Source organism: Triturus cristatus, chromosome 3_1, assembly GCF_964204655.1.
Source record: "Triturus cristatus chromosome 3_1, aTriCri1.1, whole genome shotgun sequence".
Taxonomy (NCBI): Eukaryota; Metazoa; Chordata; class Amphibia; order Caudata; family Salamandridae; genus Triturus; species Triturus cristatus.
This window is the reverse complement of record NC_140583.1, coordinates 333,988,900-334,060,988: the sequence shown is the minus strand read 5'-3', so window position 1 is coordinate 334,060,988 and position 72,089 is coordinate 333,988,900.

Below are 72,089 nucleotides of genomic sequence, written 5' to 3'. Positions count from 1 at the left end.
GTCAGTAAATTTTACAATAACGTAGATCCTTCCCCTCCTTTGGGATAAGACAAATTAAGGCATCAAGGAATGTACCAGAAGAGTTGCCAGAAGAAAGAAAAGAGGAAATTAATGTATGCAATTTAGGTACTATTATTTGGGCAAAATGTAAAAAGAATTCAACTGTAAAACCGTCAGGACCAGGGGACTTATCTTTTTTAAGGGAGTTAAGGGCACTTAGTAGATCGAGCTGGGTAAAGTCAGCTTCAAGAAGGTCAAAGCATAGAGGCGGGGAAGGAGGCTTATTGATTGAGGAGAAATATAGAGAAATATCATCCTCAGTCGGATATGACTCAGGGGTTTAGAGTTGTTCATACAATTTAACAAATTCTTGGAAAATATCAGTGTCTTTGTGTTTAGAAGTGTTTGATATTATGGGTTCAATGTGAAGCTTATTTTGTTTGGTCTTTAAATAGTTGGCTGACAGTTTGCCAGATTTACTCTGTCCGCCATAGAATTTAGCGCTAGTCTTTAAAAGAAACAGAGAGGCAGCATCAGTTGTGTCCTTATTATATTGAATCTTGGCCTTAATGAGATCAGTTAAGCAATGTTTCGACTTGGAGGTGTAGTAAGTATGTTCTAAATTCTTAATTTTTGAAAGGAGATCCTTATTTAAAGCCCAGCTGTTTTCCGTTTAGTAGAAGTGTAACGAATGATGAAGTCACGAGCAGAAGCTTTAAAAGCGTCCCAAATTATATAAAATGGCATGTTATCTGTATTATTGAGAAGAAAATATTCATTAAAGAAAGAAGTGAAGGAAGAGTTAAAGAGAGAGTCTAGAAGTAGGGAATTATTAAAGCGCCACCTTCTGGGTCGGTCAGAATGAGGTAACAGATCTAACAGAATGGAAACAGGGGCATGGTCAGAGATGAGTATAGGTCCTATATCTGCAGAAATGAGAGATTGGGAGACATTGTGTGATGCGAAGAAGTAATCAATTCTTGACTGGGTTTGATGGGGTAGAGAGTAGAAAGTATCAGATAAATGGAGTTGTTTTATAGTTTGCGTGAACGTTGTATGTGCTTTTGAAGAAGTGAAAGGGGCTGTGGATTTTCGGTCCAGAAAAAGGTCAAAAACTTGATTGCAGTCTCCAGCTAGAATTACATTACTATCATAAAGTTTATAAATCAGTTGATTTAAATTGTACCACAAAAAAAATCTCCAGAGGTAGGGGCATAAATGTTAAAGAGAGAGAGAGGGATATCATCAATCTCCAACTTGGTATATAGGCATCTGCCTTCCTCATCTCTCTCTTGCGAAATAAGGGAGGTCTTCAGCGATTTATGAATGAGAGTGATGACACCATTTCGTTTGCCATCTCCAGGTAAGTAGAAGAGTTCACCAACCCAATTTTTCTTAAGCTTTAAAGATTCAGACTCAGTAAGATGGGCTATAGTAGTTCTAACGAATACTCCATGACCACCTTGCATGCATGGACCAAATGATACTTTTCTTGGTGATGTTCGCAGATGCGCATCTGCTTGTCCCTCTTTGGCTTCCATACCACAAAAGACGATCTGAAGCATTATACATACCTTCCCTGCAAAAGGCCCACAGGCTGGCCTCAATGCTGACTTCCTCCAATGCAGCAGGGTGGGCGAGTGTGCTGGCTAGAGCCCAGCAGACAGCGAAACCAGCAGGCTGAGAGAGCACTTGCTCACGTCATCACGCACGTTTTGTATTTTTATTTTTCCATAATGATCCCTATGAACATTTTGGTCCAGGAAAGACAACAATGTAATTATTTTAAAAGTTGTTAATCACTTGCACACCCTTCTTTTCTACATTCATCTATTCTGAACTCTTGACAGGACATCATGTCAAACACTTCCAAAAAAGGGCTCTACAGGCATTGTGGTACTTGTGGGAAGATGAGACTGCACTCTAAGGATCCCCAAAAGAAATATATTTACTATGTTGCATATCAGTTCCATAAGGTAAAGAATTTTAAGATCTAGTTAATATTTTTTCTCCAAGACTTTGAAGGACAGAGTGGGTCACTAATTTGATTTAGGAAAATCAAAGCCAAAGAAACCCTTACTTCAGACCAAGTTCAGTACCTGTATCACTTACTGAGTCGTCAACAGCACCATGAAAAAACGTTGACGAAGGTCCTGTCAACTAAATCTGTAATCTCCATTGATGGCACTAATGACAACATCAACATCATCGACAGAAACAACCACAGATGCAACTTGACCCCACTATCAACAGCCACTCTGTTGGTGATCCCATTGGTTTTACTGTCGATGGAGGTAACGATCACAAACTGACCGTCCACAGGCCCCACAAAACCACATACGAGGTGGGTGAATGCTTCCATTCATGTCAAAATAAGCCTTATTCAATTATTTAAAGAATATGATTCATATGAGCAAGACATACAATACCAAGTTGACACAAGTTTTAGTTAAAGATTTGAGGCTCATGTTGGCTGATTACTGTAAAAAGTCCCCAGAATCTTTAAAAACAAATTCAAAAAATCATTCATCTTTGCCATCACTTTCGTCAAATCTTCAGGCATGTCCAACTACTCCCAGTGCTCCATATACTTTACCTCACTTCCAAATCAAAGATTAGAGACACCATCTCAAACCCCTCCGCAAAGGCCTTTATTATCTACAGTAGGTGATGACAGTTATTCTGATGATTTTGAGGAAGCAGAAGCAGTAGATGATCAAATAGTTGAAAGTGGAATGATTACTGAGCACCTGTATCCACCCTAGCTGCTCTGTGACCATCAGACTCACTGCCAGATGGCATTGGAGGTTTTCATGCTCTTTTAGAACAAGCGTCTGAATGACTGGATTTGCCAATCCCAATCAAGAAATCTAATAATTTTTTTATACGATTTCAAGGACCCCACTCACCAATCTGTTATAGCATTTACAAAAGTGGATTTAATTTAGAATGACAGTTTAAAGGTTATGGGTTATATGACACGTGGTAACAGTCACAGCATTTGTCCCATGTCTACACAAAAAATCTAAGGCTTTGGGTGATTCACGTGCCTCTCTAATCTTTCATTGGTGTAAAACTACCTACATCGAGAAATAATCACAACTCTTGTTAGGGTCACTAACTTAATTTGAGCTCAACCCCCTCGTAGCTATGGCACAGAGCAGGAAGGCTTAACAGGACAATGCAGCATATAGATTAATCCCTCTGTATTACAGTTTGTCAGGTTGTGTAGTTCACAAGGGGTATTAAGACCCAAATCTATAGATGTCAGGGCTGATGTAAAAGGACAAACTGAGCATGTCCCTCATGGGTAGTGTCCTTTGCCTTGTGCTCTGGACCATAAGATGTTTTGTCCCATTCGAATAGAATGAATGCAGGGACGAGTATGAACCAGCTTATCTCTGATGTTTCTACTCCACTTCAGGGCAAAAAGAGGTTTCGGTAGTTGGTTCTCACCAGTGTTCAAGATGGCCCAATTCCTGTTGATAGATTTCTTCACTATGTCAGTTAGATGACTATAAGTGCTCACACAGACAAGGCAGTCCATCGGACTTCATGTATTTGTATCAAGTAGGGTTTCTCAATAATATTCCTTGCCCTTTTGCATGCTCTCTGTATCAGCTTAATGTGTTTGCAAGTTCCTTAAATTTAATAACCTACATGCAATTCCTCTGTAACCTAAGGAATTGACCTATCGGGAGGTTGTGTGTGAGTGCATGGCTTCTTAAACAATTCGGAGTATATTCCGCCATCTTTCGGGTACAGTCGTAAGTCCAAGAAGGGCAAAGAGACCCTACTAAACTCACATGTAAATTTCAGGTGTGGATTTCTCGAGTTGAGCCAGGTCGCAAAAGTCTCACGGAAGTTCGTAGAGCCCTCCCTCACTACTAGCATATTTTTGATATACCTCAGCGAAACTTTGAGGTTCGATGTAAACGGATTGTCTAATGGATAGATGTGTTTTGGGTCTCAAAATTATGCATATATAAATTGGCCATACTTGGGGCAAAAGTACTACCCATCAATGTCCCAGTTACCTGCCAATAAAGTTGATCTTCGAACTGAAAAAAATCTCTTTCATGGCGAGGGAGAACAAGGGATCTTTCAAGCCTCAGAATGAAGCCCTGAGACGAAAGGGGACCACTCTAGCATTATCACTGAGGTGAAGAAGAAAGTGGATGGCCCTACCTTAACTTCTTTACTCTAGGTACTTCAAGTGAAACTCCTGCCAACAATAACAGATAGGAGTGAGCCATTGCGAGGGAGAGGCGCAACCAGCCTGGACAGCACTATTATCTGGGCTTACAGAATGATTTCTGACTCCCAAAATACACCCCCCGCACAAATAAGATTAGAATTTGGCCTTCAGAGTCAAACCATAACCAAAAGGGGGGGTACATTAAATGCTCGCACAAGATCAAAGGCGCCAAACACAATACACTTAACTCGCATCTCTGGGCGAAATTGACATCTCAAGAAAGGTTACCAGTCAGAGTTTATCTTTTTTTTTTTTGCAATTTATTTTATTCAATCCAAAGCAAGTGCCAGTCTTACACAGTTGCATAAATAATTTAACACCATAATTTAACACCATCTGGCAAAAAAAAAATCCTTCAAAGCATGACAAAATTATAAAATGAGGGCTGTACCTTACAGCGACAGAAACACACTAATATAACAAAATACACGGGATGTTTATTTAATAACATTCTCATTTCATATGTTCTATCATTGGCCCCCATATCTGAATGCCCAATTTTTTCCTTTTCATTGATTTTAAACAATAGAGACTTTATTCCAGATTAAAAATATTATAGAATTTGGCCCGCCACATCTCAAACAAAGGGGCATCCTGCTGCAGCCAGGCTGATGCAACACACAGCTGTGCTACCGCCACTGCTGTAAATATTAGATATCTCAATGGATAACATGGTTGGCCCTGCTTAAGAATATCACCAACTCCTGGTAACATTACATCCTTTGTTATATGGACTTCAACCCCTGTAATTCCAGACAGAAATACCTCAATATGCCCCCTCAATTTCACCAGATACATACAATCATAAAAAATATGCGTGATGTCAGCCCTCTACTCAGCACATCTAAAACACTTCCAATGATTTTAACCCCCCCATTTCATTATCCTCACGGGTGTATGATCCAAATTTAAACAGTGTCTTGAAATGCGGGGCTTTCAAATTGGCTGACATCAACATTTTCCCTACAATATCAATAGGTTCCTGCATATACTCCCCTTCCTGCCCTAACCGGAGAGACCATTTACTGTCTTGGACTTCCAGATCATCCAGCTGTGTATCCATTAAAATACCATACAGCACCCCAATCCTAGCCCCTCGTTTGATTACCTCCACTAAAGGGTTGGTTACCATCCCAGCCTGCTTATGATGTTTCATTAGGAAATCCTGGATTTGCAAATATTTTTATTAAAAAACGTTTTTTTGCAGACTGTATCTGTTGGCTAAATCTGAGAATGAAGCTAGAACGCCATCCTCAAATAAGTCTCCTAATTGCCTTATCCCATTAGACCTCCATCTCTCCTTACCTAAATCCCAAAATATGGCAGGTAGTGCTAGCGTAGAATTTATAGGAGTATAATAACATATCGACGACATGGCTAGCATCTTAGGAACTGATTTCCAAACCTTATATGCTGCGAGCACTACCTTAAAGCGTGTTTTTTTAAAATAGCTTAGCTGCAAGAACTTAAATAAAGAGTTTCTAGTAACTGACCCCAATAACATCTGATATATTGATGGTGTTTATGCCAGTGCCACTTCCTCACCTGTTAACAATATCCACAAATTTTGAAGAAGACACACAAAATAATAAAATGTAAAATTGGGCATGGTCCCCCCCCGATCCCATGGAAACATCATGAGCTTTGAGGCCTGGCGAGCTTTCCTTTGCTGTGGACTGCAATTTCTGAAGTTGTACTCTAGTCAACTCTAGAGGTACCACCCTAAAATAATACATGACTTTGGGAAGAATACTGATCTTAAGCACATTGCACCTCCCCAACAGCGAAAGATGTAGACACTCCAGCCGATCCAGTTGTTGTTGAATGCCAGAGACTAACCCTCTCCAATTAACCTCTATTAAATCCTGCAATTACATCCTAATTTTAAGCTCATTTGCATCTACCAGAGCCGGGTTGTATTCTACTGCTGCCCCCATCTCCCTAGGCATGACCCCACTTTCCTGTAAAGCTTCTGATTTATTTTTAGAGTAAGCTTCAAGCAACGCCTGCTCCTGAGATGTTTTATCAGTTAGGACATTGCCCAGATTTCCTGGTGTTCCTTCTATCATTTTCCCATCCCTCGCTCTGGAAACATGTGGGCCATTACTTTTCTTTGTGCCACAGATTATCTGGGGGACCTTTTTATTGTCCATTGCCTGCTCACCTTGAAACACAGTGTCCATGCTTCAATTTACTCCATCCACAGTTGCCCGCAGCATACCATGCCTGGTAGCAGCACCTCTGTTAACAGACACCACATCCACTATTACGTGGGTCTTCCCTCCTCTTGCCTATTTCGGAGGCATACCGCTACACCTGAGCCTGGGCAGCCCCGCCTCTCGCAACCCCCGGGTGCGCCCTCTCTGAGAAGTCAATGTACTGTTGAGCCCTTTGATGGAGCCGCCGCTGAAGACAAATCTTTGCTGCAACCGTCTGGAAGACTTTGCGGGTGCCTTTTAGTAATGCCGGTAAGTCTTCAGTGCCTCTAAACCCTTGTTCTGTGGTTTAGCCTTTCGATTTAGCAAAATAAGCCTGGAGAGGAGGGGCAAGACCGGTAGCTCGCTGCTCACTTGTCCGAGCCGTCGGACGCCATCTTGCCTTCGCCCATCAGCCAGAGTTTATCTTTATGACTTTTTAACACAGCGAGGTGTACACGCCCTTTGGGAGACTTCAGTAACCCATGCCAGTTTAAAAAAAAAAAAAGACACCAAAGCCATCAAAACGACCTTGCTAATGGAGGACAAGTCACTGCTGGTGGACAGGGCACACGGCTGGTTTGTACTGAACAACTCTGTCGCCGCAAATCTACAACCATATCTCAGTAAGGGATTCAACTTGGCAGCAAAGTAGAGCTTTTTGAGATACTGCTTGGACATGCTACCCTTGCTCCTACACCTACCACCATGGAAGCATAACACAACAACGACCTCCCCCCGTCTATGCGGAACCAGGTATGTAATATGTTTTGGAAAGCGGATTATTAGTAGTGGTAAATATGTATCTGCCACTGGAATAATGCCACTAACACAATGTACAGCTCAGAATAGGTCTCAGAAAATTATTCCCTTGCTCAACCCTTGGTAGCTTGATTGCGAGCAGGCAGGCTTAACTTCAAACACAGGTATGTAAACCATTTAAAAACACCAATTCAGTAAATAATTAAGACACAACACACAATAAAACTCGAAACGCCAATTTATAAAAATAGGAAATATTTTCATCTTTAAAATGATATCAAAACCAAACAAGATCAAATGTAGGCAACCTGAGATATGAATTTCTAATGATTTAGCACTCTTTAGCATATAGAAACCAATAGTGCCTATTGGGACATCTGGTCAAACTACACCGGGACTAAGACAAAGTTTCAGGCTCACCGCAATGGAGCCCTGCGCGGCTACCTCTCATGGTAGGACTCTGTCAAAGTTTTTACCTTCTGACTTAGAAACTTTTCTGGAGCTTTTCTTCCTGGGGTCCCTTGAAGCTCCCAGCCAATCCAGATTTGGTGAGGGTTTGCTGACTTGCCTTACGACAAGCTAACGGTCAGACCTATGAAAGTCAGACCTCTGAGCTTTCCAGTGGGCTGAACCAGAGATCCAGGCCAGCTCGCAGTTGAAGGTGGGCGTCTGGACTCTCGCGGTTGGTCCTGGTCACCTTTTCTTCCAGAAACCTTTACTGAGCTTTTTCTCCCGGTGTCCCTCGATGCTCTTCACCAGGCCAGATTCAGTGAGGGTTCGCCGGCTTGGGTTTCGGCCTTCTTCCGGTCAAACTCTGTCGGACCTCTGGAAATTTCAGCGGGATGAACCTAAAGGGCAGGCCGGCTCACGGTTGATGGTTGCCGGTTTGGCTGGCCAGGTCGAGTCGTTCCACTTATAGAGCTTTTTTTCAAAGTTACTCCAAAGTTCTCCAAACTTCTGGACCTTCTCCCTGAAGTTCCTTTGAAAGTTCAAAAGTGTCCAAAACTTACTTCAATGTCTGGAAACTCCAAGATTGCCCTTGAAAGTGCAGGACTTCAATTACCATAATCCGCTTGAACAAACCCCTTACAAATCCACTGGTAGTACTCCAGGCTAGGGATTCTTGGTGGTGATGGTCCAGGTGAGCTCTGTTAACCTGTAGCTTGCAGGGAGTCCATTCTTTAGTCCTCTTGAAGCAGGTCTGATCCACAGGGCTGTTGTTCCAGATTGTGCAGCAGACACAGTCAGTCAGAGTGCAGGGCCTGGTTGGTGCAAATCAAACGTCTCAGCATGGACCTTTCTTCTTCCTTTAGTTTCAAGCAGCAGATTTGAGGGGCACATCAAAGTGGCCTGGCTAATCCACTTAACTTTGACCAATCACAGCAGATCACTGGAAGGCTGAATTTTGGCTTACAAACAAGAAGGTCTTATATGTTCTTATCTGTTCATTTTAGGATGCAGGGCTGCTTTTAAACTGACCTCAGCAGTGCACACATGCAAGTGCAGAAAGGGCTGCTGGCCTCTAAACTGCCATGCCCTATTATATAGGAGGGACTTAAAGGTAGCTTTGATCCCCCTTACCTATTATGTACCAGGGCCTTTTAAGGGACATCATGCCAATCATAGGGGTACCATAACCCATAGCAGGTCCGGCTTTAGTGCTGGTGGCGCCCTGTGCGACAATTTCTGTTGGCGCCCCCCAAAGACCACCTCTGCCGCGGATTTCCTCACTAGCACCCTTTAACAGTGCCTCTCAAGTCTCCATAACCACTGTCTCTCAGATTTATTTAGTTTTATAGCACCACTCATACCAGTGTAAGGTGTCAGAGCACTTTATACCACACACATATTGCACAGAGACAATCATATGTGTGTAAATCAGTGTATAGGAAATGTTACATCAGACAGTACAACAAGGCATGCCATCGATACTGGTAGGCAATATAGTTAAAGTTCTTATTCAGGAAAGGCACAGGTTCAGAATTTAAAACAGAACATCATTGTTAAGGGTTCTCTTTTATAATAAGAATTGTTTTCCACCCAAATGAACCCTTTTCACAAGATTAGGATAATGAAAGACTGGGCAAAAGATATATAGCTCTAACATATACCTTGCAGTTTGCAGAAGCTTTAGGGTGACAGTTATTAGCTCAATGTTCTATATTAGGATTTTGACTTAGAAACGACAAGTAACAAAAGGAGCTCTCTTACAGAAGCAGTAACCCACTGACCTATTTACATTATATGCACTTCCTTAGCTGCATGGTAAACTTTCTTAGCAGCAGACATTTTAACCATCTGAGCTACCTTAGGATGAGTCAAAATTTCCACTAGACAAAACTCCCGATCTCTTTCCAGGAAGACGATTAATCACGGGACTCCTCTTGACATTTTAATTGATGTCTGAAAGTTGCTGGAGGCCAGGAACGAGGCAGCAGGTGCTTTTAAAATGATGACATACATTTTCAAAAATGATGCTCCCACCCCAAGTCAATGCCCGGTGCGGTTGTACAGATCGCACTTCTCTGAAGCTGGCCCTGACCCATAGTGTACCCTAGCATATGCAGGTCTTTTCACAGTTCTTTAAGTGTGTTTTCAGCATAGCACTGGCCCTGGGCCTGGTTAGGCAGAGCCCAGGGACAGTCAGAGTCAGTTACTATCAGTACCAGTCAGCAAAAAATTGGAGGTGCCCAAGGCACAGGATGACTTTGCAACAATATGTATCTATACAAGGCTACTGGAGGGACAACGTATAATGCTAGAGAGGAATTCGAATCTGCAGACAGGAGTTACTGGCCTGCTTTGATCCCACTGCTACGCAATTAAACTGCTGCTTTGTGAGTTTCCTCAACATAGTCGACAAGAGACTGGCAACATTGCTGTTTTGTGATGGAAAAGCAGGTAAATAAAAGATGTCTCCCAAAACATCTGAGAAAACTGGCTAAGTACAATATTGCAGTAATTGAACACAACATCTATGTCACTATGATGGGAACGTTCAAGCCGCCTCACTGTCAAAGCACCTTGCTATCTGCGTATACATAAAGCACTTTAACTTAGAAAGTCTCAAAGTGTGTACAAAATTGACTAATTTGTACCAGTCATGTCTATGCACCAAGCACTTTAAGAAAGCGAGCTTTAAAAAGACAAATTTATTTGGCCAAATTGCTCTGCCCACGTTTACATCTTGACGCACCAACACTTTAACGTGGCAAACTCTCTTGTTTCTAAAGAATCTAAGTTAGGATCTGGACTCTCGACATAAGTCTTTTGTGAAGATTGCAATACAAATTAACTAAGCACCTACTACTCGACAACTTCTTGTTTGCGAACTAAATATCTTTGGCTTTTCTGAATACAGCACAAAAAACTAGATGGTTTTTAGTTTTGAATTGTAATGTTTTAATTAACTGTATAGTAACCTTATTATTATTATTATTACCATTAGGCCAAGATGTTAATGAATTAAAAATTGAAATGCCCTCCCTGACCTTGTATAAGTTGTTTGATACTACTTGCACAAGGATTGCGGTTTTTCCCTTTTCAGTTTCAGATGGAGAACAGAAGCAGGAGTCATTGAGGAAGGCAGATCGCTTGCCTCCAGACCTCATTTTTTGACTGGAGAAGAGTGTTGGCCTTGGCCCTTTCTGTAGGGTCATGCCTGAACTTTTTTGCCTTCCTCCTGTATTTTTTCTGACCTGTTGTTGGCTGTTTTATGACTCTGGGCACTTTACCACTGCTGATCAGTGCTAAAGTGCATATGCTTTCTATGGTAAATTGATTTATGGATTAGTGATTCCATGATTGGCTGGTTTGGCTTACATGTCTGACCCTAGTACAGTGCACTGAGTGTGCCCAGGGCTTGTAAACCAAATGCTGCTGGTGGACTTGCAGCACTGGTTGTGCCACCCACAGATGCAGCCTGTAAAAGTGTGTCTCAGGTCTGCCATTGCAGAGCCTGTGTGCAGTCCGGTACTGCCATGCTGACTGGGCAAGTGCACCCACTTGCCAGTCCCTAATCCTTCCCTTTTCTGCATATTAGTCACCCCTATGGTAGGCCCATGGGCAGGGTGCATTGTAAGTATAAGGTAGGACATGCCCTGGTGTGTGTGGCATGTCCTAATAGTGAATTACAGCCATTTTCATTTTTCACTATTGCAAGGCTACCTGTTCCCCACAGGCCAGAATGGGCAGTTTGATTATTACATCTTATAATCCTAACTGACTCAGGGAACTAGGTAGAAATTCGAGTTTAGTATGCCTGAATTCAGAATGATAAAATACATCTTTTAGTGAAGTTGGTTTTAACCCATTCAATGCTCATGACAGAGCGGTTCCGTCATGAGCATCGGTTGGGCTGTGCTTATGACGGAACCGCTCCGTCATGAGCACAGCCCCTGGGGGAAGCGCTGGCTCTCCCCCTGGGGCATCGATCTTGCCCCCACAGAGGGGGATGGCAGCGGAAGAGTTTCCGCTGCCACCCCTGACTCCCCCACGCTTCCCCATGACGTCAGCACGCACAGTGTTTGCCGATGTCATCAGGAAGCGCTGGACGCGCTGGAAACCATTTGTTTCCAGCACGTCCATGGAGGAGGAGGTAGGTTTTGGTCCCCGGTGGGGCGGGGGGGGCCAAATCTGGATGCCTTGAGGCATCGGGGGATTGGAAACAGTGTTTCCTCTCCCCTGATATCTCAATGCAGGGCATTCCTGGTGCGCGATCGTGCACAGCGTCGCGATCGTGCACCAGGAATGCCCCCACTAGACACCAGGGATGTCCTTTTCTGTGTTAAGGAAGTGACCCCTTGGGCAAGGGTCGCTTCCTATGGGGGAAATTTAATTTCAGACTTTTCTGCCCCCCCTGGGGACAGATGGGCTATTTTTTGGCCGTTTCTGGACCCGGGGGGTAGGGGGGGGGGCAGAAAAGCCCACTAGAGCCGGGATTTTTTTTTTTTTAAATCTGAAGCGTCCCCTTGGGCAAGGGTCGCTTCCTGGGGCCCAAATTATTTAAAAATTATATTCTGCCCCCCCCTGGGGACAGATAGCCTGATTTTTTGGCCGTTTCTGGCCCCGAGGGGGGGGGGGGCAGAAAAGCCCACTAGAGCCAGGGAATTTGTTTTTTTTTACATTGGAAGCGACCCCTTGGGCAGATCGTTTTTTTTTATTTGGCCTTTCTGCCTCCAGGGGTTGCAGAAAACCCCACTAGACATCTGGGAATTTTTTGTATTTTTTAATGGAAGCGACCCATTGGGCAAGGGTCGCTTCCAGGGGCCAAATTTATTTAAAAATTATATTGTTCCCCCCCTGGGAACAGATAACCTGATTTTTTAGGCGTTTCTGGCCCCGAGGGGGGGGCAGAAAAAGCCACTAGAGCCATGGAATTTGTTTTTTTTACATTGGAAGCGACCCCTTGGGCAAGGGTCGCTTCCAGGGGCCATTTTTTTTTTAAGTACATTCTGCCACCCCTGGGGGCAGATCGGTTTGTTTAATTGTCCTTTCTGCCCCCGGGGAGGGGGCAGAAAACCCCACTAGAAACCAGGGAGTGTTTTAAATTTTAAATGGAAGCAAGGGTCGCTTCCTTAAGGGCCTAAATAATTTTTAAGACTTTTCTGCCCCCCACCCCCGGGGACAGATCACCTATATTTTTTGGCATTTCTGGCCCGGGGGGGGGGGGGAGTAGAAAAGCCCACTAGAGCCAGGGATTTAAAAATAAATTAAATGGTTGCTTCCAGGGGACATATATTTTTTATCTGTGTATTCTGCCCTCCCCCCTCCCCTCCCCGGGGGCAGATCAGCCCGTTTATTTGGCCTTTCTGCCCCCATTTGGGTAGTGATATAGCGTGTTATAATGTGAATTGTTTTTATTTCTTGTGAATTGTAATTGTAATGCTTTATTTCTCCCTTTTTGTTCTAGTTCAACGCTTTTGCTCTTTAGACTGTTGCAGGTTGCGGTTTCGTTATTGGTGGTTCTGCTGTTTGTGTAGTTGCATGTGTTTGGTAAGAGACTTTTTTTGTACAATGTAAATGAGTTTCATTTTTCTGCATGAATGTGTTTTTTGCAAATTGTGTAATAATACCAGTATGTTTGGCTTCTGTTTATTGAATGTCTAAAACTTTTTGCATATGTGCTTGATGTGTATTTTGTTGTCTTTTGAGTAATTGTTTTTTTTTTCTTTCTAGTGGGCTCTCGTTGATTTTTGCTGTGTCTTTGCAGAGTAGGTGCTGGTGAGTGTAGGTGTCTCTTGTAAGTGAATCGTATAGTTTTTGAGTATATAGATCTTAGTGATAAAGGCACACGTTTTTTACTTACTTATTTTGCACAGTGTTGGTTGTTGTTGACTTGTTTGTGCAGTCTCCTTTCTTAGTAAGGATAATGGCTAGCCGCAGGATTACTGCTCAGCAGGTTGTTGGTATCCTTTTCGAGTCTTCCTCTGACCATGGTCCAGAAACTGACTCTGATTCTGAGGCAGAGGTGGGAGGGGAAGATTCAGGCCGTGAGTTTTCTCTCCACATGGCATCATCCGATGATGAAACTACTCTCAGTGCGAATGAAGCTACTCTTAGTGCAGATGAAGTGCCTGTGTTAGAGGAGGACATTGATGTGCCGATAGAGTGGCAAGAGGCATCTGGGCTGCAGCCTGGGGCTGCAAGACTTCCCGTTGGTATAGTGTGGCAAGAGGCATCTGGGCTGCAGCCTGGGGCTGCAAGGCTTCCCGTTGGTATAGTGCGGCAAGAGGCATCTGGGCTGCAGCCTGGGGCTGCAAGGCTTCCCGTTGAAAGTGCTGACCTCTGGGTTGCCCCAGGCATGGTGCAGCCGGCATTGCCAGACTTTACTGGTGTTCCAGGGTATAGAGTGAATACTGAAAACATTTTGCTGATAAATGTTTTTCAGTTGTTTAAGGACAATGTGTTTTTGGCAGAGATTGTTGAGCAGACTAATTTGTATGCCGAACAGTTTTTGAGGGACAACAGTGCCAGCCTTAAGCCCCATTCTAGAGCTACCCGGTGGACTCCCCCAAATCTGGAAGAGATGAAGAAGCTCTTGGGTATAACTTTTTTGATGGGCTTGCTAAGGAAGCCATCAATGGTCTACTAGTCCATTTATGATAACTGCTATATTTCCGGCAGTCATGAGTCGTGATAGGTATTTGCTTCTGCTTCGGATGATGCATTTTGTCGATAATGGTTTAGCGTTGCCACAAGATCACCCTGATTGTGACTGTCTTTTTAAGATTCGGCCTGTCATTGATCACTTTGTTGATCGATTTTCTGAGATCTATGCTCCAGGGAAAGAAATTGCAGTGGATGAGTCTTTGGTGTTGTTTAAGGGCCGCTTGGTTTTTAGGCAATACATTCCTAGTAAGAGGTCACTCTATAGAATTAAGCTGTATATGCTGTGTGACAGTAGGACTGGATATGTCTTTAATTTCAGGGTGTACACTGGTAAGGAATCTAGGATTAACCCCCCTGGTTGTCCGTCCACTTTTGGAGTGACTGAGAAAATTGTGTGGGAACTTGGTAGAGAATTTTTTAACAAAGGCCACCATTTATATGTAGATAACTTCTACACTGGTGTGCGGTTGTTCAGGGAATTGGCCAAAGTGGACACTGTTGCTTGTGGCACAATCCGCTCTAACCATAAAGGTTTCCCAAAAGAACTTGTTTGTCAAAAGCTTGTGCGGGGACAGTGCTGTGTGTTGCATTGCGAGGAGCTTCTAGTTGTGAAGTTTTCAGACAGGAGAGATGTCTACATGCTGACTACCATCCATGATGAAAGCACTGCACCTGTGACTGTTTGGGGTCAGGTTGCTGAAGCGTGCAAACCTGTGTGCATTTTAGACTATAATAGGCACATCGGTGGTGTTGACAGAGTAGATCAGAGGTTGGAACCTTACGCTGCTCTTCGTAAGGCTTAAATTTGGTACAAGAAGTTGGCTATCCATCTTTTCCACTTGGCAACCTTTAATGCTTTTGTTGTGTTCCAGGATTCTTGTCCTGAGTCAAAGATGACTTTTGCTAAGTTTCAGGAGTCTGTAATAGGCAGCATTGAGTTAGTGGAACAGGCAAGTGTTCCTAGAGTTGGAGTGGTGGAGGATGTTGCTAGATTGAAAGATCACCACTTTCCTGATCACATTCCTCTCACACCCTCAAAAGACTTTCCCAGTAGGAGATGTAGAGTCTGTTGGCGAAGAGGTATGTGGAAGGAGACTCGTATGTACTGCCCCGAGTGTCCTTCTAGCCCTGGGCTGTGTGTGCCTGCTTGTTTTAGAATGTACCACACGCAAAATAATTTTTGGGAGCATCCATGAGTGGTAAAGTGAACTGCCTGGCCTCTATTGTTTAATATTTTGTGTACAGTTTCAAGGTTGGCATTTGTGTAGTGTATTTAGTTTCAGTTTTTGTGTTAGTAGATTTGTATCTATTTGCAATTTGTTTGTATTTTCTTATTTATATAAAAGAAAATCCTAAATGTGATGGCAGTGTGCGTGGAGTGGCGCTTGTCTGGTGGTGTGCGTGGTCTGGCGCTTGGCTGTTGGTGTGTTTGTACTAGCGCATGACTGGTGGTGTGTTTGGATTGGCGCTTGGCTGGCGGTGTGCGTGGACTGGCGCTTGGCTGTTGGTGTGTTTGTACTAGCGCTTGGCTGGCGGTGTGTTTGGACTGGTGCTTGGCTGGCAGTGTGCGTGGACTGGCGCTTGGCTGGTGGTGTGGTGTGCGTGGACTGGCGCTTGGCTGGCGGTGTGCGTAGACTGGCGCATGGCTGATGGTGTGGTGTGCGTGGACTGGCGCTTGGCTGGTGGTGTGTGTGGACTGGCACATGGCTGATGGTGTGGTGTGCGTGGACTGGCGCTTGGCTGGTGGTGTGCATGGACTGGCGCTTGGCTGGCGGTGTACGTGGACTGGCGCGTGGCTGGCGGTGTGTTTGTACTGGCACTTGGCTGGCGGTGTGTTTGGACTGGTGCATGGCTGGCGGTGTGCATGGACTGGTGCTTGGCTGGTGGTGTGGTGTGTGTGGACTGGCGCTTGGCTGGTGGTGTGCATGGACTGGCGCTCGGCTGGCGGTGTGGTGTGCGTGGACTGGTGCTGGGCTGGCGGTGTGTGAGTAGTGACTAGCTGCTGGTCACTACACACACTGCTAGCCAAACGCCACTCAATGCAGTCTGTGAGCTGGTGTGGTTGCTGTGTCAGGTTTGTGGGCGTGTGAAAGTGATAGGCCCTTGAATGGCGCTATCTGCTGGTGTGAGTGTTGTAATGTGCTTGGATTAGCGCTTGGCTGGCGGTGTGAATTATTCGGCGAAATGTGAGGTTTACAGGGGATTCTGGGTAGGAGAATGATGGGGGAGACACGCAAGCCATACCTCGCTGGACTCCCCCAGGTGTCTATTTTCCAGAAATGTGTGGGTTAGGTAGGTTTCCCTAGATGGCTGACGAGCCCCGGGCCAAAAACTCATGGGACCCCCATGCAAAACCATGTTGGTTTGTGATAGGTAATTTTGATGTCGCCTCAATAGATTTTGGGCAATTGCCTGTCGCGGGTCCTTGACCCACCAATGCAAGTCAGGTACCATTTTTATCGGGAGACCTGGGGGAATGCTGGGTGGGAGGAAACTTGTGGATCCACGCACTTTCTACCACAGAAATGTGATGAAAAAGTTAATTTTTCGGCGAAATTATAGTAGGTTTGCAGGGGATTCTGGGTAGGACAATGATGGGGGACCCATGCAAGTGATCCAGCGGTAATTACCTGGTAATTTTCCTATTCAAAACCTCATTACCTATTGTTTACCGCTGTAAAGGGTGAAAGGATGGACCTTTTGATGACCGTGTTTCAACAAACAGGAGACTTTACATAAATATGAAAATTAAATGCAAACAATATTAGAGGCAATAATGAGAGTGGTAAGTTATTTTAAAGGGTTTTATTTTAAGTCAAAAGTTAAGGTTCTCTGACTCTTTATTCATTAGTCAAATATCAATCAGGTTACAGAACGGAAAAATAGCATTAATACAGAACATATTACAGTCTGCATATAAGCATCACATATAGGAAGGGAAATTTGGCGCAAATTGTCAGTCAAAACTCTTAAAGAGTTTCTAAGAAAAAGAGTAAGTCTTACAAGGTTAATCAATAATTAATAATAGCAAAAATCTTCCATAAAGAGAAATAAATGCAGTTTAGCACCTAAAATCTAAATCTGTTCTGATCCTTTCAACTCTCTCTCTCTGCCTCGCTGTGCTAGTCTGTGTCTCTGTCTCAAGCTGCACAATAGCCCCAACAGAATGCAGCCCCTCCCAGTCTCTGTGTCCAGCACAGAAACTGGGCCTAGCCCTCAGAAAAAAATGAAAGAAGAGGCACTCTCCCACTTGTAAGCCATATTTCAAGCAAAAGTTCACGTGCTCGGTCCTCATAGCTGGTCCAATCAGAACTTCAAGACACATCATCTCCCCATGGACTGACTGGATACGTCATTAATCAGGCGTGTTCTTGTTCAAATTTCAGTCTTGTGATTTATGAAAAAAAAGTGTGCTCTTCTCCCCACGTTTAAACGGGCTACAAAAATATGCAACATAGTGAAGGTCGAACGGAAACCGGAGGGCGTGATTTATTAACAAAGCCCTTTCATTGAAAGTTGGTAGGGAAGAGGAGCACATTCCATTGAAAATGTTCAAGGGCAAAAACTGCAGTTAGCTGAGTCCACTAAAGCAAACTGAAATCACGTGGTTTTGTACACTGTGAAACACAATTCAGCACAGTTCTACTCTTGCAAAAATACATGTTAATTCAGTGCAAGTATATGCCATTTTGAAAGTAAAAACACAATTTCTAAATTAATGTGCATTCTGCAGTGAGATTACATATTGATTAATCACATATAAACATGGCTGTTCAACTAATTGAGCATGTTTTCACATGAAAGCACCTTCAAACTGAAGCATTCTGATCAGGCCTATGTTTTCATCTTGCTTGCGCCACAATCTGCGTGCCATTTTAGAACTGCAGCTTTTTGTTACATAATAATGCATACATTTTATAGGTGAAGTCTAAACTCCATCAATTCACCAAATCATTGTACCTCAAATGATTTCTAAATTTATCACACTGATTTAATTTCGCATTTTACAGTTGTTTAAATAAAACACATCATATATGTTTTTCTCTACCTAAAATATTACTACTTATCTTTTAGTGTTCATTAGCACACTTAATTCACACAGGTGTCTAAAAGAAAACACTACTAAATTAGTATGTTCTTTATCACTGGTTATTACAAAAGCTGAGCATATGACAATGTTACCTCTATTTCTAAGGCCACACACATGTGGTCTGTAAGCAGATCATATATAGCCAAGCTCAAAAGTTGTTGTGCAGATTCCTGTAAGTAGCTTCTTGGAACAGTTTGATAGTTCTCATTTATTGTTTCAGCAAATTTTGGCTCCTTGTCACCTGCTTGCCTTCAGGGTGGCTCAAACAGTGTGGCATACTGTACTTTTTCCATGCATTTTGACCATTCAGGTGCTGAAAAACTCTGACAGAGCACCATCAATTCCTTGCACTTTTCCAATCCAAGCCTTTCACTTTTATTTTCACTTTGATCAGATTCAGATGTTTCAGCTATGTGTGCAATTGATTTTTCAAGGGACCACTGCAATTTGTTTGGATTCCCTTTCAGCCAGCTTTTTCCTACCTCTTTCAGCCAGCTTTTTCCTACCTCCACTCGTAGGCCCACAGCACTAATTTCTTCTTCAGAGGCTGCATCTGTCTCTTTCACCCTTTGGACACCGCTTTCATCTGAGTCAGTTTCTACTTTTTGCTTTTCCAGTGCCACCTCAGTTTTCTCTTTTGCTGCTTCAAACTCTGTGTGTTCCCTTACAGCTTGACTGACCCTCTTCTGTGGACTTTTGACCACTGCTGGCATTTTTTCTTGAAGAGGTGCTGTTTTATCAGGGGGACACTGGACCATACGTGTGTGAGAGGCATGCACCCAATTTGGAAGGCCACCACATTTCACAACAGTCTTTGCCAGGATCATTTGGAACAGGCCTTTCCATTTCACTGCATCTCTCAGCTCAAACCTTTGGCACCATTCATTATGTAGATCTTGTGTAGCAGCTGCAATCTGGTGAGAAACTACACACTCCACATCAGTCAGACCTTCACGGCAATGGCTAGTCTTTTCATCTGTGTTTTCACAAGTGCATTTTCATGTAAATACTCAAGCAACTTTGGTGATGCTGAAACACAGTCTTTTGCAAAGTGTAACTCTGTTCTGCCTTTGTGTTGCTTTATTATGCTTGAAACTTCAGGCAGATAGCTACAATCCACTCCTTGTCCAGTCTGTGGTTCTGCACTCATCATCTTTGAGACCTCATTATGATCTGATTTCAGAGAAACTGGCAATCTATACCTGGGCATCAGCTTTTGCAATAACACATTTGAGACTAACAGGATACAATATTGTGCAACTGAATTAGCATTTCTCTTTCCCAGGACAACAGTGAGTCTCAATTGAGAAATTATATTGCATGTTATGGTAAGGGCAATCAATCTCAAATTTTGGGCTGAGGTAACTGCTGACAGCCATGAAACTTTGACAACATAATGTATAGGAAGCACAGCATGTGCTGCTCTTAATGTGTCATTGTTAACTTTCAAATATGGGCCATCTACAAAATGGTTGGGCTGAATCAGAAGTTCATCATTAAAGTCTAACTTTGGTTTCAGGTAGAAATTCATAACATTTAGGTTCAGTTTGATCACCAACAATTTCATTTGCTGGCAGTAAGCTAAATAAATTTGAATTTAGACATCTCTTGGTCACAGCATTTTCCCAAAACAACTTCACAAAGGAAGCAACCATTACAATAATTGGAAATGCCATTATTATAAACTCACTCTTTTTATGACTGACATCTACCACAGCTACTAAATTAAGGCAGCTGGGCATTTCTTTGACGTTGGGGTCAAGGGTCATTGGGAAATACGTCACAGACCTGTGAACAAATTCATGTTTTTGAACAGGCACTGAGAGAGCGCAGCCCTCCCTCTCACTGCACATCAGTGTATTTTCTTTTAAATAAACTTGCATTCCTCTTGCCCGGCGCGACACCTTTTCTCTTTCAACTCTAGGAATGTTTTTGTGCAATTGTCCAATGGAAGCGGATCTGACACATTGTTGTGTGTCAGCCTCAGTAAAGGCTTGGCCACTAGGGAAAGGTTTAGTAACCACTCATTACAGCAGCTATCCATTCCCAAAAACTTCCTGACTTCTTTCTGAATTTGAGGTGGATTCATCTGGTAAATTATTTCCACTCTCTGTGGTGACACCTTTCTACCTCCCTTTCCAATTATGTGTCCCAGACATTCATTTTCTTTCTGACAGTACTCCTCACTAGCTTCATGCAATGGCACTGTGACATTAACTTGGCAAAAATCAATAACAGTAAGCCATTCTTCAGCACATGGAATGTGAAAAAACATATTGGCTGGATTCGGTACCACAGGACAACATGGAAAAATTATGCTATTAATCTCCTGCTCTAATCTGTTCTTTTCATTTAGTTTCTGCGAACCTGTGATAAGAAAGTTACATAAACTTCCATTCAATTCCATCAAAAATCCTTTTATTGGTAAAATTTCTGCAACTGATGCTATTCTTGAGTACATGTCTTCTAATTCTAATTTGAATAAGACATGCTCTGCACATTTTATTAATCTGACATCTTTCTCTGTGAACTTCCTTACTTCTGTGTTTATTATTTCTTTCAAATCAGAAGGTAATTTTTCAACTGTCTTTTCTGAAAACAATGCTACAGCCGTCTCTTGTTGGGCCATTTTAAAACGTACATCCTCATCAGGAATCTGAAAATTAACATTATCTGGTGTACAGTAATCTGTGCTGTTTAATTTGCAAAACAATTGTTTTCCGGTCAGGCCTGAGTCACAAACAATAAATTGGTAACTTTCCTCAAATGGGCCTATTTGTGGTGCAAATTCTGTAATTTATTTGTTTAAAACTCCAACTAAGTCTCGACCTTCCACTGCTTTCACAATGGACTTGGTAAATTCAGATTTGTTAGGGTTAAAACTCTAATTTTCATGTACAGTAACCTGTTGAACTGGGTTCTGATTTTGTTTATGGAAATTAATTTTAGCATTTTCCATATTTTGTGGGACCATTTGGGCTTGAAAGATTCCTGCCATTGGTACTTGTTTCTGAACTGACATTTGCATTTGTTTAACTGGCACCACTTGCACCTGCATTTCTCTCTGTTTTTGCACATTTCCTACTGCTGCATCATGTTTAAATTTAAATTTCTTCTTCCAGTGCTCAAATCTGTCACAAAGATGGCAAAAGGAAAGGACACTTTTCCAGCAGTACAACATCCATATCTGAATTTGCACAAATCAAAACACCTTTATTTCCATCCTGTGGAACACCAAATCTTCCTTGAGCACTTTTTACCTCTGCTTGTGAAACATCACCCTGTACCCCAATTTTATTCTCTGCAAACAACTTATTCCGAAAACGTTTCTGTGCATACCTTCTCTGTACCATCATAGGTTTTTCTTCAAACTCTTTTGGCTTCATTCCCTGTTCAGCACAATAGTAATCTTCATCCTTCAGATGCCATTCTATCAGCTTTTGCTGTATGTGCACACTGATCTGATCAGAAAATATTAAACCAATAACCAACTGAGTCGTAAAGAATCTTATGCTAGTGGCATCAGGACATACTCTACCACTGTTTTGCTGAAACATTAAACACACACTTTCACAAAACTCATGAACCAATTTTAGCTCCTGTTTTGTTCTTTTAATCTGTATCCAATTAACATATTTTCCTGGCACTCTGCCCTTCAGAAAAGTAATCGCTGCTTCATCTTTCTCAATGAAAATGATGGTGCATTCATGCAAACATTTTTCACTGTCTCCTCACTTGGCCTTTAGATTCAAACCATAATTCAGTTTGCATGGCAGTGTCAAAAATCAGTTCCAAATTAATACACAACTCCTTTAAAATTTCGATAAATCCATCAATTTGTGTGTACCACAGCATAAGTTTGTCTCTCAATTTTGGGAATGTGTTCAGAAATTCTGCAAGTTCACTTTTGTTCCGTGGCACATGAACATGCACTTCTCCCACCATTTCTCTCAATGAGCAAGCAAAAGCTTATCCCTCATTCTGCTTATTATTTTCCTCAACTAAATCTGGTGGTTTCTTTTTCTTATCCAGTTTCCTTGCTAGGTCTGGTGGTTTCTTTTTCTTATCCAGTTTCCTTGCTAGGTCTGGTGGTTTCTTTTTCTTCTCATGTTTTCTTGTGCACTTGTCTCCTAATTTCTCAAACCCATTGCATTTAAAAATATATTTCGTTTCTGCAATGTGAAATTGCATTCCTGAAGAACACATTGTCTCATTTGCCTCTTCATTTACGAGTACCCTGAAGCTTTTCTGAAATGGAAAACTTCCTGAAACATTAATTTCATATTTTTGAGCCAAATCGGTCAGTCTATCATGTGTAGTTATTGCACATGTATTTGCTTCCTTACTCAGGGAAATTAAATCTTTTTCCTGACACTGGTTCATATTTTCATGATTTAAATAGCAAGGACTGTTAATTTCTTCATGCTCAAATGTTGAATTTAAAACACTAAGCTGTTTCTCTTTTTGGGGGTCTGGGTTAATTTGTTTCCCCATGCCTTCTATCTTTTTAATTACTGCTGCTTCCTGAAAGTAGATTTGAAAAATCCCATCTTCAAATATATTCATTTTATCCTGGGCTGCAGATGTTGTAAACACCATTTGTTCCCCATCTTTCAATGCTTGGACTGCCTGGGGTAGTTTCTGTTCAATAATCTGTGCATTCTGAGTTTCTGAAATAAACCCTGACATATTTACTCCTTCTACAACTCTTTGAACCTTTTGAGTAGGGCCCATATTAATTTGGACAGTCACAATTTGTCTAGGCACTGTCTGTGCATCTGCAGCTTGTAGTTTTTTCACTGAATCAGTCACATTTAAAGCAGTAATGCTGGAGCAGGGTTTTCTATTTAAACCCAAACATTAGCTTATATTTTTATATGTCATAATTAAAATTACTAATAATTAATTATTAAGTATTAATTTTGTCGAGTGTTTTTAATTAATCAACCTTACTAATGAAAGAATTACATGTGGAATGCAATTGCATGGCTTAATTAATAAGTGAACTAAGTTGGTGTGCAAATTAATTAAATAAGTGTGGCTAATGTGCTATTTGTTATGTGTTTGCGCTTTAAAATAATATGCTTTAATGCTTCTTTATGTCGCAAATGGCTAGATAAATACATACACATAAGGGTATTAGTGGGAATTAACACTGTATAATCAATACAATGTAGTAACGTTGTTTTGTGTTTCTTTTAATTAAGTTGTCCATTTTGGCCTGTTGAGAAAATGGCCGACATCTACAGCCTGCATTTGAGTAGATGAAATATGTAGAGAGGCCACGCTGAATATGGTTGAATATGACCTCGGCCTCTGTCTGAGCTAAAAGTTATGAAAAGACGACAACTCTGGGATGGTCGCCAAATATCCTTGGAGGAGAACATTTGTCACAAATGAACATTTTTGATAAACTTGCGGTGGCTTCATTGCGAGTGAAACAATTCCGGAGAAAAGCATCCATGGATGTTGCAAAATATATTTTGGATTTCCTATTTCCGTGTTTTTATTTTTGAGATATCCGAGAGCAGAGATTTTTCTAAATGTTGCAAGCTAACATCCATTCCTGCTCGCTCTGCTCAACGGACAACGGACGTTTTGGAGCTTGTTTGTAACTTTTAGTATGTAAATTTTAGTATAAATATTTCTAGACTAGACAGGGTCTAAGGCCACTTCTTCCTGAACTTATGCTCAAGAGGATCGATGCTGACTGAGAGGACGGCGACTCGAGAGACTTTGATTCTTTACTGAGAGACCTGTCCTCACATTTAGATCGACATTTAGCCAGAATAGGTAAATATGAGAATAATGATTTTGCAATTGAATGACTTTCCTTATGAATTAATTTAGATAAAATCATTCTTGTTTGAATTTCAGTGTCGGGTGGTCATTTCTTTGTCATATTATTGAGATCTCAAATGTGTTTAAATTGTTTAAATCATGACTCGAGACAATTCAATTTGGTTGCATTGACCTCAAGTTAGATGCAGATTGATTTAGGGATTCTCTCTTATATTCAGTGCGGATAGAGTAATAGAATGAATATTGGTGTTATGGGCCCCACCAGCGTATGATGAGTGTATGTGCGTATGACTGTGGAATTACTCTGTCCGTGGAAGTAGGGAGAATTTATAAGCTCTGATCTGCAGCAGTTTCCTGGTAGCAGTATGATGGTTTTGATTGTCTTGATCTGATGAATTGCTTGTACATAGGTTTTTGAATTTATTGATTAATGTTGATACATGTACTAACATTAAATGTTGAAGTCGTCGTATTGAGTTATATGTAGTGTGTATGGCTTCTGGGACGTAGGGAGACGGTGACGGTTCCGTAGTAGGGCAGAGGGAAGTGAGTGCTGCTCTCGGTAAAGACGGGATTGTTGGCCCTGTACGAATGTAGGGAAAAGCGTGTGACAATTGAAGTTGCGCGTCTGGGTTCGATTCAGTAACATCGTCGTGTGTTACTATTAGGGACATATTTTCGGTATAAGAGAAGTGTGTATGGTAGCGAAGGTTATCTGTGAAACTCTGGTCTTAAGTCCCAGGGATCCGTAAGGTTCGCCGTTAAAGCTTACCGCTGGAGAAGTAATAGGTATTTTCTGAGCTTGTTTGAAGGACTGAGCAGAGGTAAGCGCTGCTTGGTTAACGTGTGTTATAATTCTGTAGTAGGATAGATTGTTCGCTGTTCTCGGGAAAGACAGGATTCTGTGTAAATGTGCTACATTTTCTGGTGTGAAAGTGCGTGAATGTATGAGCATTTAGTTGATTGTGAAACTCTTAGGAACATTCTGGGAGGAAACAGTTAATGAATGCATGTTAGAAGGGCAGAGTAGAGGGATGTGCTAGTGTGTCAACGAAAGTAAGAATTCCGTAGTAGAGCAGAGGTAAGCGCTGTTCTAGAGAGAAGCGGGATTCTCGTGGGAAAGGTCTTTACTATTCTGTGGTTAGCGGAGCAGACAATGGAGATGTTTATATGTTGTAACTAATAGATTTGTGGAATCTGAAACAGAGTCTACCGAGAAGGTTTTGTAAAGGAGGGGTAGACGAGTGACAGGAGACAGGAGTAGAAGCGACTGCAGCGACTACTGATGTCAGAAAGACCGCGCTGTGATTGGACAGTGGGTTAGAACAGCGAAAGCGCTGTGATTGGTGCGTTGGTGTGAGCCGCGCAGGGATTGGAAGAAGTACAGGGTGACGTAGACGCTCCGGGATTGGTGCGTTAGTGTGAGTCGCGCTGTTATTGGACAAAAGATCGTACAGTTATAGAAAGGACTAGAGGGTTGTGGTAAACGCAAAAATGTATTACCAAACAGAGGAGAAGAAAAAGAAATCCTTGTTCAGTAAAATTAAAAAATGGTTTGACAAGGATAAGGACATAATAACTAGAGAGGGTGAGTTACTACCTCCGACAAGAACCCCTGCATCCTTCATGGTTGCGAAATATGGGTATCATACCTGTATTTGGTTAGACAATTGGGCTAAGTATACAAAAGAAGATGGTGTCTTAGCATTCCCGGAACATGGTTCATTTAATCTGGCCGTGTTGAGAAATTTACGGGAAAAAATGATGTGTCTAGAGCCTTGACCAAGGCCGACACAGTTCGAGGCATTGGTAGAATGGGAAGATGAGGTGCATGAGCGAGAAAAGCAGAGGAGTGGAGGTAACTATAGGTACATATTTGGGAGGAAATATGATCGTGAAACTAATCATGATCGAATGAGGAGATGGCGAGATGCTAGTATGTCAGAGGGACTATATCCTATGAGAACTGTTGAAGAAACGGAAGGGAGGAAAGGTACGGAAAAGGTACATGATGCAGAATTCAGAAGGTATGGGCTAATGAATATGAGGATGAAGTCTTGGATGATATGATTTACAAGAGACCACCTCCATATAGACCAGAACCAGAAGTGAGAACACCAGTTGCTACACCAATGAGAGATACTTTGCAAATCATTAAAACAGAAGTTGTGACACCTGATCTGAAAAGTGGTAGCTCTTTCACGGAAAGGGAAAGAGAGAGAGAGCGAGAGAGAGAGAGTGCAATCGGGGATGAGAAAACAAGAGAATTAGCAAGAACCACATCTGAGTTGACAGAGAAAATAAGAGAATTAACCAAGAATCTAGAAGCTGTTACAGTGCCTGTAACCATAGGTCCGGTTATGCCTATTTTTGATAAGCAAAGAATGGGTGAAAGTGGTTTAACAGTTCCATATGTAGGAAATGGATTGGTTGGTTCTCCGGGAGAGTCAGGAATGAGGACGGGAGAAAATCAGTTGAGACATACCATATGTGATGGAGAGTCAGATGTACAACCCAATTCAGGATTGAATACTGGTTGTGTAGAAAGAAATGTTATGATGGGAGGATCAATTTTGGAACCACAGAGGATGGCAGAGCAAGTGAATACAGGGAAAAGGTCTACAGAAATAACGGCTGAAGATTTGAATGATTGGTTGAAAGTTCTCCAAAAGAAGGACAAAGATTCCCAGGCAATTGATGTAGCTAGGTTGCGTATAGAACTGGAAGAGCTTATAGCGGGGACAATTCCTACAGAAATGTTAAAGAATCATCATGATGGAGATTTGTTATTCATGTGCAAGAGCATCACATGGAGGGCTAAGAATACACATGACAGGTTAAAAGGAATAGCGAGTGAAATGGGAATTGACATGGATAAGGTGAAGGCCTTACAGAACCCTTACCGAGTGGATTTTTCGGATAAGGACATCGAGAATTTAAATGATGTTGGCAGAACAGGGCAGATTAAGGAAATGATTTCCTTATTGCGAAAATGGGGTGATGTGGAAAAGTGGAAGGATAGATGGTATAAGAAAAGAGAAGATACAGTGGACAGGACTTACTCAGCATTTCCCATGAGAGAAAAGGAAAAAACAGTGGATGCTTATCCTATGAGAGAGATTCCTGGAGGAGGATATGTACATGTCCCATTGACTAGGCAGGATATTTTGTCATTTACGAATGATTTTCCTCGACTGAGAGAAAAGCCTGTCGAGTGGTATAGGCAGGTAGATAGGTTTGTGAAATTGTCAAAAGTGCTGTGGATTGACCTGAATAGTCTGTTTGATATAATTGTTCCAGCAGACTTGTGGGCAGAGTGTAAAATAGTTGTAGATTGGCCTGCTAAAGAATACCCGAGAGATCAGAGAACAGGAGCTCTAGACCCGGAGGTTATGAGAAAATACGAACAGGTTATTGTGTTCCTGAAGAATAAGGTACCCCCTAAAGAGACAGATTGGGTTAAGATAAATCGAACACATCAGGAAGCAAAAGAATCAGTTCATGCTTTTTATGAAAGGCTAATACTGGCTTTTAAACAGTTCAGTGGAGATGAACATCTGGGTGATAAGGATTTAAGTCATTTTGTATACAGATTTGTATATGGTTTGAGACCTGAAATCATTGAAATGATTCGTGAGCACACAGTTGATTGGCAGAGTAAGAAGATTGATGAGATCTTGAGACATGCGAAATACTTCAGTGATGAAATTGAGGCAAAACAAAGAAAGCTGAAGGAAAAAGCAATGTGGGCACAGGTGAAGGTTGCACAAAGACAAGAAGCACAGCTGGTTGAACAAGCAAATAATCCAGGAAATAGGCCTAGATATGGTACAGGAAAAGGAAAGGGGAACATCGAAGAGGCGAAGAAGAAGTTTCCGTGCCACAACTGCGGAAAATTAGGGCACTGGAGATCCGAGTGTACAAATCCACCATTAGTGAATAATGAAAATCAATCCTTGAATCAACAGGTGCAGAACGAGGGGTGTAATCATCAGCAGCAACAGCAGAAGGTTGTCAAGCAGCAGAATCAGGAGCCAAAACCGCCCTTGCCACAAAACAGAGGATCCCAGAAATACAATCAAGACTCGGGATTCTACAATGATGAACAGGTAAACAAACAGAGATGTACGAATCCAGTACAACAATACTGGTTAAAGAATGAGGGGAGTGAGTCTGAAGGGGACTACTGACGGTGCCGAAGAGAGGAGGAAGAGTGCATACTTGGAGCAACTCTAGAAATAGACCAGGCAGGACCATTTGTAGATGGGAAAATAAATGGGGAAGGTGTTACTTTTTTAGTAGACACAGGAGCGACGAGATCAACTGTCAGGTCAGCAGATATAAGAAATCTTACTCTCTCGGACGAAGCAATCCAAGTGGTTGGTGTGTCTAATACACAGATTAAGACTCGTCTTACCGAACCGGTAAGGGTAAGGATAGGGAAATTTTCAGATATGCACAGGTTTGTAGTGTGCGACACTAGTCCAGTGAATTTGTTAGGTAGGGACTTGTTGTGTAAAATGAATTGCACAATTTTTTGTACTCCGGATGGAATAGCCTTTGATACACCGGATGAGGATGTCTTATACAGGATGACTCTAGATAATAGAGAAAATGAGATTGTTGGAACATATGCTGTATTTAATCCAGATGACTTACCTCAAGAGTTGAGAAACACAGTAAAAGCAGCAGTTTGGGATTTTACTGGAGAGGATGTGGGATTGATGAATAATGTAGATCCAGTAAAGATTACAGTGAAAGAGGGAATCTCTTATCCTAATATCCCACAATACAGATTGACACCAGAGATAATTGAAGGAATAACACCTATAATTGATAAAATGATTCAGCAAGGTGTTTTGAGAGAGTTACTGAGTAGCCCATGTAATTCACCCATAATGGGGCTGAAGAAACCTAATGGGAAGTTCAGAATAGTGCAGGATTTGAGAAAAGTTAACAAAATTGTGGTATCATGCTGTCCCATTGTGCCAAATCCGTCAGTGATTTTGTATCAGATTCCTCATGATGCTGAATGGTACACCGTAATTGATTTGTGCCATGCTTTCTTTTCAATTCCATTGCATCATGACAGCCAGCCGATTTTTGCATTTCGGTTTGGACAGCGTATTTTGGCATGGTGCCGAATCCCACAGGGGTATACAGAGAGTCCTTCGATATTCAATCAGTTGCTGAAGAAATCTTTGGAGAGTCTGACAATGCCTGAAAGCTCAGTACTAGTACAGTATATTGATGACCTACTTGTGGCATCAAAGACACGTGAAGCTTGTGAAGTAGATACCTTAGCTTTACTGAATCATCTGGCAGATGGAGGATTAAAGGTATCTCCAGCCAAAGAGCAATTTTGCAAGAAAGAAGTACATTATCTTGGTCACAATATTGAGAAAGGTCTAAGGAAAGTGACCATTGACAGGATCAAAATTATCAGAGGAATGAGAGCCCCAATGACCCAGAGAGAAGTGAGAATGTTTCTGGGAATGGTAGGTTATTGTCGTCAGTGGATAAGTAACTTTTCCCTGATAGCAAAGCCACTGATTAAAATGACCAAAAGTGAAGTAAAAGACCCATTGGAATTGAATGCAGAACAAATGGCAGCATTCGAAGAATTAAAAAGCAGATTATGTGAAGCTCCTGCTCTAGGAATGCCAGACTATGAGAAGGAGTTTGAGTTGTACTGTAGTGAGAGAAATGGATGTGCACTTTCAGTGTTAATCCAGAAACATGGACGTCTGAGGAGGCCGATTGCGTACTTCTCATCAACACTTGACCCAGTAGCTGTGGGTTTACCAGGTTGCCTGAAAGCAGTAGCTGCTACATGCAGGAGCTTGGAACAGAGTGAGGGTATAATAATGGGATATCCTGTACGGGTGTTCGTACCTCATGATGTGGCAATTCTTTTGACAAGAAGCAGAACTCAATATATGTCACATAGTCGGCTGACTAAATATGAGAAAATCATTCTGGGGGCATCAAATGTGACTCTTGAGAGATGTGTAAATGTGAATCCAGCGACACTTTTGCCAGATGCTGAAAATGTGAGTGTGAGAGATGATGTTGATCATGATTGCTTGGATGTGCTTGATTACTGTACAAAACCGAGACCAGACATAAGAGATCTGCCACTGCCTGAGAGTGATCATGTGTTGTTTGTGGATGGATCATGTCTGAGAACAGAAGAAGGTGTGTTGAGTGCTGCGTATGCGGTGTGCAAAGTTTCAGAAGTTATGGAAGCTTCACCTTTGAAAGGAGTTAAATCTGCTCAAGTAGCGGAATTGGTGGCACTGACAAAAGCTTGCAAGATTGGAAGAAATGTGAGAGTGACTGTAATGACTGATAGTCAGTACGGATTTGGAGTTGTTCACGATTTTGGCCAGCTTTGGCTACAGAGAGGTTTACTGACCTCAAGTGGAACTCCTATAAAGAATGCTGAAGTGATTGGGAAATTGCTTGAGGCGATACAGCTGCCTAAAGAATTAGCAGTTGTAAAATTTGCTGCTCATGGACAGGGAAATGATTTTGTTACTCTTGGTAATCGGTTTGCAAATGACATAGCACAGTATTGTGCAAAGAACAATCATTCCATTAACAGGGGAAGGGAAAAGGAGATGTCTTTTTGTTCTGTGATGTTTACTAATGTACTGGAAACATGGGATGAGGTGAGGCAGTTGCAGGATGAAGCAGGAGATGAGGAAATTAGAGATTGGATTAAATCAGGTTGTGCACCAAGAGAAAAAGATCATGTTTGGATCTATAGGGATGGAAGACCAGTCATGCCAAATTCTATGTTGTCAACAATGGCAAGAATGTATCATGGCCAGGGACACCTGGGGAGGGATGCTATGATTAGGTCCTTCAAGCAGACCTGGTACAATGCAAAGTTCAGGCTGATTGCAGAGAGCATCTGTCAAAGATGTTTGATTTGTCAGCAATTCAATACTGGAAAGAAAACAGTGGTGAGCCTAGGAACAATAGGCAGAGAAGGAGGTCCTTTTACCAGAGTGCAAATTGATTTCATTGAAATGCCCCAAGTCAATAGATTGAGGTATGTTCTAGTGGTAGTCTGTTTGTTCTCAAGGTGGGTGGAAGCATATCCGACTAGGAGAAATGATGGAATAACAGTGGCCAAGTTGCTGTTAAGAGAATTGATTCCTAGGTACGGGTTCCCAGTGACAATTGAGTCAGACAGAGGAGGACACTTCTACAATGAGCTCATGAGTTTAATTTGTGAAGCATTGAGTATACAGCAGAAGCTACATTGTGCATACAGGCCAGAGGCTTCTGGCGTTGTTGAACAGATGAATGGCACAATCAAAAACAGAATTGGCAAGATGTGCTTAGCTACTGGAATGAAATGGCCTGATGTCTTGCCTCTAGTGCTAATGACTATTAGATCTACTCCAGACAGAACTACGGGGTTGAGTCCACATGAAATATTAATGGGACGTGCAATGAGACATGCATTCGTGCCTGTCAACAAGCTGATGACTATAACTGATGACATGATTTTGGATTACTGTAAAGGCCTGGCTGACGCAGTTCATTCTGTGTTTCACCAGGTTGGAGAAGACGCCACTACACTTGAAAAGAAGCAAGCCCATGATCTGAGTCCAGGGGACTGGGTGAGAATAAAAGTGCACAGAAGAAGAAATTGCTTGGTTCCAAGGTGGGAAGGCCAAGACAAGTCATTCTGACTACGACGACTGCTGTGAAGTGTGCTGGAGTGAATAACGGGATTCATGCGAGTCATACTCTGAGAGTTCCAAATCCAAAGGAAGGGACTGGAAAAGAGTACTTTGAAGAGTCAGATTCCAGTGATGATGCAGACACTGATACAGTAAGAAGAAAAAAGAATCCTGAAAGGGGGGAAAGAGAGTCAGAAAGAGAGTCAGGTGATTCTTTTTTCTTACCAGAAGAAGTTTCAAGAGTTTCAAGAAGTACATTGCGAACCTCAGAAGAGAGTTCAGATTCTGGAAAAGTTCCTGAACTTCTAACGAGCAGTGAAAAGGATAAAGAGAAGGAAAGAAAAGAAAAGAGCAATTCCACAGAGACTACATCTGAGTCAAATGAAGAGATTGAGAATCCATCTGAGATAACTTCTGAAGAAGTAGGGTCAGAAGAAGATAGAGAGGGACAGATTGCGGAAGCCCCCCAGGAGGTGTAGGGAACATTCCTGATAAGCTAGGTGAAGGGACAGGTAGACAGCAAGAAGATTGCGTGTCGGAGACCCGAGGAGGGACAGTAGCAGGGAAATCTCAATCGGTGGAGAAGAAGACTGTGGGAAAAGAGAGAATTGTTGATGAACAAGAGGCAAATGAGACAGAATCGGATGAGAGTGAAAATGAGATACCAGAGGGTCGAGTTCTGAGAAAGAGAACTTGGATTGGAGAAAGAAACAATAGAGAAGTGAAACAGAAAAGAAGTGTAAAAGGAGATCTTTGGCCTAACAAGATAAAGAGGCTAAGATATCAATTGACACGAGTGAATTCATCAAAAGCTGAACAGGTGAACGAGGTGTCAAGTCAAAATCAAGCAAAAGGAGAAGAACGAAAGGAACCAAAGGAACCAGAGGAGATCAAAAGAATCAGAAAACCCAACCAGAAGTATAGGTCACCAGAATGGACGTATGTGGCACTGTCTGAAGAAGAAGAAGAGGCAGAGAGTCAAGGAAATCCAGAGGGGACCTTACAGAGAGTGGTTGAGGAGGAGAAAACTGTTGGAATCCTGAAAGTTATCTTGTCTGACATTGGAGAAGAGACAGATGTTCAGGATTTGATACAATTTGATGTTGCTGAAGAAGAAGTGAAAAGTGATGAAAATCCAAATTGAGTGAACTAAAGGAGTCACTTGGAGAAGAGTGAAGAAGAAGAAACTAAAAGTTAACTAGAGATTTAGTAGTGGAATAGTAGAGGCTAAGTCAAAAGACATTGCCAAAGTAATAAGATGGCTAACACAGAAAATAATCAAAGTAGATGTACCTTCTTGAAAAGATGGTGCAGAATGTGCTGCTGCTGTACAGGATTATTAATGCTATTATGGAGTGTGCTTGCCTTATTAGTTACTTTTAGAGTTACAATAGACACTTTGGGAATACATACTGAGAATATGACTAACATAGGGAAGAGTTCACAGAAAGTAGTACCAACTAGAATTAGTAATATATACATACACAAGGATAGGTCAATTAATGATTTTTCTAGTAATGTTTTTTTCAAAATTATTGTATGAATACGTAAAGACAATGGAAGTAAGGGATTGTTACGTCTGTATGCAATTACCTGCATCCGTTTCAGAGGGAGTTACTTATCATCATCTTCCAGCTACGTATGGGATTTCATGTAGTGTGTTGAGTAGTATTTTTTATTTGTTAGGGAAAATAGATTATGAGATGTCTAATAAAGATAGCATTTTTGGGCAATTGCCTATGAATAGAAAACTGAATCCTGCTAAAGAAGCTAATATTTTAGGTGAGATTTTTATTGAAACAGAAGAATTAACATTAGATTACATTTTTAGAAACAATTTAACTTGTAGTTTGAAAGAAGAATAAAAAGCTTTCCTAGATATGGTAGAGAAAAGGAGAATGAGCATGCATGAAAAGGCAGGAGGATATAAAATGAGTGAGACAGTGTGGGACATTGAGATGGGAAAGGAGTTGAAAAATGGGACCAGTCCAACTTTGGCTTTAGATGCACCACAGAAGGGTAAACTATGCATTACTAGAAGGAAATCCCAATATGATAATTATTTTGTTGGGACTAGTGAGTGCCATGATACATACTTTATTGCAACAGGATGGGGATTCAAAGGAGGAGAAGATCCAGTTTTTCCAGGAGTGTATTATATTTGTGGGAATAAGGCTTATTACAGGTTGCCTGACCATTGGTATGGCACATGTTATGTTGGCCTGGTCTTTCCAAAGATTTTTCATATGGATAGAATAGAAGATGCAGAACAAATTAATTTACTAACACGCTTTAAAAGAGAAACTTGGACAGAAATTGTAGGAGATATTTTTGGAGCTTTGATACCAGCAGTGGGAATTTCATTAAATGCATCTGGAATTCGGAGACTGTCAACAGTGGTGGATCGCTTATCGACAAGCACCGCTGGAGGGTTTCTTTTGGTAAATACAGAGATGGTTGCCTTACGCGCCATGTCTATGCAAAATCGACTTGCCCTTGATATTCTATTGGCAAAGGAGGGTGGAGTCTGTGGAATGCTGAAAGTTCAACATTGTAGCACTTACATTCCTGATGAAAGCAAAGATCTGAAGGTCTATATCAAAAATATTACTGATTTGCATGAAGAATTAGTACCACTGGAAGCTGAAAGTATCTGGACTAAAATGGCTAATAAGATGATCGCTGTTAAGAATTTTATTGCTAAGATAGGTAGTACCATTTTTGGTAAGATATTATTTCCATTGACTTGTGTGATTGTTGCTTTATTGATTCTTAGATTAGGGTGTTTATGTTGTAGATATAGAAGGAATAAAAAGAAAATAATGAAAGAAAATATTGAAAAGAGACAAAAGAGGTCAAAAAGAGAGCCGCAAGAAATAGAATTAGAAGAATTTAGGGAAAGCATGTACTTAGAAACAAAAAGAGATGATGAAAGAGAAACTGGAGTTTAATAAAAAAAACAAGGCAAAAAGACATTTGCATTTCTCCTAAGAAAAGGGGACTAAATTTTTGGGTTGGATTTTTGTGGTGATGATATATCACCAAAGGGGGGATTGCTGGAGCAGGGTTTTCTATTTAAACGCTAACATTAGCTTATATTTTTATATGTCATAATTAAAATTACTAATAATTAATTATTAAGTATTAATTTTGTCGAGTGTTTTTAATTAATCAACCTTACTAATGAAAGAATTACACGTGGGAATGCAATTGCATGGCTTAATTAATAAGTGAACTAAGTTGGTGTGCAAATTAATTAAATAAGTGTGGCTAATGTGCTATTTGTTATGTGTTTGCGCTTTAAAATAATATGCTTTAATGCTTCTTTATGTCGCAAATGGCTAGATAAATACATACACATAAGGGTATTAGTGGGAATTAACACTGTATAATCAATACAATGTAGTAACGTTGTTTTGTGTTTCTTTTAATTAAGTTGTCCATTTTGGCCTGTTGAGAAAATGGCCGACATCTACAGCCTGCATTTGAGTAGATGAAATATGAAGAGAGGCCTCGCTGAATATGGTTGAATATGACCTCGGCCTCTGTCTGAGCTAAAAGTTATGAAAAGACGACAACTCTGGGATGGTCGCCAAATATCCTTGGAGGAGAACATTTGTCACAAATGAACATTTTTGATAAACTTGCGGTGGCTTCATTGCGAGTGAAACAATTCCGGAGAAAAGCATCCATGGATGTTGCAAAATATATTTTGGATTTCCTATTTCCGTGTTTTTATTTTTGAGATATCCGAGAGCAGAGATTTTTCTAAATGTTGCAAGCTAACATCCTTTCCTGCTCGCTCTGCTCAACGGACAACGGACGTTTTGGAGCTTGTTTGTAACTTTTAGTATGTAAATTTTAGTATAAATATTTCTAGACTAGAGAGGGTCTAAGGCCACTTCTTCCTGAACTTATGCTCAAGAGGATCGATGCTGACTGAGAGGACGGCGACTCGAGAGACTTTGATTCTTTACTGAGAGACCTGTCCTAACTTAGAGTACGACATTTAGCCAGAATAGGTAAATACGAGAATAATGATTTTGCAATTGAATGACTTTCCTTATGAATTAATTTAGATAAAATCATTCTTGTTTGAATTTCAGTGTCGGGTGGTTATTTCTTTGTCATATTATTGAGATCTCAAATGTGTTTAAATTGTTTAAATCATGACTCGAGACAATTCAATTTGGTTGCATTGACCTCAAGTTAGATGCAGATTTATTTAGGGATTCTCTCTTATATTCAGTGCGGATAGAGTAATAGAATGAATGTTGGTGTTATGGGCCCCACCAGCGTATGATGAGTGTATGTGCGTATGACTGTGGAATTACTCTGTCCATGGAAGTGGGGAGAATTTATAAGCTCTGATCTGCAGCAGTAACACCTGGAGGTATCAATGTCAGTGCTGAATCAACAGGTAGTGGGTCAATCTGAAATGTCTGCACATTTCTCTCATTCTGTATTTCTCTCTGTTCAACAGAAGCAGTAGCCACGGTAGTACTTACTGGTACACTATTATCAGTATTTTCGATGGGAACCACATAAAGTGGCGGACACTCCGTTAACAATGCATCCAATATTTCATCCCCTGAATCATTATTTATTTGAAGCTTTTTATCATCATTAATTCCCTTCTCCTGCATCTGGTGTTTTACCTTTTAATCCTCACTTGCTTTGTCTCTTGCTACTTTTTCCCACATGCTTAAGGCCTCAAATTGTGCAGCTCTAGATGGTGTCTTTCTTTTACATAACACTTCCCTTAATTTGTCAATAACTTGCAATTCAAAAGTACCATCTTTTGGAAACCTCAAAGGACCCTCTTTTTCAGTAATCTTGCACCATTAGTGAACCCATATACATGAATTTTGTCCCAAATTGGTATTCATAAAATGCACAGGTGTTCCTTCAGGAGCATCACCAACAAAAAACGCATTTTTCACTTTACCTCCAAACAGCTTCTTTAAACCTTTAAACAATTCAATTTCTGCAATATTTTAATGCAATTTATTTTCTCCAATCCTGCCACAATTGACAGTTTCAGTCCGTTTAACTCCTGCTAGTGACCCCTTCTTTACAAACAGGGCTCACTACACACCCACTGTCTCGTCCAGTGCCAGCGCGGCCCTTTGGGACGTCGGTTTTCCTCCTGCTACTAGCCCTCCCTTTACAAAATCTTACGGCAATCTTTTTCTTACATTCTCTTTTACTCAAAATCTGTTAGTAATGACATAAAAACGCCACCATTGTCTGCTTCGCTAACAAAGAGATAGTCTTGACCTTTCTCACAAGAATTCCGTCTTTCCCGAGAGCAGCGCTTACCTCTGCCCTACTACGGAATTATTACACTCGCCGACAAAGTAGCACTTCCCTCTACCATAACCTTCTAGCAAGCATTAACTAACCGTTTCTCTGGAAATAAGACACCTGTTGGAGACGCACTGCTCCTGAGAAATAAGACCAGAGTTTCACAATTAAGTCGAATGCTATTTCATTTACACACATTCATACGGAAAATGTAATTCATTCACACAGAATCCTGTCTTTCCCGAGAGCAGCGCTTACCTCTGCCCTACTACAGAATTATTACATTCGTTAATAAAGTAGCATCTACTTTACCCTTCTATCAAGCTTGGGAACACCTATTACCTTTCCAGTGATAAGCGTAATCAGAGTTCACGTGTACTCCTGTTACTTAAGACCAAAATTTCACAGGTGGCTTTTGCTACCCATACACCTCTTTCACACAGAAATGTCCCTAACGGTAACACACGGCGATGTTACCAAATCGAACCCAGACAATGCATCGTGCAACTTCAATCGTCACACGTTTTCCCCGTGTACCTACAGGGCAACAAACAATTCACCATGTGACTTCACTTGCCACAGGCCATCCGACTTCCTACATCCCAGAAGTCTTTCAAAACAACATAGAACGCAACGCGACTCAACATAGAATGTTAGTACATAAATCAATAATCAATAAATCTGTCCTATGAAATTACCAATTCATTCAAATAAAAAAAAAACATCAAGTCAAAATGAGCAAAATTTCATCCACAGTAAAAACCCTTACTATTTTCCAACACCACAAAAACATACCTGCAAGCACTTAACAGCATTTCACAACCCTATTAATACTCACACCACTCCAGCAATCTCCTTCTTGTATCACCTTTCCAGTACTGCTTTGCCAGTCTTCAGGTTCTGAGCACAGGAATCAGGAATCAGGACTTTATCTAACTTGGGCAATTATTTTCTAGCACTAGGCATTAAACTAACTATGCTCCTTTTGGTGATGGCACTAACCTTAACTCTGCTACCAAAAACTGATCCAGCGGTAATTACCTGGTAATTTCCCTATTCAAAACCTCATTACCTATTGTTTACCGCTGTAAAGGGTGAAAGGATGGACCTTTTGATGACTGTGTTTCACCAAACAGCAGACTTTACATAAATATGAAAATTAAATGCAAACAATATTAGAGGCAATAAAGAAAGTGGTGAGTTATTTGAAAGGGTTTTATTTTAAGTCAAAAGTTAAGGTTCTCTGACTCTTTATTCATTAGTCAAATATCAATCAGGTTACAGAATTGAAAAATAGGAAAAATAGCATTAATACAGAAAATATTACAGTCTGTATATAAGCATCACATATAGGAAGGGAAATGTGGCGCAAATTGTCAGTCAAAATTCTTAAAGCGTTTCTTAGAAAAAGAGAAAGTCTTACAAGGTTAATCAATAATTAATAATGGCAAAAATCTCCCATAAAGAGAAATAAATGCAGTTTAGCACCTATAATCTAAATCTGTTCTGATCCTTTCAGCTCTCTCTCTCTGCCTCGCTGTGCTAGTCTGTGTCTCTGTCTCAAACTGCACAATAGCCCCCACAGAATGCAGCCCCTCCCAGTCTCTGTGTCCAGCACAGAAACTGGGCCTGGCCCTCAGATAAAAATGAAAAAAGAGGCACTCCTCCCACTTGTAAGCCATATTGCAAGCAAAAGTTCACGTGCTCGGTCCTCATAGCTGGTCCAATCAGAACTTCAAGACACATCATCTCCCCATGGGCTAACTGGATACGTCATTAATCAGGCGTGTTCTTGTTCAAATTTCAGTCTTGTGATTTATGTAAAAAAAAAGTGTGCTCTTCTCTCCACGTTTAAACAGGCTACAAAAATATGCAACATAGTGAAGGTCGAACGGAAACCGGAGGGCGTGATTTATTAACAAAGCCCTTTCATTGAAAGTTGGTAGGGAGGAGGAGCACATTCCATTGAAAATGTTCAAGGGCAAAAACTGCAGTTAGCTGAGTTCACTAAAGCAAACTGAAATCACGTGGTTTTGTACACTGTGAAACACAATTCAGCACATTTCTACTCTTGCAAAAATACATGTTAATTCAGTGCAATTATATGCCATTTTGAAAGTACAAATACAATTTCTAAATTAATGTGAATTCTGCAGTGAGATTACCTATTGATTAATCACATATAAACATGGCTGTTCAACTAATTGAGCATGTTTTCACATGAAAGCACCTCCAAACTGTAGCATTCTGATCAGGCCTATGTTTTCATCTTGCTTGCGCCACAATCTGCGTGCCATTTTAAAACTCATGTCTGCAGCTTTTTGTCATATAATAATGCATACATTTTATAGGTGAAATCTTAACTCCATCACAAGCCATACCTCGCGGGACTTCCCCGGGCGTCTAGTTTCCAGAAATGTTTGGGTTAGGTAGGTTTCCTTAGATGGCTGCCGAGCCCCGGGCCAAAAACTCAAGGGACCCCCCATGTAAAACTAGGTTGGTTTGTGATAGGTATTTTTAATGTCGCCTCAATAGCTTTTCGGCCCTTGCCTGTCGCGGGTCCTTGACCCACCCACGCAAGTGAGGTGCCATTTTTATTGGGAGACCTGTGGGAACGCTTGGTAGGAGGAAATTTGTGGATCCACCCAGATTCCAGAACTTTCCACCACAGAAATGTGGGGAAAATGTATTTGTTTCTACATTTTTTTAGATTTGCAAGGTATTCTGGGTAACAGAACCTGGTGGGAGGCAGTCAAGTCATCCCATCCTGGATTCCCCTGGGGGTCTAGTTTTCACAAAGGTATATGTTTGCTAAGTTTCCCTAGGTGCCAGCAGAGCTATGGTTAAAAAACTACAGCTAGTCACTTTGTCAAAAAAGGGTCATTTTTCACTGTGAAATTGAGGTGTGTCCACGTTGCATTTTGCGCCGTTTCCTGTCACAGGCACTAGGCCGACCCACACAAGTGAGGTACCATTTTTCTCGGAAGACTTTGGGGAATGCGGGGTGCGTGGAAATTTGTGGAGCCATGCAGATTCCAGAACTTTCCACCACAGAAATTTGGGGAAAATGTGTTTTTTTGGACAATTTATTCGTTTTGTAAGGGATTCTGGTTAACAGAACCTGGTGGGAGGCAGTCAAGTCACCCCATCCTGGATTTCCCTGGGGATCTAGTTTTCAAAAATGTGTAGGTTTGCTAGGTTTCCCTAGGTGCCGGCAGAGCTATGGTTCGAAAACTACAGCTAGGCACTTTGCCAAAAAAGGGTCATTTTTCACTGCAAAATTGAGGTGTGTCCATGTTGCATTTTGCACCGTTTCCTGTAGCGGGCACTAGGCCGACCCACACAAGTGAGGTACCATTTTTCTTGGAAGACTTTGGGGAACGCGCGGTGGGTGGAAATTTGTGGCTCCACATAGATTCCAGAACTTTCCACCACAGAAATGTGGGGAAAATTTGGATTTTTTGACAATTTTTGTGGGTTTGCAAGGTATTCTGGGTAACAGAACCTGGTGGGAGGCTGTCAAGTCACCCCATCCTGGATTCCCCTGGGTTTCTAGTTTTCAAAAATGTATAGGTTTGCTAGGTTTCCCTAGGTGCCGGCAGAGCTATGGTTCCTAAACTACAGCTAGGCACTTTGCCAAAAAAGGGTAATTTTTCACAACAAAATTGAGGTGTGTCCATATTGCATTTTGCACCGTCTCCTGTCGCAGGCACTAGGTCAGCCCACACAAGTGAGGTACCATTTTTCTAGGAAGACTTTGGGGAATGCGGGGTGGGTGGAAATGTATGGATCCACGCAGATTCCAGAACTTTCCACCACAGAAATGTGGGGAAAATGTGTTTTCTTTGACAATGTTTTAGGTTTGCAGGGGATTCTGGGTAACAAAACCTGGTGGGAGGCAGTCAAGTTATCCCATCCTGGATTTCCCTGGGTGTCTAGTTTTCAAAAATGTATAGGTTTGCTAGGTTTCCCTAGGTGCCAGCAGAGCTAGGGTTCAAAAACTACAGCTAGGCACTTTGCCAAAAAAGGGTCATTTTTCACTGCGAAATTGAGCTGTGACCACGTTGTGTTTTGCGCCATTTCCTGTCTCGGGCACTAGGCCGTCTCACACAAGTGAGGTACCATTTTTCTTGGAAGACTTTGGGGAACATGGGGTGGGTGGAAATTTGTGGATCCACGCAGATTCCAGAACTTTCCACCACAGAAATGTGGGAAAAAAGTGTTTTTTTGTACAGTTTTTTAGGTTTGCAAGGGATTGTGGGAAAGAGTTAAGTCACCCCATCCTGGATTCCCCTGGGTGTCTAGTTTTCAAAAATGTATAGGTTTGCTAGGTTTCCCTAGGTGCCGGCAAAGCTATGGTTAAAAAACTACAGCTAGGCACTTTGCCACAAAAGGGTCATTTTTCACGGCGAAATTGAGGTGTGTTCACGTTTCGTTTTGCACCGTCTCCTGTTGCAGGCACTAGGTCAACCCACACAAGTGAGGTACCATTTTTCTCGGAAGACCTTGGGGAATGCGGGGTGGGTGGAAATTTATGGACCCACGCAGATTCCAGAACTTTCCACCACAGAAATGTGGGGAAAATGTGTTTTCTTTGACAATTTATTAGGTTTGCAAGGGATTCTCGGTAACAGAACCTGGTGGGAGGCAGCCAAGTCACCCCATCCTGGATTTCCCTGGGTGTCTAGTTTTCAAAAATGTATAGGTTTGCTAGGTTTCCCTAGGTGCCAGCAGAGCTAGGGTTTAAAAACTACAGCTAGGCACTTTGCCAAAAAAGGGTAATATTTCACTGCGAAATTGAGGTGTGTCCACGTTGCATTTTGCACCGTTTCCTGTAGCGGGCACTAGGCCGGCCCACACAAGTGAGGTACCATTTTTCTCAGAAGACGTTGGGGAACGCACGGTGGGTGGAAATTTGTGGATCCACGTAGATTCCAGAACTTTCCACCAGAGAAATGTGGGGAAAATGTGGATTTTTTGTCAATTGTTTAGGTTTGCAAGGTATTCTGGGTAACAGAACCTGGTGGGAGGCAGTCAAGTCACCCCATCCTGGATTTCCCTGGGTGTCTAATTTTCTACAATGTATAGGTTTGCTAGGTTTCCCTAGGTGCCAGCAGAGCTAGGGTTCAAAAACTACAGCTAGGCACTTTGCCAAAAAAGAGTCATTTTTCATTTCAAAATTGAGCTGTGACCACGTTGTGTTTTGCGCCGTTTCCTGTCACGGGCACTAGGCCGACCCACACAAGTGAGGTACCATGTTTCTTGGAAGACTTTAGGGAACGCGGGGTGGGTGGAAATTTGTGGATCCACGCAGATTCCAGAACTTTCCACCACAGAAATGTGGGGAAAATGTGGTTTTTTTGACAATTTGTTAGGTTTGCAAGGGATTCTGGGTAACAGAAACTGGTGGAAGGCAGTCAAGTCACCCCATCCTGTATTCCCCTGGGTGTCTAGTTTTCAAAAATGTATAGGTTTGCTAGGTTTCCTTAGGTGCCGGCAGAGCTAGGGTTAAAAAACTACAGCTAGGCACTTTGAAAAAAAAGGGTAATTTTTCATTGTGAAAATGTGGTGTGTTCACGTTGTGTTTTGAGCCGTTTCCTGTTGTGGGCACTATGCCTACCCACACAAGTGAGGTACCATTTTTATTGGGGGACTTAGGGTAATTCATATTTGCAAAGCAACTGTTATTACCTATTGATTTTCGATGCATTTCTGCCTTCCAAATGAAAGACATTGTGTAAAAAAGAAGTCATTTTGTAAAATGACCGATAATTCTCATGCTAGTATGAGTATTCCCAATTTCGAAAATGTGCAAATATCTACTGTTTCTAAACTCTATAATTTGTTCCCATTTTAGAAATACATAGGTGTCTTTCATACCGATTTTTCCATGTATACATTTTCCCACAACAGTTGCTATATACCTGGTACATAATAAAAAGCCATTGCAAATTGCTGCTCAGTTTTTGACTCTGGGTTCGTCGGATTCATGGTGAACCTACAAGTCCTATATATCCCCACAACCAGTAAGTTCCAGCGGATGTAACGGTATATTGCTTTCAAAGAGCTGTCATAATTAGAAGAAGGTACAAGTGAAAACGTTGACACAAAAGGCTGTTTTTTTTCAACTAATTTTCAATTTTTCCTATATTTAACTGTTAGTTTCTATAAAGAAACCTTGATGGATCTACACAAATGACCCCATGCTGAATTTAGAATTGTGTCTACTTTCCTAAAATGTATAGCGTTCCAGGATCCATTATTACTTTCATACCCATTACTACCAATAACTGGAAGGAGGTTGAAAGCACAACAAATCCCCAAAATAGGCTATGTCCCAGAAAAATGCCAAAACTGTGTAAAAAATGTTGGATTTCTGAAAAAAGTCTGCCATTCCCTAAAAGCTGGGAAAAGTGTGATTTCAGCCCCACAAACCCTTCTTTGATACCATTTGCAGGGAAAAACCCAGACGCTTTCAATTGCAGCCCTTTTTTCCCCATTTTCCTCCAAAAACCCAAAATTTAGTTGTATTTTGGCTAATTTCTGGGACCCCTCCAAGGGAATCCACAAACCCTGGGTACCTTTAGAATCCCCATGATGTTGGAAGAAAAGGACGCAAATTTGGCATGGATACCTTATGTGGTCAAAAAGTTACAGGGGCCTAAGCGAGCACTACCCTAAATAGCCAAAAAATGCTTAGCACAGGAGGGGAAAAGGCCTAGCAGCGAAGGGGTTAACATTCTGTGTTTGAAAATACCACTTTTAGAAATTGGGTATTTTCTTGCCTAACCATCCAAGCCTGCCTCTGCTAGGTTGTGTATTCCTTGTCTGGAGTTTGAGTGACAGGGGCTGGGGGCTTCCAGGAGACAGGGTGAGTCAGTACAGGACTGAATAGAAAGATCTGCATGCAGATGGGTGGGAGGAGTTGCACCTGGGGCCTGAATAGGGCTGTGCCTTCCCTCCACAATGCTGGCTCCACCTCTTGTGGTGCGTCTGATGTCTCTGCCCTGCACTGTGAAAGGAAAGAAGGAGTCATGTAAACAAAGTGCTCCAGGACTGACCAGAACTGGTTTGGACTAGGCAAAGGCCTCTCTGCCTTCAGAGAACAAAGAGAAACTGTGTATAAAAAGGGGGACCCAGACCCCAGAACTTTAGATCACTTTGGGAAACAAGAAGAAACCTTTGCTGAGGAGAGGAACCAGAGAGACTGAGGAGAGACTATCAATAAAGTTTGAGGAATTGGCCTGCAGTGGTTGCCTGAACTTTGTGTACTTTATTCAACTTGTGAAGGATCTCCAAGGGCTTGAGAAAAGAGCTTGCCTCCTGCTGAAGTCTCAGGGACAACAGACTTCACCCACCAGCTCCCCAAGTTCTTTGGAAGTGTCTGCTGTTTTGCGAGGCTTTCTGAGGGACTGTGTGTCGCAAGGAGCTGGAAGCGCGACTCACGAGCAAGAAGCGTGTCGCCACACTGCCGCTGTCGCTTCACAACAAGAAAGCGCCTTGCATCGCCGGAGAAGAGTATTGACATCGCAGCAGACGCCGCCGTATCACCGGGACGAGTTTCGCAGGGCCTGTCGCGGCTCGCATCATTGTCGAAGCATCTCGCATCGCCGGAGAAGAGGATCGACGTCGCATCAGACGCTGCCACATCACCGGGAAGTATTGCCACATCGCCACGGAAGCGCAGTAAGAAACCGACACATCACCTCCCCTCGCAGAGAAGAACCGACGCATCCCCTACGCAGCAGTAGGGACACAACGCATCACCGTTCTTGCGTGTAAGGAACTGACGCATCACCTTCCCTGCAACACTTTCGTTGTATTGCGTTACGCATCTTAAGGTACATTGAACTCAAAGTGTCGCATTTTAACATCTAAAGAGACCTAAGCTAATTCTACAATTTTAAGTACAGTATTGTGGATTTTTTGTCGTTTCTGGTCTTGTGATAAGTCTATATAAAGAATACCTATTTTTGATATAAATCTTGTGTGGTGTCCATCTGTAGGGTTGTCACTTGATTACTGTATGTGTTCACAAATGCTTTACACACTGCCTCTGAGATAAGCCTGTCTGCCCCTGCCAAGCTACCAAGTGGATGAGCAGGGGTTATTTTAGGAGTGTACCCCCTTACTCTGACTAGACCCAAGGGTCCCTATTTGTCAAAGGTACATACCTCTGCCAACTAGAGACCCCCAAATCTAACAAAGAGCTTAACTGGTGTTGCTGTTAATTGAAGCATTCTTTCTTTTGGATCTGGGCATTGAGGTTGTGCGTTCAGAGTTCTTTTGATTTATCTATGGTTCATCTAGCAGGTGAGGACAATCAATAAGTTTGCATAGACAGAGGAAGACAAAATGGCCATGACTGTATTTATAAAACAGACTACTGTCTGATTGGTGCTATTGTGATGTAACAGTGATAAGACTCATGGGAAATGAAGTGTGATGTTAGAAATGTGTTTTGATTGGCTGCTGTATTTCTCCCAACAAAGAAAGAGAAGCATAAACATCGCCTCTGTGTCCTTAATAGAATAGAAAACTCTTGAAGGGATTGTTATGTAGGCTCTTTCTGCATTGTATGTTTCCTCGTGCAGTTCCACGTTCCATGAAACATGGAACGTGGAGCGAGCTGGAGGTGGTTGGACACTGTTTGCTGGGACGTGATGCTGATCGGATGTTAACCTGTACCCGTCTGCTTCTTTCAAATAAATATATATTATCAAATCATTCAAGCGTTACTTCATAACAAAATTGGCGACGACCTGGGATCATCCTGCATAGGAAGAAGATTCTGCTTGTGAGAAGATTTTTTTTTCTTAATTTCATGAAGACATCGGAAATCGAAGCAGTTGCTGAGCGCCACACATCGAGTTTAACGAGGCCGATTGAATAGAGGACACGATCACGAGCGTTTGTCGTATGCGGGGTAAGCACTTAAGTTTTACATTTAAGGAAAATAGTACCTCTGAGCAGTTTCCGTTGGGCATGGAACTCTGGAATTTGAAAACTGCCTTCGCTGAGCCTCGCTCGTGATCATTCTCTCGGAGCCCCTCGCACGTAACGTTCTGCCTAGGATAGGAGAACGTAACTCGTCAGTGCGTTAATGCGCGAACAGGAAACAGCGCGTCATCACGTCAGCGCGCAGCGGCCATTTTGAAGTGGGAAGGTCGCATTTAAAAAAAAAAATTCCACTCGTACTGCTGAAGCGATCTACAGGATTATAAAAGAAACGTTGTGACCCCGATCAGTCAGCGCTACGGATCGTTTCACTTCTCTGCATTGGGTAAAGGTTATTACTTGTTCTACAATTCGTCTGCTAGTGTGCTTTCCTTAATTTCTTTTGGAAGGAAAAAAGTGGTGAAGCATGGACAGTGTGTGAATCATATCACTGAACTAGTCCACTCAGTTTTCTTCTTTCTAGTGTGCCAAGGAGACTGATTGTTTTTGTTCTTCATTTTTGTGTTCAGCAATGAGTCAACAAACATTCTCCCTCAGCCATCCTCAAGCCTTTTGGCCATCTGGTCCTGAGCCTCCTCTCAGATGGACGGAATGGAAGGAATATTTTTTAAATTACATAGAAACTGTTGATTCTGATGGAAAAATGGCTGCACAACACACAAAACTGATTCCTTTACACTCTTTAGGCCCTCATGGGTTGAAAACGTATAATCAGATGAACAAACCTGTAGTTGGTACCGGGGACAGTAATGTTTTTACGGTAGCACTTGCTAATCTTGATAAGTATTTTGCTCCAAAAGTTTGTATAGGCATAACTCGTTACAAGTTCTTTCAGCGGAAGCAACTAAAGATTGAATCCGTTGATGACTATGTTGGAGAGTTAAAGAAACTAGCTGTTGATTGTGCTTTTGGGGTATTATTGGAAGATTTAGTGCGTGACCAAGTTGTAATGCATGCTTCTAACCCTGCTATTCAGGAACGATTGTGGATTAATGGCGATTCATGTCTTAATGACATTTTAGCTATTGTCCGCAAGGCTGAAACATCCAGTAGGTGTGCTAATGCCTTAAAAACAGACGAGGCTGTAAAAGAAACAGTGGCAAAAATCAAACCTAGTTCTAAAAAAAATATGTATGCTAAAACTAAGTCGGACGCAGGGAACAAGTATAGACTTAGCAATGAACCTCCCAAATGTTACAGGTGTGGTAGTTTAGCTTTTGCAAAAGCGTGTCCTGCTAGGAAAGTCAGATGTAGTGCATGTGGTATTTATGTGGTATTTATGGTCATTACACAAAATCTTGCAGGAGAAAGATGAAAACGGTTAAATGTATTCAAGACGAACCAGAATCAGACAGTGATTCAAGTAGCAATGATGATCAAGTTTCTGATTGTTCAGTTGCTCTTAAAAAGAAACTGATGTTAAATATTAGGGATGGTTGCCTGATAATAGAAAACAAACCTGAGTGTTGGATCCACATTGGTCGTGTGCGTGTTAAATTGTATGCTGATTCGGGTTCACCCTATTCAATTGTGAATGAAGAAGTATGGCAGAAATTGTTTACGGGTAAAGTTGGTTCAAAACTATTCCCCTCTGATATAGACCCTGAAGGGTATGGGGGAGAAAAAATTGACATACTAGGGTATCGTTGGTTTAAGTTCGAATTTAAAAACCGTCGCGCTCATGGTAAATTGTACATTTCGAGAAAAGGACCATCTGTGCTTGGGTGGAAAGACCAAAAGAATTTGCATATAATTCTTGATCCTAACTCTGAGGAACAGGTTTTAGTAATGGATGAAGGAATTAGAATGGGTGAAAAACTGTTAAAAAAAATTCCTTCAGTTTTTAAAAAAAGATAGGTAAACTTAAGGGTTTTGAACATAAAATAATTCTTAAGGAAAATGCTCATCCCAAAATTCACAAGGTTAGGAGTGTTCCTATTTCCTTAAGGAATGATGTTGCTAAAGAACTAGACAGACTCATCTCTGCAGACATAATAGAACCCGTGGAAGCTTCCGAATGGGTTTCTCCCTTAGTCGTGGTTAAACGTAGCAATGGCAAACTGAGACTATGTGTTGACTTACGCCATTTAAATCAAAACATAGTTATTGATCAATTTCCCTTGCCAAAAATTAATGAAATGCTTGCATTATTGGATGGTGCACAAGTGTTTTCCACAGTTGATTTATCCGCAGCTTACCATCAGATCCCTTTACACAAGGATGGCAAAAAGCTTACCACCTTTGTCACTCCACAGGGGTGTTTTCAATTTAAAAGGATGCCCTTTGGTTTGGCATCTGCGGCTGCTGTTTTTCAGCGCTTAATGCATCATCTCTTTGCAAACATTAAAAACACAAAATTCTTTCAGGATGACATTTTAATTTTTGGTAAAGACAAAGCAGACCACGACAAAACCCTACTGGAAGTATTATCCATTTTGGATTCTAATGGTTTGACCGTAGAGCATTCTAAATGTATATTTGCAAATGATAGTGTTTCTTATTTAGGACACGTGATTGATTGCAATGGAATTAAACCTAAGCAGAATCTTGTTGACTCTATTAGGTCTGCACCTGCACCAAATAGCAAGGATGACGTGAGATCTTTCATTGGTCTTGCTGAGTTCTGCTCCAAATACATCCCAAATTTTTCAGCCAGAACATACAACATCAGACAGCTGTTAAAGAGCAGAAACAAGTTTGAATGGTCTTCTGATTGTCAACGAGATTTTGAAGACATAAAAAATTGCATTTCCAAAATTGCTTCCTTAAGAAGTCTCAACCCTGAAGCCAATAGCATAGTTACCACTGATGCTAGCATTAAAGGGTTGGGCGCCGTTCTTTCACAGATGGATGGCCATGGAGATGAACACATTATAGCGTATGCCTCGAGATCTTTATCTCCCACTGAGGAAAAATACTCGGTGATTGAAAAAGAAACTCTAGCCTGTGTTTGGGCCGTTGATCATTTCAGAGCTTTTGTGTGGGGTAAACAGTTCACCTTGCGTTGCGATCATAAACCTCTTCTTAAAGTTCTGACCACCGAAGGCACCATTAACACGTCAGCTAGAGTTGCCCGGTTAACGATCAGGTTACAGGATTATTGCTATGTAATGGAATATATTCCAGGAAAAAGGAATTGCATGGCTGATTTCTTGTCCAGGATGCCTAAACAATTGGATGAGTGTGAAGACGAAAATTGGAATTCTTTCCAGATTGCTTTTGTTCAAGATTATCGTAATAATGGTTTATCTAAAAAGAAATGGGATGAAGAATATGGGAAAGATAGTGCTTTATGCAATGTAAAATCTTGTTTAGATCAAGCTTGGCCCAGGAAGATAGATACGAACCATCCTTTGAAACCTTTTTGGGAAGTCAGATTTGAGTTAAGTGTTCGTGATGATAATATTTGGAGAGGTGAAAGAGTTATTCCGCCAAAAACATTACGCTCTTCTATTATGGCTTTATGCCATGAGGGTCATTTTGGTATCGTTCGTTCCAAACAAACTGTGAAAGCTTCTTTTTGGTGGCCGAATATGGATGCTGAAATTGACTTGTTTGTTCGCAACTGTGATGTATGTAAGTTGGCTGATAAGTCTCTTGTTTTGTGTAAGCCGCCTCTTGGTACTATGACTAGACCTAGTTCTCCATGGGAACATGCGGCCATTGACATCATGGGTCCTATTGGTTGTGATCAAAAGTTCATTCTAGTCGTAATGGACTTATTTTCTAGATGGCCAATTATCAAAATAGTTTCCAGGGCTGATACTGATTCTGTTCTGAAATTTTTGGACAAATCATTTTTATCTGAAGGTATTCCTTCTGTTCTTCTGAGTGATAATGGTGTTCAATTCACTTCAAACAGGGCTAAGGAATACTTTGATAAACTTTGCATCAAACACAAAACCACAGCTCTTTATAACCCTAACAGCAATGGGATGGTTGAGCGTTTTAACAGAGTTATCAAGAATACAATCCAGTTGGCTGCAAAACAAGGTGATTGGGTAACACAGGTTAAAAAAATGGTTTGGGCCTACAGAATATCAGTTTGTGATGCTACAGGTTACTCACCTTTTGTTTTGATGCGTGGTAGGAATCCCACTTCTAAGTTTGCTCCTGGGTGGTTATTTAAACACAATATTGTACATTGGTCTGAAGAGGACGTCAGAGAAAAAGCTGTCGCTCTTCAGGCTAAAACGAAGGATTGGTACGATTCCAAACACAACACTAAAGATTCTGACATGATGATTGGGCAATGGGTCAGAGTTAAAAAACCTGGTAAAATTTCCAAAGAAGTTAGCAAGTTTTATGAACCGTTGCAAGTTATTAATGTCATGAATAATGCTGTTCATCTTTCTGACGGGAAAGTCTGGAATCTTAAAAGAGTTGCTAAATGTTCAACACCTGCAATTGTCAAAAATAGGGTTCCTGTGTTGTTTGATCTGGAGGACAGTGTTGACAGGGATGGTGCTGACGATGACATCGTTGTTAACGCGGATGAATCCACAAATGTGGATTCTTCCTCAACGGTTCTCAGTGATGTTCCTCATACGTCGGTACAATCCTCTAGCACTTCTGATCAGTGGGGAGAGGGTGTTATGCCCGCTTCTTTGTCCACTCATTGTAAGCGGGAGAGAAGACCTCCGGTTTGGTTAAAAGATTATATTTCTGAAAATTTTCCTTTGTAACTGTGACTGGCACTAGCTTGTTGTTACTTATATTTTATTTTTTCTTTTAGCTTGTTTGTTTACTTTTTCTTCTATATTTCTTATGAAATTTCTATGGGTTGAATTCTGTTTATTTCATGTTTTTGTTTTGAAGAAAAGGGGATGTGTTAAGTAGGCTCTTTCTGCATTGTATGTTTCCTCGTGCAGTTCCACGTTCCATGGAACATGGAACGTGGAGCGAGCTGGAGGTGGTTGGACACTGTTTGCTGGGACGTGATGCTGATCGGATGTTAACCTGTACCCGTCTGCTTCTTTCAAATAAATATATATTATCAAATCGTTCAAGCGTTACGGGATAGCTAGAAAATGTTTTATCCTTGAGTGTAACATGCGGTCTCAAGTCCAGTGCACAATCGTTTCCCACCACTGTGTATCAGCTGCAAACACACTTGTCAGCTTGGGCACGACCTGTTTCATAGCACATGCTATGATTACAGTAACTAGTGCTGTGCCAACAGCTTGGCCTAAAGCGCCTTGCGTGGGTCCTCTTCACAGAGTAGGGCACGGCAGAACTTCCCCCTTCAATTCTGATGATGCTGACACGAAAAGAGACCGCAAGACTTTAGTAGTGAGATAAAAGAAGGTCATTGCAACTAAAGAAGGAAGATGAAGAGAAGAGATAACAATAAGAGAATCCAGCTAAAGACACAAGAGACGGATCAGTGGAACAGGTGACATTAATAAGGAGCTAACACAAGACTAGAGAGACAGGATAATCATCTAAAGAAATTATAGGACAAAAAGAATAGCAACCAGAACAATGAGTGGCAGTGTATGGAAATGGATGAGAGGGAGAGCACCATGAATAAAAGGAGGGAGAGCCATAGTAGAGACATATTTACAGATTATATAAGAGCCAGGGTATGGTGAGACAGAGATGAGTACATAGAAAACATGAGAAACAAAGGAAATAGTCACATCAATAAAAAAATTGAGAGTGGCAGGAAGAGCATTCATATAATAGAGAGTCAGAGTGTAGAGCCACAAAAAGCAGCAGCAGCTCACTTTGGCCTGAACTGAGGCTTAAGAGTCAAGCAGACCCAGCCTCTCTCACTTATCTCTGTACATGGATAACAGCAGCAACAGGGGGAGTGAGTCAAGTAATCTACAACTCTGCTTGCTCCGTGTAAGTAATTGTGGTTAAAGCAACAAGGGCTTGAGATAGACTTGATGAGCTTGGATTTGAGAGCAAGACAAACATTCTGTTCATTTTCTCAAGAAGTGCATGGCTATTTTCAACCCTGTGTAAAATATTATTTTGAAAGCTCTGTTTGTAGCAGCAGTAGCGTAACACCTCTTTTTTCTATTTTATATTATATTATGTAATGTGGATTTGTACAGTGCACTATAACCCGCAAGGGTATCCTGGAGCTGAACAGGTGTGTGTGCTTAACCCTGCTTAGGGTAGGTTGGTAAAATTAAATTTCAGGTCTTCTGCTTTTTGCAGAGTTCAAAAAGAGAGGAGACTTCTCCGATGTAGAGTGGGAAGTGATTCCACACTTTAGGAGAGATATAAGAGAATGCCTGCCCTCCTGATTTGGTTCTGTGTATGCCTGGGATGTGTGCGAGTAGGAGTCCTTTGGAGGTGTCTGTGTGGTTGGTGGAAGAAGATGCGATTGTTCATTTAGGTGGGCCTGTGTTGCGTAGTTTCTTGAATTTGTGCGTGAGGAGATTGAAATGAGTGTGTTTCTGCATTGAGAGCCACCAAAGCTCCCCGAGGTGTGATATGATAAGTGTTTTGTGTTGGATGTTAAGGATGAGTCTATCTGCCAAGTTCTGGATGGTTTGTAGTCTTCCGGTGAGTTGCCTGGTGACAGCACAGACAGTATTTCTGTGGTCCAAGTTGCTGGTGACTATGATGTGAGTGACAGTTTTTCTGGTGTTGCTTTGGAGTCATTTAAAGGATTTTCTCAGCATCTCACAGGTGTGAACACAGGATGCAGAGACGCCATTGACTTGTGCGATTATGTCTAGTTTGCTGTCAATGATGATTCTGAGGTTTGTGGAGTGGGTGCTGGGTGTGGTTGAGTTCAGCCAGCTACTAGTTGGAGTCCCATGATGAGGTTTTCTTGCCGAAGATCTCTACTTCTGTCTTGTCAGTGTTCAGCTTGAGACAGTTGGCTTGTATCGAGTTAGTGACTTATGTCATGCAGACAGTGAACTTGTTTCTTGTGTTGGGTGTTGTATAACTTGGCCTTCACTCGCCTGTTTTCTGAACCTGTTTCTTGGCTTTTAGGACTTTGTGCAATTTTCCACTGCTAACCAGTGCTAAAATCCTTGTCCTCTCTCTTTTACATAGTGATGATCATTTTATTTTTAGCAGGTTCGGGGATCGGTTAGGGTGGGGCCTCTTGGGCAGGCCAAACAGTCATGTGCATGTTCCCCGCCAGGCTCTAACACACAACATGCCCAGGTCCCCAGTCTCCATCTGAGCACCGATCCACGGTTCTCAGACCAATAACAATGCTGCATTGCAGCGTTGTGATTGGCTATGGTGAGCCAGGGTGCTTCCTGGTTCCGGACTCGCCTAGAAGCCGGTGGAAGAGGAAAGTGTTTTTTTTATTTTGTCCCCCCATGCCTCCACCTACCTCTCGCCCCTCCACCCTCATTCCCTGCCAGGCACTACTGCTATAAAGACGGTCGATCAGCGAAGTGTCACCCATGACCCACCTTTACGTGGTGTGGACCTGGTTGTCCTGGGCGCTATACCACCAAGTGATGATCAACAAATGCGAAGACGCATAGTAAGACTGTATGTCCGCTGCAGCGATGCCCCTTCAATATGTGGACTGGAAGCATACCCAAAGAGCCACGCGCGTCGCCCCTCCACTCCAAATGAACTGATTTAAAATCATGTTAAGCTGTCTAAACCACATGGAATGGATTGTGTAGGGGTAATTCTGAAGCTGCTAAAACATATGAGGCAAGGAAACCATTTTAAAGATTACCAATTGGCCTACCAGGGACAAAGGCAGCAGGATCCAGGCTTTGACATCACCATTACTGCGTGATAACAACGGGCAAATATTACGGGCCCCGGATATTGTGGAATTGGGGAAAATAAACACACCCAGATACTGGAACCCAGTTGTGGCACATATCAATCTGGAGGCCCACTCCAGGTAGCTAGTGGTGCCACCTACTGGGACCACTGTCGACTTCCAGATATTCATTTACAATCCAGAGGTCTCACCAAAGAAGCGCATCATTTTAAGAATCGAGGACCAGAGGTTTTGGGATCCGTAAGGAAATACAGAACATTGTCTGCTTATAATGCTATTCTATCAGACAAGTCCCCAGACCACTCAAATCCACGCACCTGGGCATTCACCCTCACCCAGGCAGCTAATGGCTCCAATGCTAGAGCGAATAGCAGGGAGGACAATGGGCATCCCTGCCTAGTTTCTGGAGTATCTGGAATGGAGCAGAACCCACTTCCGCAACTCTGACTGAAGCTGTCAAATCAGTGTACAGAAGTTAAATTTAGGAGTGGAAGCGTGGGCCCAGATTGATAGATTGGAGCAGAGCAAATAGATATTCCCAGCTAATTGAATCGAAAGCTCTGTCTATATCTGGTAATAACACTGTCAGGTCCCGCGTAGGCCTCTCAGGATCGGTTCGTTGCTCAATGGGGGCCCCCCTATTCACAACCCTAATTCCGAATAGCCGTAAAGGCACGGAAGCTTAAGGGGGTCAATCGAGGGGCAGGAAAGGATGGGAACAGCGGGGAGGGAGATCTGTAAAGGAAGCACAGGTTTGGTTAGCCGGATTGCCTGTAGCTGAATTGGCTGTACACCCACTTGACTCACATAAACAATTCAGTCTACCTGTAAAGAAAAATAACCAGTTCTATCTGTGACAAGAGAAGGGCGATTAAATATCGTCAAGGCCGCTTCAACGCCAGCTAGCTGCAGTGTGCACGACTGTAGATACACAAACAATACATAAGCACCCCTCCCATGTATTATACCAGCAGCAGAATATACCTTTTTGCCAATATAGGGTAACACCATATACCCACCAAAGAGGGTGTGCAGGTAGGCCTCACTGAGGAAGGAAGGTCTTACGCTGTAGCCTAGCTGCCCCTCTACAAACCCCCAGCTAGAAGACAACACAACACACACACACAGTTCATAAATACATGTTCAGCGGTGACTTCAGGAAAGGCAAAACATTTGGTGTAAAAAGAATTCACAGCGTGGTATTTAGGGTCATACCACCTGGTAAAGTTCAAGCGTGTATGTCGAGCGCTCCACGCACTCACTCCGATTCTCTTAAATGCCTGTTAATAAGTCTCACAAAAGCGTATTCGTTTTTTGGCAGTCTTTGATATCACCAGCACGGAAACACAAACGGAAGCACAAACGTGTGCCCTAAAGGACTCTTGGCGGTGTCACTGACACCCTTACCGCACCCGGGGAACTCCACAAATGCGATCTGCAACACGGTCAGGTCAGGCTCCAGGATAATCTGCGAGCAGTTCTCCGCGGTTCCTGGCTATATGGATTCCCGTCTATTGTGCCGCGTCACTTCCTGTGCGCGCGCGTCGGGCCTAGAGGTTGCTGGGAAGCGTAGTCCTTTGGCAGCTTTGGTAGTCTCCCATAATCCCCGCATTGCGCGGATATGGATCGCGGCCTGATTCCAACGGCCCGCTTCTTCCCTGATGGACGGCGAGAGGGCAGAGGTCAGGTGAGTTTTCATGACAGCACATCCCTCTCCCCGCGACCTCTGCCAGGAGCCAGGTTTGTCGGGATATTTCGCATGGAAGGCTTTTACACACCGAGGAGCATGTACCCCCCTGGCAGGTTCCCAAGAATCTTCTTCCCGTCCGTATCCTTTCCAAGATACCAGGTACCAGAGTTTGGACCCCCGCATTTTTGAGTCGAGGATGGCCCTGACTTCGTACTCCGGTTCATTGTCTACCCAGACAGGAGCAGGATTCTTCTTCACCGGGGTGTAGGAAGGTTTCAGCAGCGACACGTGAAATACTGGATGTATTTTTAGAGATTTTGGTAGCGCTAGCATCATAGCCCTAGGGGAGATAACTTTCTTTATCTTGTATGGTACCTTGGGTTGAATATGCTGTATTTCCGGAATCGTATGTTTCTGGTTGATAACCATACTACATCATCCTTCTGATAAGGAGGATTAGGTTTCCGGTGTTTATCTGCCTGGTCTTTGTACACTATTTTAGCTTTAGCCAAGTTTTTGTATGTACTCAGAAGGATTTTTCGAATGTGTTTGGTTCGGGTACCAACTTCCGGGACCCCCGGCCCGCTCACTGGTTGGATCAAAGAGGTGAAACGAGGATGGAAGCCATAGTTGCTATAGTAGGGTGAGTACTGTGTAGATTGATGTGTGGCGCTATTGTAAGCCACTTCGGCCAAACAGAGCCATTCAACCCAAGAATCAGAATTGTCTGCCACATAGCAACGTAGGTACTGCTTAAGATTCTGGTTGAGTCGCTCCGTCTGCCCATCCGACTGGGGATGGAAGCTAGTTGATTTGGATGACTTCATGTGTAACGCTTTACACCACTCCTTCCAAAACTTAGCTGTAAATTGAGGGCCTCGGTCCGAAACGATATTGGCCGGGAGTCCGTGTACTCTTATAATGTGGACCAGGAGTAACTGGGCTAACTGCCCTGCCGTGGGTTCTTTGGCACATGCGATAAAATGTCCCATCTTGGTGAGGCTGTCTACCACTACTACGATGGTTGTACAGCCTTGGTCCTTTGGAAGACCCACTATAAAATCAATAGAGATGGTTTCCCATGGTTTCAACGGTGTGGGTAGAGGTTGCAAGAGACCCTGCGTCTTCCCATGGTCAGTTTTGACTTTAGCGCAAGTTTCACAGTGCCTTACCATGTTTGTGGTGTCTTTCACCACTGATGGCCACCAGAATTGCCTTGCTATTCTGTCAAGAGTTTTTCTGACCCCATTATGGCCAGCGCTGGGCGTGGAGTGACACATCTGCCATACTTCCTCCCGCAAGGACTTCGTTGGTACCAGCAATTGATTGCCTTTCATCGGCAGACCTTGGTGTAGCTTCCATTGCGGATGTGCTTTCAACCATTGTCTCCAGTAAGTGGTCTTGATTCCTACGAGTATCCTTTGAAGGAAGTCATCCGTATGTAAAACTCCAATGACCTTCTTTGGGTCCAAAATAGCCTGCTGTTCTTCTGTCGTATGTTCAAGGGGGGTAGTCTGCCTGGATAAGGCATCTGCCTTTCTGTTCTCTGTCCCGGGTCGATATGTCACTATAAAATGGAATTCCGAGAAAAACAACATCCATCGCAACTGCCTAGGAGATAACATGCGAGTTGAGCGCATGAACTGCAGATTGCGATGATCAGTATAGACCGTGACTACATGTTTGGCTCCTAATAACCAGTGCCTCCAATCCATGAAGGCTTCTTTAATGGCTAAGAGCTCTTTTTCCGCTATAGTGTATCTGGTCTCAGCAGGGTTTAACTTCCTGGATAGGTAGGCAACTGGATGTAATTGCCCGGTAACCGCATGTCTCTGTGAAAGAATAGCACCTATGGCTACATCAGAGGCATCCGCCTCTACAATGTAAGGACGCTCAGGGTCAGGGTGAGCCAACACCGGAGCGGTCACAAAGGCATCTTTCAAACATTGAAAGGAATGTTCGGCTTCAGCCGACCAACTAAACTTTACGTTCTTTCGTAATAGGGCTGTGATGGGTGCCACCATGTTTGAGAATCCGTTAATAAACCTGCGATAAAAGTTCGCGAATCCCAGGAAACATTGCACGTCCCTCACTGTGGCAGGTTGGGGCCAGGTTTTTACCGCCAAGATTTTCCTGTCAGACATTTCTTGCCCATTGGGTGTCAGTATAACACCTAGAAACTCCACCTTATCCACGTGGAACTCGCATTTGCTGAGTTTACAGTACAAGTTGTTTCTTCGTAACGCCTCAAATACTTGACAGACATGCGCCCGATGCTCTTCAACCGAGGAAGAGTAAATGAGGATGTCATCTATGTATGCTACCACAAACCTGTCCAAGAACTCCCGCAACACCTCATTCACGAAGTATTGAAATGCAGCGGGAGCGTTGCACAGGCCGAATGGCATTACGGTATATTCATACAGCCCATACCGTGTCCTAAAGGCTGTCTTCCATTCGTCCCCCTCTCTTACCCTTACTAGGTGATATGCCCCCTTTAAATCAAGCCGCGTGTATATGACTGCTGTTTTGACTTGTTCTAACAGTACAGGGATTAAGGGTAAGGGGTATCTATTTTTTATGGTGATATCGTTTAGGGCGCGAAAGTCTATACAAGCCCTCTTTTCTCCGTTGGATTTAGGGATAAAAAAGAGGGGAGAGGCAGCCGGAGATCTGGAAGGACGGATAAAGCCATTCTCTAGGTATTTGTCCAAGTATTCACGCAAGTGGGTGTTCTCGGCTTCTGTCAAAGCGTACAAGCGCTCACAGGGGATCAAGGCCCCCGGAACCAGATCGATGCGGCAATCGTAATGCCTATGAGGGGGTAATGTGTCTGCCATCTTTTCACAAAAAACGTCCTGATATTCCGAATACCAAGACGGAAGCTGTACATCCGTTTCTGCTGCCGTCGCTACGCTATAGGACGAATGCAAGGCCCCCTCCTTGTCCGTACCCCGGCCAGTACAATGAGCTTTGCACCAGGCCCCACTAAACCTCACCTTTCCTTCTTTCCAATCTATATCAGGGTTATGCTTTCTTAACCAGGGGAGTCCCAATATTACTCCGTATTGCGGAGCTTGGAGGATGTTGAACTGTGCCGTCTCGGTATGGTCCTGCTCGCACTGCATGAGCAAAGGTTTAGTATTAGAGTCAATGGGGCCAGTACTTAATTTCTTTCCATCTACCGCCAGAACCTCTTCGGGATGGTCTTTCCTTACTAACACGAGTCCCAAGCTTAAAGCCACTTCCCGATCCATGAATAGCCCGGTGGCACCGGAATCAACCATGGCTTCTATAGGTTGCCATCCCTTGGGGGTCTTGAGGTGTATGGGAAGAAAGAAATGGTGAGTAGTGTACTCCGTCGGTTTAGATAACGAAGGGACATGAATACCACTCAAGGATTTCCCTTCAGTGTTCCCTGAGTGTATTAGTTTCCCTGTTTATCTTCCGTTGTGCGTCCGGAGGTTTTAGCCGCTCCAAATCCAGTCTTGGGTTTGGCCAAACACTCCCTAACAAAGTGGCCTTTTTTGCCACAGTACATGCAAAGCCCCTCTTTGCATCTATTGTCTCTCTCAGCTGGTGTGAGCGGTGCCCGTACGGCCCCTATATCCATAGGTTCTACGTGAGCTCCAGCCCCCACACCTAGGCCTCTGTTGCGGTCAAAGCGCAGAGGGGGTCTGTCTACTTTTTTCCTATCCCCTCTACGTTCTCCTAGCCTATAGTCTAATCTCAAGGCCAGATTTATTAAGTCTATGCACGTGGAGGGTTGGGGGTCAATTTGAGCTATTACGTCCTTCAGGTCATCTTTTAACCCTTGATAGAATAGCGCCCCTTTCTTGTCCTCGGGCCACTGAGTTTCGGCCACTAGTCTCTGAAAGGTGTTAACATAGGTAACTATATCCTTGGTACCCTGTCTTAGTTCTAGCAACTCTCTATCTGCTGTGAATGATGCCGCTCGGCGATCAAAGACTGTTTCGAACTCTTTCTTAAACTCATCCCAATCATATAACAGGGGGTCATCTCTCCGAACATACGGCACGGCCCATTGAGCGGCTTCCCCCGTTAAATATGATATCATAAAGGCCACTCTGGCCTGATTTGTGGGAAAGGCCTTCGGCTTGCACGAAAAATGCATCAATACCTGTGTCATAAAGACCTGGACCTTAGTGGCATCACCCTGAAAACGTTCAGGGGCGGCCAAGGGAATGGGAGTAGGCATTTCTACGGTTACTGGCGTGGTGGCAGAGGGGGTTCCAAACTGGAACATACCCCCGACTGCTCCACGCCCTACCTGGGCATCAAAGGGGTTTCGCTGTAACCGGTTTACTGAGTCCTGTAGAGCGGCCGTCTCAGCCCTAGAGGCTGCTACCTCATGTCGGGAATCAGCTACCTCTTGTTGAAGATTTACTAAGGTGGCCAATACGTCCTCTAGGGTGGTCATAGTGACAATGAACCGACCGGGAGAGGTATATTAAGTTTAAGGCAGATTATTCTGTCAGGTCCCGCGTAGGCCTCTCAGGATCGGTTCGTTGCTCAATGGGGGCCCCCTATTGACAACCCTAATTCCGAATAGCCGTAAAGGCACGGAAGCTTAAGGGGGTCAATCGAGGGGCAGGAAAGGATGGGAACAGCGGGGAGGGAGATCTGTAAAGGAAGCACAGGTTTGGTTAGCCGGATTGCCTGTAGCTGAATTGGCTGTACACCCACTTGACTCACATAAACAATTCAGTCTACCTGTAAAGAAAAATAACCAGTTCTATCTGTGACAACAGAAGGGCGATTAAATATCGTCAAGGCCGCTTCAACGCCAGCTAGCTGCAGTGTGCACGACTGTAGATACACAAACAATACATAAGCACCCCCCCCCATGTATTATACCAGCAGCAGAATATACCTTTTTGCCAATATAGGGTAACACCATATACCCACCAAAGAGGGTGTGCAGGTAGGCCTCACTGAGGAAGGAAGGTCTTACGCTGTAGCCTAGCTGCCCCTCTACAAACCCCCAGCTAGAAGACAACACAACACACACACACAGTTCATAAATACATGTTCAGCGGTGACTTCAGGAAAGGCAAAACATTTGGTGTAAAAAGAATTCACAGCGTGGTATTTAGGGTCATACCACCTGGTAAAGTTCAAGCGTGTATGTCGAGCGCTCCACGCACTCACTCCGATTCTCTTAAATGCCTGTTAATAAGTCTCACAAGCGTATTCGTTTTTTGGCAGTCTTTGATATCACCAGCACGGAAACACAAACGGAAGCACAAACGTGTGCCCTAAAGGACTCTTGGCGGTGTCACTGACACCCTTACCGCACCCGGGGAACTCCACAAATGCGATCTGCAACACGGTCAGGTCAGGCTCCAGGATAATCTGCGAGCAGTTCTCCGCGGTTCCTGGCTATATGGATTCCCGTCTATTGTGCCGCGTCACTTCCTGTGCGCGCGCGTCGGGCCTAGAGGTTGCTGGGAAGCGTAGTCCTTTGGCAGCTTTGGTAGTCTCCCATAATCCCCGCATTGCGCGGATATGGATCGCGGCCTGATTCCAACGGCCCGCTTCTTCCCTGATGGACGGCGAGAGGGCAGAGGTCAGGTGAGTTTTCATGACAAACACTGCTGGTGGTCTTCCCAAACGGTGGCCCAAGGTAAAGGTGTTATAAACTTGGCAAATCTTATGGTGGGTAGCCCTATGTGGCATGAAGCCGGCCTGATGTGAGTGGACCAAGACTGACATATATTTAATTAGTCTGCTAGACAGAGTCTTGGCGAGGAGTTTCACATCTATATTCAGTAATGATATAGGGCGGTGTGAGGAGGGATACTCAGGTTGACGGCCCAGTTTATGAAAGGCAACTATTTTGGTGTGTCTCTAATACAGCTGTAGCACCAGCTCCTCAGACACCGATTGTATTGTTTCCAATGAATGTGTGCCCAGTTGGAGCATGTACGCTTTAAGAAACCCACAGGGGAAACAATTGGGTCCTGGGGTTTTCTGGTATGCATCCCTGCTATGGCCTCAGATAATTCTTTCTCCGTGATCGGTTCGCCAAATGCATACAGGCAGGATCGCACAGAAATCAGGGGTGGGGGTGTCATTACCTTGAGTAAATCAGATACCTGATCTAAATTGACCACGACCCGATGGGCGTATAGTGCAACATAATATGTAGCAAAAGTTGGGCAGCCTCCCTGGGGCCTGATAATAGTTCTCCACTGGTATTCTGCACAACTGGTATTGGCGTGGCTGCATAGCTGGCCTGACACAGCCGATGCAGCATCGTGTTGGGCTTATCCCATCACAGATAGATGCAACTCTATGCGGCTTGCCATGCTTGTTTGGCTTCATCCAGAAGCAGTTGCTGGTACTGTTGCTGGGCCACCACCCTGGCTACTCTAGGGCAAGGATCTGGGTCTTTTGCTGTTCCAATGCGTGGGTTCTACGTCGACTCTTGCCAACACAATAGCTGATATCTACCTCCAGGGAAGTCGGTTTAAGGGCTTCTCACAGCAGAATCTTGAAGGATGCTGTGTTTGTCTTAAGCGAAAAATATTTATCTAGTGACCGACGAAGGAGCGGATATGATGGGTTTCGCAAATGCCAGAGCAACATGCGCCAACAGAATGGGGGATGCCCTAGGCCTGTATGAAGTGTAAGGGCTTCTGGAGAATGATCGGACAATCCCCTCTGCAAGATCTCTGTATTCAATACCCTGTGTATTTAGTCTAACCTAGAAAAGGAACCATGAGTCATTGAGAAGTATGAGTAGCCCGCTTCAACTGGATGATACACTCTCCATGTATCTGTCTAACCCAGTGCTGATATCAAAGAACTCAACTTAGACTTCCCTGTCCTCACTGCACTGCCTCCAGCACACCATCTGTCAATCCCTGGACAAAGTACATTGTTCCAATCACCTCCTATGCAACATAAACCTCCCAGTAGTTCTCCCCATAACCCAATAAATCTATCTACAAAGGTCTGCCCCAGTTGGGGGATTGGCATAAATAATAGCTAGTGTGAGTTGTTCCCCATAGAGTGTCCCGACCACTGTGATGTACCTATCACGTACATCCTACCATATCTTATTGGGCTTGAAGGGTAGCCTACGATGAACTAAAATACCAGTTCCTTGTGAACTGCTCCTGAACCCAGAGTGAAATGTCTGTACGTAGCCAAATTGAGCCATGCATGGCACTATTGATCCTGAAAGGTGCGTCTCCTGTCAAAGGAGAATGCCTGCCCCTAGTCTCTTGGCATACTTTAAAACCACCCCACTCTTAATTTTATCCAGAACATCTATTACATTCCATATAAGGATACGTACATTGCCCAGTTGGCCATCAAAGCGTACATTTGACCTTAGTATCTACAGTGGATGTTTCTGAAGGCTCAGGTAAATTGGTCTCCAGGAGTATATGTGTCTGGGCTGTGCCATATCAAAACAAGAACAACCCACGAAAAAATCAACTGCCCTTCACCACCCTCCCCGGTACCGCAGAGAATATGAAAGATCTGTCGTGGACAAGACCTGCCCTGTGCCCCAATGGAGTCCTCGCCAATGGATCCCCTCACCAACTACCCAACTAAACATCTGAATTAGAGAACCTTAACCCATGGAACGCTAGGGATGCGGTCCATCATATGGTGCCCATATAAGAAAAGTATGCACAGTGTTGCCCTCCCAGGCTCATCAATGATGCCCGAGCCAGTGCGGCCAAGGCACAGCAGTCAGTCAGACCCACATTATATGGAAGCCATTAGTGTTCTTCATTTAGGCGCATATTCCTCCATGTTGAATTAGTTCCAGGAGTAGTTACGCTGATCCCTCAAAGAGAAATCCAAGTGCATACCCGGTGCAATACAGTCTCATCTGCCCATGCAAAGACCGTCTCTGGGGTATTGAAAAATAATGTTTGTGTATTATAGTCTACCCTCAAATGAGCTGGATACAAAAACATTTATTGGATTTTCATTTTATGTAATCTCTGTCTCACTGCCACAAATAATTGACATTGCTGTTGGACCATCTTAGTATAGTCTGGGAATATCATTATGGGGTATGATTCAAATAGGATCTAGTCTTGACTCCCGGCATGCTTAAGGGTCGCATCTCTGTCAAGGCAGGTGAGGAGTTTAGCGATCACCGGTTGGGGTCTTGCACCTGGGGGTGATGAGGTATCACCAAGGCCCTGTGGGCTCTCTTGATTACAAAACAAGCCGAAAGAAATGCGAATGACATGATAGACTGGAGCCCCTTCTCCATGGAGGAGCCTTCACATTCTTGGGGAAACCCCACGAATCGCAAGTACCGCCATTTCCTTTGTCACTCCCATTAGCTGATTAACTTTCTGTTGGAGGGCTATCAATGAGTCCTCGATTCTTGATACCCTGGTCTCTGCATTATGGGGATCCTGGGCAGCATGGTCACCTCTGACCCTACGTCCCTGATTTTGGCATCTAATATGTACCTAGACTGTATGATGGCTGACAGCATTTCTGTGTTGTTCAGACCTGGCCCTCAACCACACCCAGGTCCACAGCTCCAGCTCCGGCATTCGTAAATTAGTCTATGGTGCTTAGTTTGGTCGATGTGCTGGAAGATTTATCCTTAGTCAAGTTGATGCTCAGTCACTCCCTAATGGGCCTGTACAGCATCTACTCCAGCACAACCCAGCTGACCCCCTGAAGCGTCTCTACGGGGCGGTGCGAGCGGTTGGCAACAGGCTACTTGTCGATCGGGACAAACACAATTTCCTTTGAAAGGGGCTCTTCAACACTCCTCCACCCAAGTCAGCTAGTCCCGGGCCATAAGCCGCACCAGGAGCTAGCCTGGCTACCTCCACAGCCAGAGGACCAGCACAGAGCGCAATCCCTCCTAATGAGGTCCTGCACCATGGAGCACACAAATAGAGCCCTCAACCCTGGGCTCTTCGCTCTTCCCCTACTACAGGTGTGCAATTTTATGGATGTCAGATATCAGCTACAGTTATGCTTTGTGTCATTGTGTGTTGTGTCAGTGTTTGGGGCATACAATGTATTAAGATGCGTCTTTAAGTGTGTGCAGACTTGTATTAGATGCAATATATATCTTGTGTTTTTCTTTCAATTTGTTAAGTATTTAGATAATGGAATTTGTATAAGTATCTGCAATGTTTAGAGTTATTTATTTAGATTACATTTATTTTATTTACTTTTAATATTCTCACAACATGATGTGTATGGGTGTCTGCAATGACTAATGGTATGGGTCAGTTTATTATAGGACAATTTTTTTACACTAATTTTACTTTTTTATATTTGTAATTAGTTTTACAATTTGATGCATATGTACTACGGCAATGTTTAAAGTTGTATGTCCATTCTTTTTTTCTTTTCTTTACTTTTTCATGTGTAATGCTTTGTGATGGTAGTGTTTTTCACTGCTGCTATTGATTTGTTTGTGATTTGCTTGTGGTACCTTTGAGTGGCCATATGTGGTGTGGAACTTACTTCAAGGCTTGGTTGTAGTAGATTTAAGCCTGTCTGGGTTGGAGTGGGTGTATGTGGAACGTTTGAGAGTTACAGCAGGCCTACCTTTTATCGGTGTGTTTTTGTATTTGCAAGTCCACCATGTGCCCCACCTTAATCTCCCCACTCTTTAATAGATATTATCCGTTTTCCAGCCACTCTGTCTTGCCACTCCCATATTTATTTTTAAGCTACATACTTAAGGTGTGTGGAGTTCTGTGCATCTGTGGTGAAGTCCTACGCATATAAGGTATCTGATGTTGGGAGCTGGGTAGTACCAACATGTTTAGGAGGGAGGGTGATTTTGTATGTTTCCTCCCGAATGCTGACCGGATGGTTAGCGCTGGGTTCAGGTGCAAGAAGAGTGCAATAAAAGGAAAACCTTATGGTTGATGACCTCGGCGAGGTGTCCCGAGTGCTTAATTTCAGGGACTGGGGACGTTTTTACAAAAGTCTCACTCATCGAGGGTACACACTGACAATATAACAATTGGCAATGAGGGGGAGAACGCTGCCATTCTCATGGCATTACCTTTGGTCTCCTGTCTCCCGATGGGCTTCTCATGGCAACCCGTGGGTTACCGAAAGAACTCCATACAGAAAATGGACCCCTGTTCTCAAGCCAGGAATTTGCGGAGTACCTGCAGTCCAGAGGCATCACTCATTGACATATCACTCCTCTATGGCCCAAAGCCAATGGAGAGGCTGAAAGCAAACGCTGCCAGCTGGAGGCTGCAACTAAGTTGCATGACTGTACCTCCCGTTGTGACATACATTTTAGCTCATGTTGTTCGTGTCCATAAGTTACGTCAGTTGTGAATACCCCTGCTAGCAGGAGAGGTGACGTCGAACTGAAATCCTAGACCTGTGTCGACATGGAACGTAGGGTAGGTTGCTGAGAGAGAGTTTGGAATGTCGCCTCTGCCAGGATGTTAATGGAAGCTCCAGTATCAATTAAAGCTGGAATTTGGTGGCCAGAAATGGTGACAAGCATCTTGGCGTGAGTCTGCTATGGCTTTCTTAGGGTTTCATGGCATGTATTTCATGCACCACCCTTTCCAGTTCGTCACCATCTATGTCCCCATCGTCGTCCTGCATGTTCATGGCATTTACTGATTCTGGGATGGTGTGGCTTGACATACCTTGGCATAGTGTTTGAGCTTGATGCACACAGAACATCTTTTCCCTTATGCGGGGCAGTCACCTTTATAGTGGTACCAGCCCTCACACATGTGGCAGGCCTTGAGACTGGATGCAGGCTTCTGGTGAAAATTCTTCTTCTCAGGGACGGCTTTTGCAACGAGGTTAACTGGTTCCATTTTGACGGACAGCTGGAGTGCACTACAGCCACCCGTGAGTTGAATGAAATGAGTGAAATTAATTGTCTATAATCCAGTTTTGGTCAGCTTTGTTACAATAAGTTTCACACAAATTCCAAACTGCGCTCAAAGGCATCCCTTTATTACCAGAAAATACCAATTCCAGCATGCACCTTGCTGCACTCAATCACCCACTGCTGTTCTACAAGTAATCTCTGTCAGGCGCAGACATCCAGTTCTGAGTCATTTGCAATCTGCAGCCGGTAAAGAAGGAAGGAACAGTTGAGCTTCATTCAAAGGCAAGTGAAAGTCATGAAATGTGACATGCTTTTTCATAGAACTTCATTCCTGACCGCACAGAAACGAATAGCATGGTTTCTGTGTCAATTTCATTAGGTTTGCAACAATGTTGTAAAGATTGAGAATAAGGGGGTGACTGAAGTTTCTCCAGCACTTGAGGCAAATTTTGTTTTGAACTTTCCTGCATTTATTAAATGTAAGCGCACTTAGCTTAAAATTGCAGTTTGTACACACAGATTTTTACAAAGTGTTTGGTAACACAGTCATGATGACCTTCAGAACTCCATTGATCAACTGTGTTTAAACATGCCCTGTCTCCACTGATTGACTCCGATTTTCATACTGTTTAAACCTCATGGCTGCAGGCAATGCAACAGTGCACTTTCAGTTGAGCACATAATTACAAGCAGCACTGCTGCCTCTCTAGAGTGTACCTTTCCAAAACCTTTCATTTAAATCACTCACTTAATTCACAAATGTCCCTCATTCCTTGTTTCTGAACCGATTACATTAAATACCAAAGAATCGCAAGCAAGATAAAAAGCCTTAACACTGGACATCCAATTGGGTTCCAGCACTGATCACCAATGGTAAGGGTAGAACCCGCCCAAAAAATGTTTTGTAGGGTAAAAGGAATGATTTTGCACAAAGAATTAAAACATTGGTTTTTGTTATGATGTTTTTGTAATGTTTGACTTAGTCGTGGTCCTGAGGAGAACCCGAAAAGATTTCAAGGGTTTCGAAACGCGTTGATCCAGCTAGTTGGATAAGACATTAAGTTGTATGGACTACAAGCAGCCAACAAACAAGGCAATCCGCCTGTTGTTCCATTCGATCCCAACTAGCTTGTAATGGCAGCATTCACATTTTGACTAGTGAATAAATCTGTTGACCGCCATTCTTTTCAACTAGAAATGAAGGATAGATCTGCCTATCAATTGTTATGTTTGTGTATTCACATGTTTTTCATTTTTTATTCATTCTTGTGATTATGTATGTTTTATATGTGTCTTGAACCGGTGTTCTTTCATGTACGACATGTTTGAAATGTCCATGACTCTTTTTTTCAAAGAAGCAAAGTAATGATTGGAGGTGAATTAAATCACTAAGACCACTAAATCCAATACGGTCGTCCTGTTTTTTTGTAGTTTTCAAATGAACTGTAGCACCCATACACCGTATAGTTCTGTAATATATCATTGAGGCCTAGTGTGGGTGCGTTAACTGGGCCCAACCCCTTCTTGTTCATAACCACCATGTATGCAGCACGTGTTTTTGTGAGTTTTTTAGACCGGCCCAGTGGCAGGATGTTACTTGAAGGATGTGCTCCCTCAGTTTTGTTAAAAGCAATCCTGAATGAACAGGGCTCTGATCTCATCATCATCAGTGTGGAGGTGCTGACTAGGTTCTTTAACTGGGCGAAGAAAGTATCTACCAATTCCTACGGTAGTTGCTGGGAATGGCTTAGGAGAAACTGCTCAAAGAGTTTGTAAGCAGTTCAAAATGTACTGTGAGTGGTCTCTTCAAAGAGTTTTATGTGAATGGTGGGCCGGCCTAGGCAATTGGTTTGCAACATGGGGTGTGGCAGGGCAGGTGAAAGACCTGGAGAAACAAACACGCTACTGGTCAGCCAGGGCGACAGTACTGTTGCAGCAGGAGAAATACACCAACATCAGCACCTATGGGGCAGAACAGGCCGGGCCGCTGATGCAGGCAAACAGCAGAGTTACCTAGGGCCACTATGAAGGAGGGCAAACAGGCAGGTGCTGTGACCACCATGTCCAGACGTAGGTGCCGTACCTGAGACCAGTAGAACATGTAGACACAGTTCACCAGTTTGGCCGGGCACCTTTCAAAGAGTTGAGGCGAGTGCGTCTGCCAGGTAGAGAGTAACCAAACAACACAGTGCACGCCGTGTGTGACAGGCAACCCTTGATGCCAGGATGACAAAAATCCCACAGGGCTAGTGATATACCAACTCTGGAGGCATAGTCCTGTGATCTTCAGGAGGCAGGCACCGTTGCAGCACCTCTGAAGGCAGGCCGGCAGACGGCGGGGCCTCCGCAGCATAGAGTGGACTTCGGCATGCTCTGGCCAGCAGCTGGAAGAAGTGCTGCAATGGGGTGGGCACAGCCAGGCACTACAAGAGCAGTGGTAGCCAGCGACGTCCAGAGGGATGTGACCAGAAGCCCTGCAGTGCCCCAGCAAGACAGTCAGCACGAAGCGGGAGGCGAACACCCACTGTAACAGCAGGTCGGGCATGCACAGTGGCACTGAGCCCTGATTTCGGCAGTCTGACGGATAGCAGACATACGCTGGTAGTAATCGATGACTGTGCTAAATATCCCGAAGTCTAAATCATTGACTTAATGACCGCCAGTCAGCCGGTACCCAGTTTTGAGAAGATCATGGCAACCCATGGGTTACTGTAAGAACTCAGTACACACAATGGACTGCCGTTCTCAAGCCGGCAATTTGCAGATTACCTGTAGTCCATTTGTACCAGCCATCGGTGTGTCACTCTTCGATACCCCAAACCCAATGGAGAGGCTGAACGCTTCATGTGTACTCTCAATAAGATCATACGGAGGGCGTTAGCAGATAACTAGAACTTTGAATGTGCTCTGTGCTCATTCCTTCAATAGTACTGACTTATATTGCATGCCACAGTGTAGGTGAGCCCCCATGCTCTCTCCATCAATAGACCTGTTGGTGATACAATTTCTCACCATCTGGAGCCCTCGACATCTAGAACTGATGTGGTGAAGACATTGTGTCAGCGTAAGGGACAAAATGACCAAACATCTATGAAAAAGAGGGCCCAGACAAAACACCTGCAGGTTGGGGATTGTGTACTTGTCATGGATCGACATCCTGGAAGCAAATTGTGCCTACCTTTTGAGGTTGATACTTGGAGAGCACCCATCACTTGAGGAGCAATGATAACTGTCAAAAGAGATGATAAGCCTAAGACCACAAACGTAGCATTCTTCAAACGTTACCTACCTGGAGCTAATACCTGTGACACTGACAATTAGTCTTCCCGTGCTGTGGAGAGTTGCAGTGATGAAGTTAGCCACCCTGTATCCAATGGGCTGTTATCCCAGTGTAATATAAATCGTACAGATCACAGTTCACAAGAGTATGATATGAAGGAGACTGAGGGAAACTAAAGAGACAGTGCATACGGAGGTACCCCTGTGCAAAACGATGAAGTGGTGGAGGACAGTCCTGTGGTTCATCGTAAAGGAGTGGCCAGATACATCTCAGACCACACCAGGTTGCTTCCAAAAAGTTTCAGGATTTTGTGTTGAACTGATTCTGGTTGGCGAGCATCCTACAGCCCATGCTGCAGGTTGCAGTCCAGAAAGGCCTAAAGTTGTCCTATAATTAGGAGTCCTGCTGTTTTATGTTTATCCATTGTTGGTTTTATGTTTCTGTTTAATGCTTTTGTTCTGTTTGGGTTAACGGGGAATATGATGTTGGGAGTTTCGTAGTAACAACATGTTTAGGAGGAAGGGGGGTTTTGCGTGTTTTCCCCAAGCGCTGATCGAGTAGTTAGCGTCGGGGTCACGTGCAAGTGGAGTGCAATAAAACTGAGACCCGGACTACATGATTGATGACCCCCACAAAGTGCCCTAAGTGGTTCTTTGCAAAGGGCTCTCAGTCACCAAGACTATACACTGACAATCTAATAAGATATAGGGAGGGTGTTGGCGGAATTCCCTGCATCCCCTTAGAAAGCTGCATTTACGGCAGTAGTAATATTATAGCACTACCATTCTTACGCGTAAATAAATGTCTTTCTGAACTGTCTCCAGAATATCTTTTTCTACCACCACTCTGTCAAGACCCATCAGGTAAGCAACAAAAATAGTATAAAATAGTTTTACTCTGTCTTTTACATCCCTGTAAATTCCTACTTGAGCATTGTTATTTCTATATGCTTTGTTATGTTACAATGGCCTCTTTATGATAGCTGCTCCTTTATGTTTTATAATAAATGAGATGTAAGACTCTTTTAATCGATTAAAGATAACTGGATTGGTATGAGCAAAGGAGCAAAAGTGAGATTTCCCAGCATTAGTCAATTAATAATTTTTCTTTATATCATATTTATACAGCACACGTTCACCCAACAGGTTTCTTGGCGCTAAAGGAGAGAGAGGTTGTGTTCCAGCAGTAACATTAGCCATATGCTTGTCTGAACAACCACGTTTCAGGAGCTTCCTAAAGCTCACATGGTTGATCACAGGTCTGTTTTCCAACGGTAGGGAATTTCCAATGTGGGGGCCTATCACAGAGAATCTTGCTCCTCCCACCCTCTTTCTCTTGAATCTGGGCACCATCAGGGCTGGACTGGCTATAGTGGGAATTAGGCATTTCCCCAGGAGGCTGGAAGGGTGAAGGCCAGTCTTGTAGTGGTGAGGGCAGGGTTTGTTACTGAGTGCCGGTTTTGCAAGGGGATCCCAACTCAGATGGCCAATAGGAAGGATTCCAATAGTTGATTTGGTAAAAATAGCAACGATCTCAATCCTATCTGAGTTCATCTTCAACTGATGACTATTCATCCAGTCTCTAATGTATAGTATGGTGTTTTGGAAGAATTCCAAAAATTCCAAGGAGTTGTCAATGTTGAAAATGAGCTGCGAATCGTCAGCATAATTATACGTTTTCACCTTGCGTTGCTGGAGAGTGTATCATAGGGTGAATATAGATATTGAAAAGATGGGGGATATAGACGACCCCTATGGTACACTACAGTTTAGTTGTACCTTAGTTGAGAGGTAGAGAAAGAGGTGGACTGATTGGGAAAGATCATTCAGAAAGGTTTTTATCCAATCGACAGCAACACTCTGTAGTCCCGCAGCCCTGGCATGATAGACATACGCACCCTCCTTGACCAGGGCCAACCGGCAGCCCTCATCCTCCTGGACCTCTCAGCTGCCTTTGACACCATCTCCCACCACACACTAGCCACCAGACACCACAACACCGGCATCCCAGGAAGGGCCCTCAACTCCAGTTGCGGCTGCTGACTGGAATCAGCAGTGGGGCGGGTGGGGAGCTGGCTGCCTGGCCGCCTCTCCTGCATCCTCTTTCTGGGAGAAACAGGAAGCAGAAACACCAGGGCTCCCACGCTCCCTGCAGCCAATCACAATGCTACAATGCAGCGTTGTGACTGGTCTGAGTGCCGTGACACGGTGCTCAGCCAAGGGCTGGAGGGATGGGCATGCAGCCTGCGTGAAGAACACTGAAAGTGCATATGACTGTTTTGGGTGGCCCGAGAATGCCGACCAAATAGTTATTGCGCACTTAGGAGTATTCTACCACTCCTCCCCTGCAGCCCGCACCCTTACGC